Source organism: Marmota flaviventris, chromosome 3 (assembly GCF_047511675.1).
Source record: "Marmota flaviventris isolate mMarFla1 chromosome 3, mMarFla1.hap1, whole genome shotgun sequence".
Taxonomy (NCBI): domain Eukaryota; kingdom Metazoa; phylum Chordata; class Mammalia; order Rodentia; family Sciuridae; genus Marmota; species Marmota flaviventris.
This window is the reverse complement of record NC_092500.1, coordinates 141,748,269-141,820,357: the sequence shown is the minus strand read 5'-3', so window position 1 is coordinate 141,820,357 and position 72,089 is coordinate 141,748,269.

Here is a 72,089-nt window from a genome sequence, read left to right as displayed (position 1 = left end):
CCATTGTAGGTCTGAGGTTTGAAGAATTTTGTCTAGTAAACATGATAAATGCATTTAGCAGCAATTTCTTTTTCTTATTTTTAGTAAGAGTGATGTGAAGGAGTGCTGACAGAAGTCATCAACTGTTATGTTCATATCACTTATTAAGGGTTCATATTATTAATTAAGGTAACAGAGCACAGTGGTTAAGGGCATGATTTTGTGATACAGAGTTATAGACTTTTTAACCAGATTGCCTTGGTTAGAACTCCAATTCACCAGCTATGTGGCCTAAGACAAGTTTTTATAAATTGTTGTGTCTCAATTTCCTCATCCTACAAAGTGGGATAATAATTGTACCAAATTCCTGATTTTTTTTTAATGAATCCACAAAAAGCACCTAAAATAGGGTCTGGGACATAGTAAAACACTCAAGAAGTATTCAATATTTCACACCATATAACCTGAATGCTCATACAGATTATTTCCAACGCTTCTAGGAGTACAATACAGTCAGCAATGTACCTAATTTACAGAGGAGATGACTGAGACCTGTTGAGGTTAAATATTAATTTAACAAAGACTAATTCAGGTCTAGAACTAAAGGCTGTTCTTTCTCTTCTTTTTTCTGCCATCTCCCTACCCTCACTCCTTACCTCCTTTCCTTTTCTCTGCAACAAAAATCTTGATGAGCAAGAGATAATGGGTGTTGACACATTTCGTTCGTATAATTCCAGGCTGAGTCAAAAGTGCTTGACATTTCAGTGAACCTGTGCAGCTTTAGGGAGAAATTTACAATTTCTGTTTAATACTTAGAAATACCAGAAATGGATTAAAGAGCTTCACGACTTTCAGATGAGGAATTGTTTCTCTAAGTGGTTATGTAAAAGGGAGCCTCTGGTTTGCTGTTCCATATTTGTGAACATTTCAGTTTTAGGTCAGTCCTTTAAGTATGGCCATAACTAAGATTTGAAGTGGGTGAATTTTCGATTTTATGATTTTTCCAAATATTAAGAAAAAGGATTTTTTTCAAAAGTCACTACTATAACCGCCCTGGCGTCCAATGAAGACAAGTTTTGGCCAATAATGACTCATTTCTTATAAAGCCCAGCACATTTATTCTTTGTCCCTGTTTCAGAAGGAAATAGCAGCAGCAGCATGGCCACTGCTAGTCCTAACACTAACACTGAAGTTTATAATCCATTTTGTGCCTTTTCTGGCTGCCGCTGTTATTCTCTGGCTGGAGGGGCTCCAGGGCCACACACAGAGCGTGCATACATGACAGTATCTTTTATGGAGCAGAGCAAAGGGGGCACACGCTTTCAAACAGGGGTGAGACGCGAAGCCCAGCCCTAGAGCACCCCTCATTATCCCAGCCACCCACACAACCAGGAAGTTCCACGCAAGTCTTGGCTGAAGACTAATGAAAGTAGAGACTGAATCATGGATAAACACTATGAAATTAAAATATGGTGACTTGAGGAGGACAAAGGCTCCGTTTTTTTTTTTTTTAAAGTAAAACCTACTTATTCATGTCTGCCTTTCAAGAATGGCACTCCATGAGGCCTAGCCTTCCCACTCACCACTAGTGTAGTACTCAAAGAACACACCCTCGGCCTTGAGTCCTTTCTCACTCCTCCCAGATCCACATTTTAAATTTCTCGCTTCCTGCTCTCTTTCTCAGCAGGCAACTTTGCTTTTAATTCTCATTTTTCCTGAGACTCTTTCTCATTATACTGTTATCTTTCCATATTATTTTCCCTTCATCATTCCTATCCCTCCTCCAACCCTGCTTCCCCTGTGTTGTTTGCTTTTTTCTTTGGTTTGAACATACTCTTTCACTTTGCACAACATTTTTATCAGGTTCCACATCCTCCTTTGGGTTTTCTCTTTACCGAGCAAAACAACATGGCTGTCCTCTCCTGAATGTCACATACCCCCTGCTAAGGAAGCAGCTTGGCCTTGCCCCTGGACTCACCTGACCTCTGCCTTTGTGATCTAATTTGTTACATCCATTAGTTCATGGGTAAGATACATGGGTCTCTGAACTTCTCTGTCTCTGATGAGTATGTTAAAGTAAATAGGTCTCTGGTAAGAACAAAACCATAAATTAATTTATACCAAAGCTCATTATGCTTTTGAATTCCCAAAGAATTCAGTCTCTTTTGTAGCCCTCCAGCATATGAAATAAGCATATAAATAAATTGATAATACAGGGCAATGTGTTAGGGGAGAGGAAGGTACCAAAGATCCAGTTCATGTTTCTTCCAGTTTCGCTGAGGGCTGGGTTTGCCAGGGGGGAAATAAAGTAAGAAAAAAATAATTTTTAAGTTGTAGATGGACAAAATACCTTTATTTTATATATATTTGTGTGTTGCTGAGTATCGAACCCAGAGCCTCACACAGGGGAGATGATCACTTTACTGAGCTACAACCCCAGCTCTGGGAAAAGAAATTCTTAACTCTGGATTCAAATGCTGGTTGCATTTATTAAATAGCTTAATTTTGGTGTCATTTTCCCCATTGGCTCTGCTGCTGTCATTTTTATGGCTATAAAAATTTTAGAATACTTTTTAAATTTTAACAGTTTTTAAGTTCTTTGGAGTAAATGTACTACATTAAGCTATTAAGTCAATCAGCATGGCAACACAGCTTTATGGAAAATTTTTATAGTTATATAGTTCAATTTTTTTTCCATGTTGAGTACTGAGGTGGATCTGTAAACATTTCCTCTATCTCTCTCTCTCTCTCTCACACACACACACACATTAATTTTTTTTTTCTTATAGAAGTAGTACATGTTCATAGTAAAATCAAGAAAGAAAAAAAAAAAATGAACAGTTTAGCTGGGTGTGGTAGCCCAGAGCTGACACCCTGCTATTCCAGAGGTTAGGGAAGGGGGATCACAAGTTTGAAGTCAGATTGGACAATCTAGTGAGAACCTGTCTTAAAATAAAAAAGGATTGGAGCAGTGTGGCTCGCCTGTACCCAGAGGCTTGGGAGGCTGAGATAGGAGGATCACGAGTTCAAAGCCAGCTTCAGTAACAGCGAGGCACTAAGCAGCTTAGTGAGACCCTGTCTCTAAATAAAATACAAAATAGGGCTGGGGATGTGGCTCAGTGGTAGATCACCCCTGTGTTCAATCTCAGTACCATAAAGCAACAAACCCAACAAAGAAAGAAAAAAACCCAACAGCTCAGAGGAGGAGAGAGGAAAGCTGAAATCCCTCCTGCAGCCTCACTTCCAAGAGCAGAGGATTTCAACTGGGACAGGTTTGCCTCCCAGGGAACATTTGGCAGTGTCTGGAGACATTTTTATTGTCACATCTGAGTGAGAACAGGGAACTGGCACCTAGTGGAAGGGCCCAGGGAAGTTGCAAAACATCCTGAAATGCCCAGGTGGACCTCCTTCGACAAAGAAATACCCAACCCAAGGTTGTATTAGCCCCTCTGCTGTGGAATCCAGGCTTAGAGTGACTACTCTGTTTTGTAGATTGTTTTGTAGATTCTTCCAGGAAGTTTTATGATTTGCATGGAATGTACTCTGTATCCTCACTAATCTGAGACTTGCTTTTTTTTTTTTTTTTCTCTTAAGGATATGTCTTGGTTAGTTTTCCATGTTGACACATACAAATTGCCTGGTTATTTTTAACCATTGAATAGTTTTCAATTGATTCCTTATACTACAACATACTTAACAAACCCTCAGAGGTAGAACATGCTGTTGTCTTTAACTTTTCGTTATTGTAACTGAACCTACCAGAAAAGTGTTCCTAAGAGAAAGTACACAAAAGACTGGCTTCTGCCACATTCTTGCTTGCTTTACTTTTGCTCAAATTCTGACTTTGAGGTTAAGTTCACTTTGGAAGGTTGAATCAGTGTCTTTCTTACAAATCCCAGTTCTCTTACCACTGTATCTCCCAGGAGTGTGGGAGGAGGAAAGAAGAGCAATTGTTTTTTTGTGCCACATCGCTAGGGAGTTTATCCTGTAGACACTTCTAAAGTGTAGCTCACCAGCCAGCAAATCATGTCAGCTGTGGAAATGTTAAGCTTAGGGGGCTTGCCATATCTGAATCACATCCAAAACTTTTTAAGAACCTGGATTAGTTAAAATATGCTAGAGATTCAAGCTGTCCCTTAGGTTAAAAAAAAAAAGAAGAAAAGAAAAAGAAAAAAGAAAAAACACTTCAAAGGCAACCCCTCATTGTCCAAGTTTTTTTCTTCTAATTCCTCTGTGTGAGTTCATTCCAGAAGTTCAGCCAGTTGACGTCTTACACTGATTTCCTTGGTGCACTTTCATTTTGGGTGAGAAAAGTGAGGCTTGTACATATCGTCCATCAGTTATAAGGCATACATCAGATTCAGAACCACACAATCTTGCTCTTGATTGGGGAGTGATCCTCGCATGGAACATTTAAGGTAAATATTCTCATGACCCCACAGAGGAGACTATCACAGGAAAAAATATTCCAGAATAATTTCCATTTCACAAGAACATAACTGACCCCCAGAATAATGCATTTAAATTCTTAAACGGTGTGGACTTATCTTTTGGGGGAGTACTGGGGGATCAAACCCAGGGCCTAGGTGCAGGAGCTCTGCCACTGAGCTACACTCCTAGATCGAGCTCCTGGACTTAACTATTTCATCTCAATTCAAGCAGCACAGAAGTTAATTTTGTTTCAATTTAGTTTTTTATTTGTGTGAAGGGTGGGGGGGGGAAGGTCAAAGTTCATAGCTGGAACAAGGCTTCAAAAAAAAAAAAAAAGAAAAACTGCTTTAAAAAGTTCTTGCTTCCTTCCCACCAACAGGAGAGTTTCACTTTTTGTTTACTAAAACGTGAAAGCAAAATGGGAAAACTGCTTGTCCCTTCTTTGAAATATATTTTTTGAAATATATTTAGGAAGGCTATGCTTTCAGGGATCATTTCTGTAGTTTGTTAAATAAATGTATTTAGGTCTTCTTTTATGCCTTAACCTATTATTTCATCCCTTCAAACTTCATTGCGTTTCTCCCATGGCAACAAGGAGCAATCCCCATAAAAACAACTTGCTGCCTTTTCCATAGAGATAAAAATAAAAGAGAAAAAAAATGATCAACTCTCTTGTAAGGCCTCCCATAGAAGCAGGCTATTTTTAAAGGCTCCCATGGAACCTTCTGGAAGCAGCTGTATGTTTTGATGAGCTGGTACTGGACTTGGTGGCTCCCTGGATAATGGCTTTGCTGTGTATTCCACACTGGCTCTCTCATGGATGTGAAATGAAAAGCCACACGTGAAGGGCAAGCCGGGTCCAAAAGTCAGTTATTGCTTCTTCTGCCAATGATTCACTAAGTGCCTCTGAGCAATTCACTCATTTCTTCCATCCGATAAAGTTATTTGACATGAAGGAGAAGTGGCAATGTTTCCTTATCTTCTCAGGAGCCAGAAGCTATAAAGACAAGGCCACGGCCAACTCTACTTTCAACTGCTCCTTCATAAATCCTTTGTGAGGGAACACTTATGAGGGCTCAGCTGTTGGAAGAGGGCAGAAGGAGAAAGTGCATAATTGTGTGGGCCGTGGAGTGAGTGGGGCAAAGGGGAGTCAACACAAGAGGGCCTGTTGGAGAGAACAGGAATGTGTCAGAAGTTATCTTCATTTGTCATGGACTGTTTCCTTCCCTTTGAACAACGTCATGTCTTAGACTCCACGACAGAAGCTTAAAAGAGTAGAAGAGTTGTTCAAAGATGTCTAAGGAAAAAAAAAAAAAATTTTTTTTTAATCCCTTTCCTCTGGGATTAAAAGTCTAGGAAGAATGAAGCCCTAAGCAATTCATTGAGACTGAATTGAAGAATAAAGAGGGCTGGGGATGTGGCTCAGTCAGTAAGCACCCCTGGGTTCAATCTCTTGTATCAAAATCAAAAAACAAAACAAAACAACATCAACAAAACCACCAACGGCTATGAACAGACACAGAGCCCTTTCTACTTCAGCCCCCTCCCTTCTCCCACCATGCAGTTTTTATAAATCTGTCTTGGTTCACTTCTACCTCAGTCCTCTGTGAAATATCACAATATCATAGAGTAACATTATCCACAAATGATTTGTGTTTATCACACTTCATAATCATTTGGAGCTATCAAACATCTCAGTGATGAGAGGTCTTCTTAAAATTATATAGCATACTCTCAAACGGTGCCTTACACATGAGTTAACCTCAGTAAGTTTTGAAGAATGATAAGGACAAAGGGCAAAAGTTAACTCTCTGTCCCTCCATGCGAGTATCATCTCCAAAAAAGGGGGTGGGAGGTAGATCTCTTCATTCTCCACGTAGGTATGAGCTAAACTCAGTTCTTTCTTTTTTATTTATTTAGTGGCAGGGTGTCACTATGCTGCCCACGCTGGTCTGGAACTCTTGAGCTCAGTTGGTCCTCCTGCCTCAGCCTCCCCTGGTAGCTGGCACTCCAGGCTGGCCACCGCTGCACTCAGCTCTGAATTGAGTTCTTAACAAAACAAAACAGAAACTCACTTCTTTGTGCACTCCAGGTCTTTTAAGTTTACATGCCTAGAGAGTTGCATAAAAATAGCTCAAGGCTGAACCTTCCAGGGAAGTTATTTTTTTTTTTTCACTAACGGAACAATTTCTGAAAATTGGGACTGAAATTATAGTTTGCAAATTGTGATGCATTGAAATTCCCCTCCACTTTCCTCTAAATAGCATTGTACTATATCCAATTGCAGGGATGGAATAAAATTACCACAGGAGATTCAGAGTCTCATTCTTAAACCAGAATGTTGCCTGTTACTCACGGAGACTCTGTGAATGGGGAAAGGCAGCAAGCAAAGGTGGCATCTGAATTAATGCTTTGTGGATTGTGACCTTTGCTATCGGGAAGGAACACACATTCTGTTTTTTGTGCATGTGTACTTTAAAAATATGCATTTATATTATTATTCATATTATATATTTATATTATTAAACACATACACATAGATAGATCAACTTATTGTTTTCCCATAAATTTACCTATATATATTATAATTTGGTTACTAGAATCCATGTCATAAGGACATATTCCTACAACCCCAAATTAAAAGCTATTGAACCAAAGAGAACCAAAAAAAAAAAATTACTTTTTTTTTTTTTTACCAGAGACAGAGCAAATTTTCCATTATCACAAACCATTTATGATTTATTAACCTAATTACCAGTGAGGTACTGAAAAGAAAATTTAGGGGAATTCAAATTCATTTTTTTTTAAAAAGTGACCCTGTCCAATGTACTATCTATTCTCTGAAACTATTAGCAATTGTTTTTTTCTTAATGTGCAAATGTCTCAGTTCCCCAAATTTCCCCATAACAAATTCTCTTGTTCGATTTTTTTAATGCTTCGCTTATTTTCTTGGGATTTGTGAAAAGGGCCTACTGTGAGTACTGTGCTGTTTTTGTATGTTACTGATTTATCATATTTTGTTCACTTTTTGGTAAGCTTTTATAAAAATCCATCTATATCACTCACATCTAGGTTTACTAATACAGTTAAATATGTGCATGACCAATTGCTAATGTGCCAAACGGTTATCTGCTGCCTCTGGAGATGATGTCTACTCCTCCTGTGGTGGTTCTGCCATCGTGAATATCCTGAATCTGATTATGAAGAAACATCAGACAAATGAAGAATGGTCACAAAGTAAATGGCCTGTACTCTTAAAAAATAAAACAGTATGAAACACAGAGAAAGGCGGAGTAACTATTCTGGATTAAAGAAGACTGAAGAGACAAGACCATCACGTGCAAGTGTGATCCTTGTGTGGGTCCTAGACTTAGGAGGAAAGGTGGTGGGAAATGACCGAGGATAATAGTAAGCACTTGTCAGAGTTTGAATATGGATTGTAGATAATAGTGTGAGTGTTAAATTTCCAGACATAAGATAGCGTCTTTGTTCTTAGGAAATATATACTGAAGTATACAAGGTAGAGGGGCATGATACCTGTAATATCTCATACAATTTAGAAATCAATCAAGCTATCTTTTTATAAATGAGATAGAGCCAGAGACTCATGCACATGAGACAAATATTAACAAATAAAAAAGCCTGTGTGGTGTAGACTAGACTTCAGAATATTTTTACAACTTTTTATAAGTTTGAAATGATACCAAAATGAAAACTTACTAAAATGAATGACATAAATATACTCACTTCATTTTGTTGTGTGACAAAGAAAGGTAAATAGCATAATTTAGGGCTTCAGATTGAGGGGCATAATAATCTTTATGTTCATTTCTTTTTTTTTCTAACTCTGTTCTTGGAGTCCAAATGATATATCAGAAGAACACCAGCTTTTCTAACACATTGTTATAATTAATGAGGAATCTGGTGTTAATTGTGAATAAATAATGTATGGATTGAAAGATAGCACCAGCTGACAGTGGTAATAACATGGTGTGATTCCACGTCCACAGAAGATATTAGCTGGAGAATTTGGGAGGCCTTGGGGGAGAAAGATTGAAAAGAGACATTCTCATAATTTTTTTGCATTCTGGAAAATAACAGGTGCTATTTCTTTTAGAGGCAGTCTTTTGTTCTATTATTTAACCTCTTCTGATTTTTACTTTCAATTAAATGCAATTTCTATTATATTTCATAGATGGTCCAAAGAGCAAAGTTCAAAGTTTTTGACTCAGTGGGATTTAATAATTAGGAATCTGTGTATATGTGTGTGTGAGAGAGAGAGAAAGGGAGGAAAGGAAGGAGGGAGGGAGGGAGAGAGAGAGAGAAAGAGAGAGAACTTTAAACAAATTGTTAAGCATATTGAACCATATACAAGGCATAGATCCTAAAGATTCATAAATTATCAGGCCCATATTTTGAAATAAGGTTTGAAATTAGGAGTGAAGGGGACATGTATCAAACAGATTATGAGGAATTTAAAGTTCTATAGAATAGACTAATGATATGGTGGGCATGTAATGCTGTGGAAGCAGAGAGAAGAAGGGACTTGGAAAGGAGAGGTTATTAGGGAAAATCAAAGGACAGTGTTAGACACAAGGAACAACCAAAAGATGAAGAAGTAAGAGATAGGATGTCAATCATCTCTCCACTTTCCACTTTTCTGATCTCTTGAGAGAGGTATAATCAAGAAATTTGCCATCACTATGTCTGTAATTTTAGTTCTAAGCCCTTAGCAGTAAAATTGCAGACATTCAGTCTCATCATTGCCTTCTGAAGTCTTGGTAGACTTCTCCCAGTGTTTTTCTGAATCTTCTTTATGGCACAAATGTGATATCTGATGTCACCAGACTTAAACTTTTTTACCTCATAGTGTCAATACCTGCTGCTCGGTTCCTCTGAGACCAGTCCAGCCACTGAACTAAGGACCCATCCCTTCAATTAATTTGTAATGAGTCTGACCTTCCATCTTCCTGGTGCTTCCTGGATGAGCCAAGAACTAAAATGCCACAGTGCACTCTACCCATGGGGCTCATAATTTAGAAGATGCTCTAACATTATCTTTTTAATATTGCTTCTTCAACTAGGTTCTCCCCCCTTTTTTTTTTTTGGAACAATGTTGAAAATATGTAGACCTTCTTGTTTTTGTTCTTCTCATCTCAAATTCTTGTCAATATTTTTCTCTTTTACTTCATTAACTGAATTCAGGAGAGTTTTCTTTGATCTATCTTCTAGTTTACCAATTGTCTCTTCAGCTCTATCTATCCAATTAATTTGTACATTGAGTTTTTAATTTCCAAAACTTCTGTTTGAGTCTTTTAAAAAATATACTGATGTTTTTTATAGTCTCATGTTCCTGCCTCCTATTTTAAAGTTTCTCTTTTATTTCTGTAAGGTTAGAAACATAGTTATGTTATATTCTGGATTTAAAAATTTGAATATCCACTGTCTTTGTGGCATTTTTCTGCTGTCTATTGTCCTAGTTGACTCTACCATACCTTTTCTTGTTTATTTGAGTGCTTTGTGACTATTTTTAGTGGGAATTCATATTCAATTTGACTATGGAAATTCATTAAAATCTAGATTGAAGCAATATGTTCCCCCAAGGATAGCTTGCATTTGCTTTTTGAGTCATCTTAAGCACAGAAACTCTTTAGCTGGACCACTTGAAATAAAATTCTCTGCTTTAAATTTGCTGAATTACATAGGTAGGTGGATTTGGACTTTAGTGGTATAAATTTTCATGATTTCTTCCACTTTATTCTAAAGTTGAGACAGACAGATTTTTGTGCTCTCCACCTCTGTGATCTTGCCTTATTTTTCATTTGTCCTAAAGTTAAGGGTATATGGATCTTTGATGTCCTGGCTCTCCATATGAAAATCTTTCCATTACTTTCCTGCCTTGGGCATGTAATTGTCTCCTGTTTTCTATAGTCACTGCAGCTGTCATGATGGAGGCTCCGAGGTCTTTGGGGCTTACTTAGCACAAGCCCTTGGAGGGGAAAGCTGGCATTGGCAATTGCTTAACTTCTGGTTCTCTGCTTTCACTTAACTTTTGGCCTCTGTGGGTTTCTTTGTTTTGTGCCAGCTCAGTAATGCAATTAAAGATCTATTTTTTTTCTTAATTCAACCTTTTAGTCATTTTTATTGGCAGAGATTTTCAGGAGATCTGGCCTATAATAGTGCCAGAAACAGAAGTTGGCTCTAAGCTGTCTAATAACCAATGAGAAGAGGGAAATCTAATCAATTACATGGTCACAGGGGCCAGGAAAAAAAATGACTCCCATCGCTTGGGAGAAATGCAACAATCATTGGCATTCAGGCCACACTAGGATTTTTCTCAGCTGCCGTTTCAGTAGGCACCATAGTCTCTACAATTGTCTGGGAGGCACAATAGATCCAGGTGCTGCACTACTGGGAATCATGATTAGTACCATTAGGTTGCCAAGCTGCATGGTGTTCAAGGGTAAAGATCCAGGAACACAGATTACTCTTTCACTTTGTGCTAATACTATGTAGATGGGTTCCAAAGTGAGCAGATTCTCCAAAGGCTTCTGAATTCTCATTCCTAGACTTCTAAGTTTCTGAAACATATCTAGACATATTGGAATGTCTTATAGCTCAGGCATAGAAGATAATTTTTAACTTATGCTGCACAGAAAAGGCCTCTAAATGACATAGGTGGAATGGGTCTACTATCAGGTAGTAAAACTGAGTCAGCATCTTTTATGCCCTTTTTGTGGCATGACTTTAAAAACACTTCTCTAGATAAGTAGAAACCAAAGATCAAAAGGAGCTGTGGTGAAAGAACACTTTCTGTAATTGTTAACCATTATAAACTTTATATCCTGTTCTAGTTATATTTTAGTTTGGTTTGCTAGTAAATAAACTAGGAAAGTGAAAGAATACTTACTTGGTTACATGAGACTGCTAAGTGTAAAGACATTGATAAATATTAGTTAAATAAAATTTTTTTGAGAATTTTAGATAAAACTTGATTAGAAGACATGTTTTCTAAAATAGCAAATAGATTATATGGCAAATAGAATCCTGGATCTCTGTTTCATCTTAAATTAAAATATGTGAAAATATTTATGAAAAACCTGTTTGCAAAGTAATGGTAGATAAATCATATTCTGTAAATAGCACTAAAACCATGGTTACCTAAAGCTTCTATGCCTGGGAGAGTTGAGAAGAAGAAAAATTTCATATTGCAAAATAAGAAAAGTTTAATGAGTTGGTCATTACAATTACCAAGAAGGGGCTTACCTGAGGTTGGGGACTAAACTTCAGTCAAAAGAGAAATAACAGACTTATGATTCCTGTGGAGTTTAACAAAAAAAAAAAAAATGGGGTTGAAGGCAATTATATGGATACCTTTATCGTTTACAGTGAGAACAGAACTGACATTCTAAGAAAGAACTTTCTGTCATTTCTCAGAAATAATTAAAAGTGCTATAAGGATCTCATGAAGTGAATTTGAAAGACTGAAATAAATCATACCTTATTGCTTGAGACCCACAGAAATGCCTGGTGATTTTAACCACATTGTGAATTTAACAAAAGCTCCTATCTGTTTTTGAAACTCTTGGGTTCAATGAATTTACTAAATTATACTCTTTGTCAATACATGAAACTCTTATGTTGTTTACTGTGTGTGAAAATAGCAACTTTAAATTTATTGTCAAAAAAATTTTTTTTGGTACTGGGGATTGAATCCAGGGGCACTTAACTACTGAGCCATATCCTCAGTCCTTTTTTTTTTTCTAGTTTTTATTTTGAGACAAGATTTCACTAAGTTGTTTAGTGCCTCACTAAATTGCTGAGGCTGGTTTTGAACTTGTGATCCTCCTGACTCAGCCTCCCAAGCCACTGGGATTATATGCATGCACCACTGTACGTGATTTATTTTGTGCTTTAATGGTTTCTATAGTTATATTCTGATTTCTAAACATTTTTTTTTCCCTTTCTGGACAGGTTCTCCCCCATGATGTAAGTGCCACAAGCAGGCAGAATATAGATTCCAACCCTTGCTTGGTAAGCAGGAAATTGTTATTCTTAAGTTCAGGATTTTCTTTTTTTAAAACCCTCTCAAAATTAAGAAATCCTGTTTTGTTAGCTAGAAGAGCTCTAATTACTGTGAATATGCAAACATGGGAGTAAATTGTAAATCTATAATTTAGTTAAGATTTACACAAAGAGCTTGAGAAATAGTCATCTCCTTTCTCATCTACTCATTTGAAATTGAATTAATCTCATAAATATTATCACACTGGTTTCCCATTGACCATTTTTACCTGAATTTAGAAAACATATAAGGAAATAATTTTATGGCAAAAAATTTAAAGAAGAAATAAATAATCAACCATTTTTAAGACTAGAAATGGTATTTAGTTTTGAACCTAAGTATTTATGCTTTCTAAAGAGGGGAGATGGGGGGACTATTGATACTGAAAAGACATTTTCTGCAAGTTTCATAATTAAGTGGAAAGACTGTTTAAAAATTGATAAAGTGAAAGAATGTGAAATCCCTTAGTTTGAATTTATATGCAAGTGATAAAATATTATTGGAGAGTAGTTTATTTTCCACATTTAAAATTTAATTTGAGTGTCTTTTCTTCCCAAGCGTTGGTATGAGGTTTCAAGATTCACCCAATGTATTTGCAATTTAAGCATTATATTCTCCAAACTCCTGACTTCTTCTGTGTCCATAACTTCAGAATTTTTAGAAAGTTATCTGGCCACAGAGGAAACATGATATACAAATGGCCACTTATACGTTGGATCAGATGGAAATATTCTTTCAGTGCTGATTTGTGTAAAAATTTTCATACATGAAAACTTGTAAAAGAACTTCCATTTATTGGGATGATCCTTTCCACATTGTGGAAATCTTTACTTAGAGGATATAGTTCAGTCAAGAGAAGAGGAGGCAGTCTGTAGTGATCCGTGGGAGCTGTAGTTTTTGTCTGCTCATCATTGGGTCTTCCTTTGACTCCCTCATTCTTAGTCATCCAGATGACGATGTCAATCAGTGTGACCTGTCCCCAATTCATGGGTGAGTGTGCTATCAAACATAGCTACTGGAGTGCCAAGTATCGATTCAGGAATATGCATAGAAATCAAGAAAGATAAATTATCTTTCCTGAGAAATTGATAGAGGACTTCTATTGGATGGGTGACATCTAATTCCACTGTGATTGCTTAACAGGGCCAATGTACATCTGGAGATGATTGAGGTCATCTTGTGTGACACAAATACATCGACTGAGCCTACCTGTAATGTAACAAGTGGAGATACACACAGCTGAAGGATGGAGAAGTGAAATAAAACTCTGAGCTCACTATTTACCCCTGAATCCATCCCTGCTTAAAGATACAGCCTTCTCTGGACTTGCCAATTACATAGTCACTCCATTTTCCTTTTTCTTAAACCATTTTGAGTTGGATTTCTAAAAAATCTAACCAAAATGTGTCTTTATGAATACAGTCCTTATTGCAGATCTTCTATAATTCTGCTGAATTTTTCTCTTGCTCACTTTTTCCTTCTTTAGTCTGACCAATAAAGAGTTTAAAAGTTTTATGCTAATATAACAGATTCACCAGAACACAAAGAGTGATTTCATGATGCAATTCAAACATAGATTCCCCACTGAGAAAACACTGAGGTGTTTGTAGTTACCCATGGCTGTGTGTAATAACTTTGGGCTTAATGCTTTCATTTGAAGTTACTGTTGTGGAGTCTAGAGCACCCTGGGAGTTAACCTGCAGGACAATGTAAAGAGGAGCATATATTCTTTCAAGGCACTTGTAGCTGTCATTTTATTTTTTGAGAGTTATGAATGGAGGTATTGTTGCAAACAGCTGTACCGTGAAGGCATTTAAGCCAGTTATTACTGCCTGTGGTGTCTGCACTCAAAATGTTGCAAACACTGAAATTATGATTTAGAGGTGAAAAATGTGAGTTTTATAAGATATAGCTATATGCTTGGCTCTGTCTTTTTATATTATTGGACAGATTCTTTTAAAATGATGATTCTAACTCTAGGTGCCTGCCATTCTAATGAATTCAAGAGTGTTGGCCAGAATATATCAAATAACACGTAATAATATATTAATTTTGAAAGCAATATGGTAACATTATTTTTAATGTATTTAATTATTTCCCAATGGCATTATGTTAAATCTATACTATGTGGAATGCAATTTGAGGAATCAGAACATAGCAAACGAATTTTTAAATGTTACATATCTTTGATGACAATGAATTTGGTTGAATTGAACTAAAGTGACAGTCTTTAAGGTTAGAAAATAAAATTTTGTGTTTTCTGGAAGAACTCAATCATGTTATCCAATAATTCGTTTCTTTGTAGTAGAATGACCATCTTTAAAACATTAAGATGTATTGTAACCCTCAGTTCAGAGAATAATCTCTGCTTTTCTTACCCAAATCATGATGTAAACCTTCACTAGATCAAACTCTCCTTTCATTAAGATAGAGGCAGAAATTCAGTAATTGGGTTGCCCTTCATGATTTCTGACTCATGATAGCAGATCATGCATCATTTCACATCCGGTTCATATGCCAACTAAAAACTATTCCAAAATTTTTTGCCAGAGTCACCAATAGAAAATTTCTCAATTAGTCTACAAGTTAATGGAAGATATGATGTCTGTTTAATTTGTGAGAACAGCATATTCTGCATATTATTATGTCATTTAATAATCTAATTCTTTAACTTAAATGAGTTCTATAGATCATAGATTTGTTTTTTTAAAGAAGTCACTGATAGTTCATCTAGTAAAATATTCTCAATTCATAGGTGTGCCAGTTAGAATGCTTTGAGTTGCATGTAATGGAAAACTGATTCAAACTTCCCTAAGTAAAGATGGGAATTTGGAATTCACAACACTGAATGTTCCAAGTCAAGAGACTTTCTCCAGAGTTGAGAGTCCATGACTGGGTCTGGATTTCTTTTTAGTTCTTACTCCTGCTTCTCAGTGTGGATGAGGTTCTTAGGTAGAACTCCCTAAAAGGGGGACTGGCAGCTCATAACCACATGCTTCCTGGCACTTCTACTAGGAAAGACTCTGCCTCCCTGATATTTTAAATCAAATCTCAGAAGTGAGTTTTCCTGGCCCTGATTGATTGGCCTGATTGAGTCACTAATTCTTTTTAATTAATCTCTGTGATTAGTGATCAGACTTGCTGACTGGATCAAGGCAGCGGGCTTCCACTCCTGGAGCTGGAAGCTGAATCAACCCCACACCAACTGCACTGCAGGGGAATTCAGGTTACTTTTTCTGGTAATGGATGCTAGGGAAGCAACCAATGAACTGTAAGATGAGGGAGTCTGAAAGAATCTAAGGGATGTGGCTGGTCACACAGTAAGCAGAAAAGCCTCCTCTAAAACCTAATTTAAAAATCATTGTATCTGTCTAAAAGGTCTATGAACTACTGTACAAATTCACGCAGTGGGCACTGTGACATAGCGTTGTGGAAATGCAGGCACTATCTAGCACAGTATGTATCAATGTGTGGTCTGAAATTCACTTTATAAAAGACACCTGGGATGTCTGGAAAAAAAAAAAAGAAATTTCAGATTCCTGATCCCTGTTCTGGATTTCCTGAATCAGAGTCTGTGTGGGCAGAGAGGGCTCTGGAATTTTAAATATGCTTTCTAGGCAAATGTCCTGCCTGTTAAGATGTGAGCTCCCTTGTGCTCACATGTAACTCATCATGTAACTCATAAATTGTTATGGTTAACAAATATTCTAAAACTTCTTACCACATCTGCCTCAGATAGTTGGAAATATTTTCTAAAAAAAATGTTTTTATTGACTTTCTTACCAAGACTGTAACTACTTCTAAATTAATCTGTTGGACAACTCTGTTAGGAGAATCATGAGGTCTTGCAGAAGCCATCAGGAGAGCAGGGTAATCTGCAGAACACTGAGAGGCAAAAATGAAAAACATTTTTGTTTTATACTATCAGGGAGTATCAGCAAGTGTGAAGATGCTTGAGTTGAGCCAAGCAGGAAAAATATAAATATATTTACTATGATAAATGGTATCAAATAAAGCATGCGAGTACCCACTTATAGGTATTATTTACCTATGAGAACTCTTCTCAATTGTCTTCAGGCTATGATTGATACATTAAGAGTTTGCTCCATCTGTAACACTTGGATAGTAAATGTAGGTATTTCAACAGCTAGTGAAATTCATATGAATGTGACTGAGACTTATAATAAGAAATACAACATTCACTGTGTTGCTTTGTTAGATCTTTGTTTTGGTTGGGTGACACAAATCCCAAGACAAAAATTCTACCTGCTTCCTAGAAATGACCTAGGGTGAACCTATTGCCTCCCCTGTAACTCCCCCTGGAAGACCAAGAGTGTTTTTATTATCCTAGTGACAGCATTTCTTGGAGATTGGCTGGGGAGTGATTGTATTGTTTTTAGATAGTAAACAGTTTTGTGGAAGAATAGCGAAATTAAGATTATTACTAGAGTAAATCTGACGTTTTTTCAATTGCATTTCTTGCAATGCTACAGGATTTGTGAGATGTAATATTGAACCATTGTCTGCTCAGGAAGTTGAATTAATTTTTTAAGTGCTGCCTGAGGAGAAAACAATGTAAACAGAGTAGGAAGATAAAATTCTATGTACAATCATGATTTGAACTAAAATAGCAGTGAACCATAGTCGAAGACAATAACAGACAATTACTGAGTGTTTGTGTTCACTGAATATCCAGTATTACTGAGTACACTAAGCTATGTTTTGAGCAATTTACATGTGGTAATTATTATATTCTGAGAATAATCCTAGAAGAAAAGATGTGCGCACCCTTGTGCTCACATGTAACTCATAAATTGTTTGCCATTGTTCCATTTTACAGATGAGGAAACTGAGACACTTAGAGGTTGATAAAATTTGCCTAGGTTCATACATCTTGTAGATAAAAGTGTTAGAATTTAAACTCAGTCTTGATTTAGATCCATACTCTTAACCATGAAAGTATAGTTGCTTGTGTATGATTTTAATGTGTCATAACAAATCAAGAATTATGTTATTACTTCCCAATATACTCTTATAATGAGTTCTGTAGAGCAAAGGAGGGGGCATAAATCCCAATCTGTGGTTTTGCTTTCCATAGTTTCAATTATAAACAATCAGCTATGGTCTGAAAACATTAAAAGGAGCCTTCTAGAAATAAACATTTGATAAGTGTTAAGTTGCTCACATTCTGTCCAGTGTATCCATGCTGTATGTACTACTCACCTGTTAGTTACTTAATAGTCATCTGGCCATCAGTTTGATTGTTGCAGTAGTAGCATATTATTGTTTTTCTGTTTTATTATCATTTATTATTGCTAATCTCTTACTTTGCCCAATTTATAAATTTGACTTTATCATAGTTGTATATGTACAGTATAGGAAAAAACAATATATAAAGGATTGAGTATTAATGTGCTTTCAGGTGTCAACTGGGATCTTGGAGCATATTTCCTAAGAAGTATGGGGGACTATTGTAGTATGTAGTAAATGGTAGTATGAAGATTATATGACCATAATTTCAAGCCATGTGCAATTAATGATAAGTATTGGAATTGGTTTCAAAAGACTTCTAGTAAAGACTAGTCTAAGATATGTGGGACATCATTCTCTCTGGACAATATTTATCTGCCATTAGCTTGGTAGGCCTTTTGTGTTAGTTTGACAGTAGTACATATGGACATGGCTAAATCATGCAAGTTTTCTACCAGATTATCTGTGGCCAAAGTAGCCAATCTGCACTGCAAGATGATGGACAAGAATTAGGAATTCACCTGTGGTTGGGAAACTACACTTGATAACCACAGAAATTCAGAAGTTCCCCAGGCTTTTACCTGGCTTTCTGAGCACTTTTTCCAGCCAAAGGTAGATACTGTGTGATGACAACAATATGATTCATTTACGGGTATTTAAAGTCTATGTTGCCTCCCAGATAATTTTTAAATAATAATATCAGTGAAAATAACAAGCTCAAAATTTCATGCTTCATATACTTTTCTGTATATTCCTTTTCAGCCTTGTTTTACAGATAGAATTCTGCATATTTGCAATCTTATTGTATATCTAATTTTGAATCCTATTTTGTACTTAATGTTTCCAATTGTGCTGTGGTTTATTTCATTATTGCCATCTTATTGGCACCCAATAAGCAATTGAATTGATAGTCATATGTTATGAAACTATTTTCTGATGGTTGAGCTTAAAAATTTTTCCATTAATAAATACTTACTGTGAAGCTGGGTTGGCCCTCATACCAAATCCTGCCAACTACCTATTTTTGTAAATAAAATTTCACTGGAACAGAGTCACACACACTTGCTAGTATCATCTATTGTTGTTTTTGCATTATAACAGCAGAGTTGAGTAGGTATGACAGAAAGTCTAAAATATTTATTATCCAGCCCTTTAGAGAAAAAGTTTGCCAACGCTAAATCGCTATCTTAGTACCAAATCGATTCTGAATAATTTCATTAAGATAAATCCCCAGGGTTGGGGTTATTTGGCCCAAGTGTTTTGGATTCATACAGTCTCAAAGTGTATTTCTGAATTGCTTTCTGAAACTGTTATATTGATTTAAAATCTTACCAACATAATAAGTGTGCTGCTTTCAATCAACTTTATCACAACTGGGGTTTGTCATTTTAAGTTTTTCTTAATTTAATGTCCGTTAATAGTGTACATCATTGGACTTTTTGTTTGCTTTTCTTCAGAATGAAAAATCTATTTCTCTGAATATCATTAGTTGTTTTTCTTTTGTGTGAAATGTCTGTTCATGTTTCTTATATGCTAATCTATTAGTCTTACTGCTGCACTCCTTAATTTGTATGAGCTTGCAGACGATTTTCTGACTTACATTAAAAGCACCAGCAGTAAGATATGTTGGTCAATGGCTTATTGCACAAAGATGCACATATATCACGCAAGTATTATGTGATTCATTAAAGCAGATAGAGAAGTCAGGCTTATAATAATTATGAATGCCACCTTTTAAAGCGAGAATAACCATGTTGCCGATGTAAATAATACCAGTAACTCTTTTATTACTCTCTAAATCTGTAAGCTGAACTCCTGCAAGGAAAATATGTCTTCTTTATGTAATGAAAATATTTGCTTATGTAGTATTAAATTTCTCATTTGTATATGACTCATGTAAGTAGACAACCAACTCAGCTCTGGTCTTAAATAAAAGAACTTTGTTACAATAATCTTTTTTCTCAAGATAAAAAATGTTGACGAACTTGAGTCTCTCCTACTCTGGTTGCAAAATTAAAAAGGTCCATAATAAAGTTATAGAAGAAAAATGTGTGATGAAATGCAGGGTAGAATTCTCAGGCAAAAGGAAGAACAGCTTCCTAGAGAGAAGAACAAGGAGACATTACTTATATTTGTTATAATCTTAAGGAAAGTTTTTAGGCACATATCATTTTGGTAATATTTTGAAGATATTAAGTCATTGCACTTTATTTTCCCCTTTAATATCATGTTCCCTTTTCGCCTCCCGCTTCTGGGTAAGCTGTGAGTCCTGTTGCCCTAGGGAATGAGAAGACAATTCAGCATGGAACAAATATATGTGATTGATCAGCTTTACTCACAAAACTGAATTTCTTTTTTTTTAATTTTTTTAAATTTTTTATTGTGGGTTGTTCAAAACATTACAAATTTCTTGACATATCATATTCCACACTTTGATTCAAGTGGGTTATGAACTCCCGCCTTCACCCCATACACAGATTGCAGAATCACATCAGTTACACATCCATTGATTTACAAATTGCCATACTAGTGTCTGTTGTGCTCCGCTGCCTTTCCCATCCTCCCCCCTCCCCTCCCCTCCTCTCTCTTTACCCCCTCCACTGTATAACCCTGAGGGTCTCCTTCCATTACCATGCAATTTCCCTTCTCTCTCCCTTTCCCTCCCACCTCTCATCCCTGTTAAATGTTAATCTTCTTCTACTGCTCTTCGTCCCTACTCTGTTCTTAGTTACTCTCCTTATATCAAAGAAGACATTTGGCATTTGTTTTTTAGGGATTGGCTAGCTTCACTCAGCATAATCTGCTCTAATTCCATCCATTTCCCTGTAAATTCTATGATTTTGTCATTTTTTAATGCAGAGTAATACTCCATTGTGTATAAATGCCACATTTTTTTTATCCATTCATCTATTGAAGGGCATCTAGGTTGGTTCCACAGTCTTGCTATTGTGAACTGGGCTGCTATGAATATCGATGTAGCAGTGTCCCTGTAGCATCCTCTTTTTAGGTCTTTAGGGAATAGACCAAGAAGGGGAATAGCTGGGTCAAATGGTGGCTCCATTCCCAGCTTTCCAAGAAATCTCCATACTGCTTTCCAAATTGGCTGCACCAATCTGCAGTCCCACCAGCAATGTACAAGTGTACCCTTTTCCCCACATCCTCGCCAGCACTTGTTGTTGTTTGACTTCCTAATGGCTGCCAATCTTACTGGAGTGAGATGGTATCTTAGGGTGGTTTTGATTTGCATTTCTCTGACAGCTAGAGATGTTGAGCATTTTTTCATGTACTTGTTGATTGACTGTATGTCCTCCTCTGAGAAGTGTCTGTTCAGGTCCTTGGCCCATTTGTTGATTGGGTTGTTTGTTCTCTTGTTGTCTAATTTTTTGAGTTCTTTGTATACTCTGGATATTAGGGCTCTATCTGAAGTGTGAGGAGTAAAGATTTGTTCCCAGGGTGTAGGCTCCCTATTTACCTCTCTTATTGTTTCTTTTGCTGAGAAAAAACTTTTTAGTTTGAGTAAGTCCCATTTGTTGATTCTAGTTATTAACTTTTGTGCTATGGGTGTCCTATTGAGGAATTTGGAGCCCGACCCCACAGACTGTAGATCGTAGCCAACTTTTTCTTCTATCAGACGGCGCGTCTCTGATTTGATATCAAGCTCCTTGATCCATTTTGAATTCACTTTTGTGCATGGCGAGAGAAAGGGATTCAGTTTCATTTTGTTGCATATGGATTTCCAGTTTTCCCAGCACCATTTGTTGAAGATGCTATCCTTCCTCCATTGCATGCTTTTAGCCCCTTTATCAAATATAAGGTAGTTGTAGTTTTGTGGATTGGTTTCTGTGTCCTCTATTCTGTACCATTGGTCCACCCGCCTGTTTTGGTACAAGTACCATGCTGTTTTTGTTACTATTGCTCTGTAGTATAGTTTGAAGTCTGGTATCGCTATACCGCCTGATTCACACTTCCTGCTTAGCATTGTTTTTGCTATTCTGGGTCTTTTATTTTTCCATATGAATTTCATGATTGCTTTCTCTATTTCTACAAGAGATGCTGTTGGGATTTTGATTGGCATTGCATTAAACCTATAGAGAACTTTTGGTAATATCGCCATTTTGATGATGTTAGTTCTGCCTATCCATGAACAGGGTATATTTTTCCATCTTCTAAGATCTTCTTCTATTTCTCTCTTTAGGGTTCTGTAGTTTTCATTGTATAAGTCTTTCACCTCTTTTGTTAGGTTGATTCCCAAGTATTTTATTTTTTTTGAAGATATTTTGAATGGAGTGGTTGTCCTCATTTCCATTTCAGAGGATTTGTCACTGATATACAGGAATGCCTTTGATTTATGCGTGTTGATTTTATATCCTGCCACTTTGCTGAATTCATTTATTAGCTCTAATAGTTTCTTTGTAGAGCCTTTTGGGTGTGCTAGGTATAGAATCATATCATCTGCAAATAGTGATAATTTAAGTTCTTCTTTTCCTATTTTTATGCCTTTAATTTCTTTCGTCTGTCTAATTGCTCTGGCCAATGTTTCGAGAACTATGTTGAACAGAAGTGGAGAGAGAGGGCATCCCTGTCTTGTTCCAGATTTTAGAGGGAATGCCTTCAGTTTTTCTCCATTCAAAATGATGCTAGCCTGAGGCTTAGCATAGATTGCTTTTACAATATTGAGGTATGTTCCTGTTATCCCTAGTTTCTAGAGTTTTGAACATAAAGGGATGCTGTACTTTGTCGAATGCTTTTTCCGCATCTATCGAGATGATCATATGGTTCTTATTTTTAAGTCTATTGATGTGGTGAATAACATGTATTGATTTCTGTATATTGAACCAGCCTTGCATCCCAGGGATGAATCCTACTTGATCATGGTGTACAATTTTTTTGATATGTTTTTGTATCCGATTCGCCAGAATTTTATTGAGGATTTTTGCATCTAGGTTCATTAGAGATATTGGTCTGTAGTTTTCTTTCTTTGAAGTGTCTTTGTCTGGTTTAGGTATCAGGGTGATGTTGGCCTCATAGAATGAATTTGGAAGTTCTCCCTCCTTTTCTATTTCCTGAAGTAGCTTGAAAAGTATTGGTATTAGTTCTTCTTTAAAGGTTTTGTAAAATTCTGCTGTAAACCCATCCGGACCTGGGCTTTTCTTAGTTGGTAGTCTTTTTATGGTTTCTTCTATTTCCTCAATTGATATTGGTCTGTTTAGGTTTTCTATATCCTCCTGACTCAATCTGGGCAGATCATATGACTTAAGAAATTTATCTATGCCTTCACTATCTTCTAATTTATTGGAGTATAAGGATTCAAAATAGTTTTTGATTATCTTCTGTATTTCTGAAGTGTCTGTTGTGATATTGCCTTTTTCATCCCGTATGCTAGTAATTTGAGTTCTCTCTCTTCTTCTCTTCGCTAGCATCGCTAAGGGTCTGTCGATTTTGTTTATTTTTTCAAAGAACCAACTTTTAGTTTTGTCAATTTTTTCAATTGTTTCTTTTGTTTCGATTTCATTAATTTCAGCTCTGATTTTAATTATTTCTTGCCTTCTACTTCTTTTGCTGTTGTTTTGCTCTTCTTTTTCAAGGATTTTGAGATGAAGTATGAGATCATTTATTTGTTGGTTTTTTCTTTTTTTAAGGAATGAACTCCAAGCAATGAATTTTCCTCTTAGAACTGCTTTCAATGTGTCCCATAGATTCCGATATGTTGTGTCTGTGTTTTCATTTATCTCTAAGAATTTTTTAATTTCCTTCTTGATATCTTCTATAACCCATTGATCATTCAGTAACTTATTGTTCATTCTCCAAGTGATGTATGCTTTTTCCTTCCTTCTTTTATCATTGATTTTCAGTTTCATTCCATTATGATCAGATAAGATGCATGGTATTATCTCTACTCCTTTATATTGTCTAAGAGTTGCCCTGTGACATAATATATGATCTATTTTTGAGAAGGATCCATGTGCTGCTGAGAAAAAAGTGTAACTGCTTGATGTTGGGTGGTATACTCTATATATGTCAATTAGGTCTAGGTTATTAATAGTGTTATTGAGTTCTATAGTTTCCTTATTCAACTTTTGTTTGGAAGATCTGTCCAGTGGCGAGAGAGGTGTGTTGAAGTCTCCCATGATTATGGTATGGTGGTCTATTAGACTCTTGAACTTGAGAAGAGTTTGTTTGACGAACATAGCTGCACCATTGTTTGGGGCATAAATATTTATGATTGTTATGTCTTGTTGGTGTATGGTTCCCTTAAGCAGTATGTAGTGTCCCTCTTTATCTCTTTTGATTAACTTTGGCTTGAAATCGATTTTATTTGATATGAGTATGGACACTCCTGCTTGTTTCCGAAGTCCATATGAGTGATATGATTTTTCCCAACCTTTCACCTTCAGCCTATGTATGTCTGTTCCTATCAAATGCGTCTCCTGTAGGCAGCATATTGTTGGGTCTTGTTTTGTGATCCATTCTACTAGCCTGTGTCTCTTAATTGGTGAGTTTAAGCCATTAACATTTAGGGTTATTATTGAGATATGGGTTGTTCTTCCAGCCATATTTGTTTATTTTTGTTACTAAACATGGTTTGTTTTCCTCTTTGATTATTTCCCCCCCCTTTACTGTCCTACCTCCCACTGTTGGTTTTCATTGTTATTTTCCATTTCCTCTTCCTGTAATGCTTTGGCGAGGATGTTTTGAAGAGATGGTTTTCTAGCTGCGAATTCTTTAAACTTTTGTTTATCGTGGAAGGTTTTAATTTCATCCTCCATCCTGAAGCTTAATTTCGCTGGATACACAATTCTTGGTTGGAACCCATTTTCTTTCAGTGTTTGAAATATGTTATTCCAGGATCTTCTAGCTTTCAGAGTCTGTGTTGAAAGATCAGCTGTTATCCTGATTGGCTTACCCCTAAATGTAATCTGCTTCCTTTCTCTTGTAGCTTTTAAAATTCTCTCCTTATTCTGTATGTTGGGCATCTTCATTATAATGTGTCTAGGTGTGGATCTCTTATGATTTTGCACATTCGGCGTCCTGTAGGCTTCTAGGATTTGGGATTCTGTCTCATTCTTCAAGTCTGGGAAGTTTTCTTGTATTATTTCATTGAATAGACTGCTCATTCCTTTGGTTTGGAGCTCTGTACCTTCCTGTATCCCAATGACTCTTAAGTTTGGTCTCTTAATGTTATCCCATATTTCTTGGATGTTCTGCTCATGGTTTCTTAACAGTCTTGCTGAGCTGTCTATGTTCTTTTCCAGTTGAAATACTTTGTCTTCATTGTCTGATGTTCTATCTTCTAAGTGTTCTACTCTGCTGGTAGTATTCTCCATTGAGTTTTTAAGTTGGTTTATTGCTTCCTGCATTTCTAGGATTTCTGTTTGTTTGTTTTTTATAACCTCTATCTCCCTGTATAGTTGATCCTTTGCTTCCTGGATTTGTTTGCGTAATTCGTTGTCGAAGTGATCTTTCATTGTCTGATTTTGCTGTTTAATGTCTTCCTTGATACTCCAGATCATCTGAAGCATGTATATCCTGAATTCTTTATCTGACATTCCATCTGCTGCAGCTGTTACCTCTTCTAAAGTTGTGTTGACCTGCATTGCTTGTGGTCCTTTCTTTCCTTGTCTTTTCATACTGCTTGCGTATCTTTCCTGCAGGTGCGGGCGGCGGCTCTGCTCTCTCCTTATTCCAATTGGGGTGTCGTGGCTACCACGCCGGCAGGTCACTGGGCCTGTTCTGGGCTCTGGCGGCGGCTCTGTTCTGCCCCTACTCCAATTGGGGTGACGAGTGTACCACGCCGGCAGGCCACCGGGCCTGATCCGCCGGTCGGTTGCAGGTTTGCCTACCCTGCAGGCGCGGGTGGCGGCTCTACTCTGCCCCTACTCCAAATGGGGTGACGTGTCTGTCGTACCGGCAGGCCACTGGGCCTGTCCCGCTGGTCGGTCGCAGATCTGCTCACCTTTCGGGCACGGGTGGAGGCTCTGCTCTGCCCCTACTCCAATTGGGGTGTCATGACTACCCCGCCTGCAGGACGCTGGGCCTGTTCCTGGCACGGGCGGCGACTCTGCTCTGCCACTACTCCAATTAGGGTGGTGTGTGTACCACGCCGGCAGGCTCCTGGGCCTGATCCGCCGGTCTGTTGCAGGTCTGCCTACCTTGGAGGCGCGGGCGGCGGATCTGCCCTGCCCCTCCTACCACGCCTGCGGACCCCTGGGCCTGATCTGCAGGTTGATCACTGGTCTGCTCACCCTGCAGGCACGGGTGGCGGTTCCGCTCCGCCCCCACTCCAATTGGGGTCACGTGACCACCACACCGGCAGGGCCTGAAATGGGCGTGGGAGAAGGATCTGCTCTGCCCCTACTCCAGTTGGGGTGACGTGTGTACCACACTGGCAGGCCACTGGGCCTGACCCGCCAGGCTGTCACAGGTCTGTTTACCTTGCAAGCGCGAACGGCGGCTCTGCCCTGCCCCTCCTACCACGCCCATGTACCACTGGGTCTCGGGTCTGCCCACCTTGCGGGTGCAGGTGGCGGCTCCGCTCCGCCCCCTCTCCAATTGGGGTCATGCGGTCACCACACTGGCGAGCCGCTGGGCCTGCTCCGGGCGCTGGCGGCGGCCCGGCTCCTCCCCTCTGGCTCGACGACAAATTGAGGAGACTCGGGTGACTGTGCCTCACCCCCCCTACCAGGAGACCAACTGCTTATGTCACCGCTGGTATTGATGAAGTTCTCTCCTCCGCCGCTTTCTGCTGACATCAGATCTCTGCCATGTTGGTATCCTATGCGAATGGCAGCATTTCGTTCCCCTTGCCAGGCAACCAAAGCAACGGGTGAGTCCTGACCGGCCCTCAGCAGGACCTGGACAGAGAAGCAGTTTCCGTGGGCTCCTATCCCCGGGCCAGGGAAGTTCCGGGAGCCAGAACTCGGCCGCTCCGTGCTCGGTGTAAGCTCCTATAAGTGTAAGCTCCAAGAAGCAGTCCCCGCGGGCTCAGTTCCGGGAGCCGGAATTCGGCTGCTTAGTGCTTGGTGTATGCTCTGATAGGAGCAGGGTCCAAGAAGCAGCCTCCGCAGGCTCCGCAGCCCTGGGCCAGGGCGGTTCCGGGACGGTTCCGGGAGCCGGAACTCGGCCGCCCTGCGCTCGGTGTTCGCTCCGATAAGATCAGGTTCTAAGAAGCACCCAGGCGCTGAACCCTAGCAATCTGTCTGCAAGCCATAGGCGAATTGCAGCCTGAAATTACCTGTTCTATGGCTGAATGAGCTGCGGTCAGTCGAAAACAGGGATCGTGACGTCAATTTACCAACATGGTGGCTGCTGGCCTCCTCTGTGGTCTGACCGGTGTGGAGAACTGAGATGGACCGCTTCCTTCCCCCGTCTCGAACCCAGAATTCAGCCCTGAGTACGGTGCTTGCGCGGCTGGCAGAAACTGCAGCGCTGTAACCCTGCGTCTCTATCCCAGCGCGCGCTGCAGACTCTAGCCGCGGGGCGATTTGCTGAATAAGCAGTGTTACCCTCCGTGCGACAAACCTCTAGCGTTTGAGTCCCCGTAGCCGATCCTCGTGCGATGGAAATCCTTCCTCCAGGTTCCAGAGCACCCCACTATTGCTGGAAATTCCTAACAAGATATCCTTTAGCCGTCCTGACTTGTCATACTCCCACACAGTGAAGCAGCACAAGGGGGCAATGCACTCCCCTCGCCGCCATCTTCCTTCTTGTTCAAAACTGAATTTCTTGAACATGCTGCAAGACAATAATTTTGAAAGACAGGCTGTGGTGGGAAAGAAACATGTTTTCTAAATTTGTTTAGCAATCATTAATATAAAAATTCGATTCATTACCATATGCAAAGTGTAGTTGGAACTCAGAGTTTGAAGACTCAGAAAAATGAGAAATATTTCTCATTTTTAACTTGGGATCTGGAATAGCAGCATGAAAGGAAGACTTGGGGCAATAACGTTAGGTGTTTTGGAGGAGGGTGCAGCCAGTGGTCCCATTCAGAATGTTATAGAAGAGATAGTGCCATAGCAATGAAGGAAGATTTAGTAAAGGCCAAATTCCTTGGTCTCATGCCTGCCTGGGCATGCAGAGTTTCCATCCAGACTTTAATTCTTTTTTTTTTTTTTTTTTTTTTTTTACTTTTTTGATGCTTTGGAGAAGGCAAAGATGTTGCAAAAGCTTAGGCAGATGACAAATGGGCCACAGTGAATGGGGATTTTAGGTTCAAAGGCCATGTTGGGGGCTATAGAACCATAGTGTATATCAGCTTGATGCTAGATGGCAAGAAGGGACTTCCAAGTCAGAAAGCAGATCTAACTTCAGGCAATCAGAGGAAGACTGCTTTCTCTTAGTCCGCTACACACTCAGACAACTCTTAGTGTCAGCCATGTATTATGGCTAAGAGCAGTGGTTTTCCAAGTTTGAATCCTAGTTCCAACACTCAATAACAACTTGACCTTGGCCAAGTTATGCATTTCCCTCATGTCTAAATTAAAAACAGGGTTTTTAAGACGGTTTAAGATAATTTTTCTAAAATGCTTGAAAAGGTGCCTTGCATACATTAACCCCTCAATAGTCTCATTCATAAAGTTTGTCCCTGGGTAGGAACAGGGTATGGACTTGAAAGAGACTGATTTCCCAAAAGACACCATTTAAATGGAAAGGAAATGACAGTGTCTATAATTGAGTGTATTCCACTGTCCAGGGGAAGATTAGACTTGTTGTACGAAATAAAGAAGTCATGTTTTCTTGGTACATGTGAGTGCATATTTGTGAATTTGTGATTTCTGTGCAGAAACAAGGCCAAGGACCCTCTGCACCTTGAGCCCTTCTAGCTGGGATCTCTCCAAGCTTTTACAAAGAGTTATGGTTGGCCAAAATATCCATTTCCTCCCCCCTTTGCTTCCCCCTACCCTTCCCAACATTGCAGTCCCACCACTCCACCTTAGCATTGCTGATCAACAGGCCCACACTGTAATCTTCTAATCTTTAAAATTTTTATTTATGGGCTGGGGATGTGGCTCAAGCTGTAGCAAGCTCTCCTGGCATGCACGGGGCGCTGGGTTCGATCCTCAGCACCACATAAAAATAAAATAAAGATGTTGTTTCCACCAAAAACTGAAAAATAAATATTAAAAAATTCTCTTTCTCTCTCTCTTTAAAAAAGAAAAACTTTATTTATTTTATTAGAGGCAGACACCATGACCCTCTTCTTTCATCTCTGTGCTCTGCTGACAAGACTCTGTCGTTCATTCTTCTCTAGGTGCTCCTTTTAGCCACTAGGAGCCATTCTCTTTCTTGGTCCTTGAAGTGTCGTTATTTTCATAGACGCTTGCTTGGCTCTTGGTTCTTCTCACTCTTTATTTTCCCTATATGCCAACTCATGACTTCAGGTGCTACTCAAGAAGGCAAACACACATGAAATTTCTTTTATTTTTTTTTCCCATTTTTATTGGCTCATATTAGCTACTAACAAGATTCATTTTGACATAATAATCAGTACATGGAATACGATTTGCTCCAATTCAGTCTCCGGTACTTACCTTTCCCCTCTCCCTCCTCTCTCCCCCTGTTCCCTTCTTCTGCTGTGCCCATCTTCCTGCTATTTACTTACATTTTTTAAAAAAATTAGTCCACACCTCATTCTTGAGTATAAAAACCATATGTTTACATGCTGCCTCTTACCGGGGTGTCCCACATACTCCTCAGGGTCAACATTTCCCCAGCGGGACTCACCTCCTTCCTTGTCTACTCAGATTTCCCAAGTGCTCCAACACTTAGAATCTCATTCAGAACCCAGAACCTCACCAGTAATCCAGAACGCCTGCCTCTCTTCTACCTCCAACAGCCCTCTCAATCACTGAGTTTTGTCCCTGTCATTCAGGTCCTTCGTCTTCTCTGCAGATCTGTCTTTGTCTGCTTTTTGTCTTACCAACTTGGCCCAGATCACTGGCAAGATTCCCTTTCACTTAATCATTTTTCCCTCCTTTATTCTACCATCAGAAAGACCTTTCAAAATGTAAATCAGAGCATTCCAGCTTCTTATTTAAATTTTAATGGATCCCTGCGCCTTCCAGGAAAGGATTCTAGGTGGGTGGTGTGAGCTTATCTGTAACACTCTTACTGAGGTCAAGGACTAGTACTAGCTCTGACTCCACACCTATACCAATCTAGTGCCAGGGCCCTATTCAACTGTTTAAATGATGTTCTTTTGTACATCTGGTCCTTTGAATGTGCTGTTCCACTTTTTTAGAATGACTTCCCTAGCTAACCACTCTATGCCTCTCAAAATTCAGGCTAGTGTCATCTTAGGAGATATTTTGAACTTCCCTTTTGCTCATCTCCTGCTTCCCCAAACCTAGTACACACATTATTTAGCCACCCTGTGTTCCCTATGAAAGCACCAAACTCAAACTATAGTATGATATTGACATTGGTTTACTTTTCTGTCTTCCCTTTGAGGGCAGAGGTTCCTTACTATTTTTTCATTGCCTGGTAAATGGTAGAGAACTAGTATTTATTGAATAAAAGAATGAACATGGCTTAATGTAGATGAATGGCTTTCTGAAAAAAAATCCAGTTATGTAACACAGAAGAGTGATGAGGCTTCACTCTTCAAACCATGGCTGATTAGCAGTAGCTTAAAAAACAGTATGGCTGAATACAGATGCTGTGAGCTTACATCAATCTTTTTCATCTTCAGTTATTTTATGTTTACTATGCAGGCCTTTTTTTTCATAAGCAAAAACTTCCTCCAATGTTCCAGTACATTTAATCTTTATAGATAAGTCCTTTTCAGCAATTAGCCATGTTTCCTCTGATATTATTTAGTGAATATATATTCATCCTATGTGAGTTACAGAGTCTAAGAACCGAGTTTGCATGAACAAAGTATCATTGTGTAACCAAAAATAATTATAAAGGTTAATCTACCATCTCTGATAAATCTGATGAAGACTGGGCATGCTGAGGAATGCCCCTGTGTCCACTGTTTGGGACAGGTGCTTGACTGCTCTATAATTGTATGTGTCCTTTGCCTTTATCTCAGGCCCCAGAAATACAACATGGAAGTTTGTGCTTTATTTTTTCCTTTAAATTTCTTTCTGTCCTGATGGACCCTAAAGTAGAACTCCCCCCTACTCAGTAAATCCCTTCTTTGATGGTTCAATAAAAAAGTAGAGAAATTGAGTTTTTTTTTTTTTTTTTTTAAGACTTTACCAGTCTTCCTTCAATGGTTTTGGAAGTTTTCTTAGTTATTATCAGGGGAATCTCATGATGGGAGAGTCAATGCACTCAAAACTCTGTTTCTTAGCCTTTATTCTGGGCAGGTTACCCTCCGAGGATCAAGAATGAAAATAAATGTCTTCATTGCCTCCCGCATCACCCCTGATTTACCTGCCCCCCCCTCAATTTTCTTCCCAAGTCAGGTCTGCAAGCTGTGGAAATCACCTCCTTCACTGATTCCCTGAAAAAGACCTTCCTTTACTCCACAACTTGGAAGCGAAGTGCTCAAATATGGTTCAGTTCGCTTTCTCATTCCATGTTTTCAAAAATGTATTTTTAGGTAGAATCAAATTGGTTCTCAAACAGAGGATGTTAATTCCTGAGAATACTTTAGAATGCTTTGAAGTATTTTAGTTGCTACATTTGGTTGTTATTAGCATTTAAAAGTGAAAATCAAAATGATAACATGCCAGCTAGAATATGGGTGTGATAAATATTTATATTTATATATATATATCTTATATATACATAAATTTATTATATATATACACACACACATAATACATATATATTATATAATGACTTTTTCTATCCTAATAACATCTTTTAATGTCTATTTTCTGGCATTTAATTAAGTGCTCTTTAATTTAGAATTTAAATAATATATATTTTTCTTCAAGTATTTATGAATGTTACATGTCATTAGATGTTTGATATGTTTTCTAGAAATGTCTGACTTTTAACTGCAATGTTAAATTCATTATTATTATGAATATATTTGGATTGTTTCTAATCTTCTGTAGGTTTTTTAAATTTCTTTCATCTCCTATATTCCTTGGTTGTTAAAACAACGTTGAATTGAAAAGTTTAAGCTATTCCTACTATTTTAGTAATTACTTTTTGAAATATTGCTATGCATAATGAGTTAATCCCCTTCCAAGACAGTTCTAGAATTTGTGAAAAATTTAACTCAGATTATACCATTACAATGTTTGTGTAACTGAGTCAAAATTCTGTCTTTTTTAAAGAAATCAATAAACTTGTAACATTATTTTATAGAGACCAAGTTTATATTTATTTATGTATTTAACAATGTTTTGTTTTCAATTATGTCTTTGATCTCAGTTATTCCTTGGGGTCATTTTCTTAAGCGATCTCTTTTAAAATTTCTTTAAGCATAAACCTGTGGTAAAAGTTTCTCCTTTGTAAAATCTAAAAATATTTTCATTTCCTCTATGTTACTTAAAATATCCCTCTTTTTCATACAAAATTTAAATGCTGTAAGGTGTTACAAATCTTAATATTTAGCTAAATGATTTTGACCCATATAAATATAAACACACACACACACACACACACACACACACACACGCACTCATTCCTCACGGTCCAGATTAAGACACACACAAAAAGTCCAGCACCTTAGCAGGCCTTCTCTTCCTCTTCCTAGCTAATACCCTCCAAAAGTACTGCTTTGGTCCCTATCTCCACATATGTGCTTATCAGCTGCACACTCATGAAATCTTACCATTGAGGCCCTTCTGTGGGTGCAGCAGCGTTCCCTTAGTCATGGCTCCCTTTTCTGTCGTGTCAGTTACCCTGGGTCAACTGAGTTTTGAAAAAGCGGTACAATATAATAAGATTTTGAGAGAAAGACATCCTATTCATCCAACAATCACTTTAGTACATTGTGATTGTTCTATTTAATCACTATGGTTGTTCATCTCTTACTTCACCTCATTTATAAATTAGGCTTTCTCATAGGTGTGTATACACAGGAAAGCACAGTATGCATATCTAGGGTTTGGGACTCCTTATGGTTTCAGGCATTTGAGGAATGTCTTGGAATTTACACCTGAAGATAAGGGGGGTGGTCTGCCCAGTTGCTTTGTCTTTCAACATCCTGTCTGGGAGGTTCATTCCTGTTGTGGCATGCAGCTGTAGCTCATTCTTTTTTCATTGCTGTGCAGTATTACCTAGTATGATTCTTCCATAATTTATTCATTGTATTGTTTATGCATTGGGGATTGTTTGCAGTCTTGGGTTATTATGAGTAAGAATCTTCTTGTGTATATTTTTTAGAGGACATAGTCTTCAATTCTTTGGGGTACTTACTTAGGAGTGAAGTTACTGGTTCATAGGCGACATATGTATCTATTTAGTTATAATAGATGCTTCCAGTGTTTCAAAGTTATCGTACTAATTTACAATCATAGCAGCAATAAATCAGAATTTAAGTTATCTTGCCATTCTTGCCAATATTTGAAATTGCGTACCTTCTTAATTTTGGCCACTCTGTTAGGGATATAATGAAATTCCCATGTGTCTTCTAGTTCACATTCTGCTGATAACAAAGGATTTTTGAACATCTTTTCTTATTGATCATTTGGATATTCTTTTATGAGAATTTCCTGTTTATATATTTTGCTTCTTTTCTTTTTAAAAATATTTTTAGATGTACATGGTATCCTAATTTTTAAAAAAAAATTTTTAATATAGTGCTGAGAATCGAACCCAGTGCCTCACAGGTGCTAGACAAGTGCTCTACCACTAACCCACAACCTCAGCCCAATTTTGCTTATTTTCAAATAGGGTTGTTTTTAATTCTTTTTTTTAAAAGGGTGTGTGAGAGAGAGAGAGAGAGAGAGAGAATTATTTTATATTTATTTATTTTTTTTAGTTCTCTGCAGACACAACATCTTTGTTTGTATGTGGTGCTGAGGATCGAACCCAGGCCGCACGCATGCCAGGAGAGCGCGCTACGGCTTGAGCCACCTCCCCAGCCCCAATATTTATTTTTTAGCTGTAGGTGGACACAATATCTTTATTTTATTTTATTTTTTTTATGTGGTGCTGAGGATCAAACCCAGTGCCTCACACATGCCAGGCAAGTGCGCTACCACTTGAGCCATATCCCCAGCCCCTTTAATTCTTGATTTATAGAATCATGAAGAACTACTTTGTTATTAAAAAGTAATGTTGGGGGTTAGTACATATTTCCAGATGGAATTTTTTTTTTCATACTGATGATCTGAAGACACAGAACTCTGGCTTCCGTATTCTTCCATGATTAAAAGTTAGTTGTAGATCTTATTATCATTCCTGTGCTGGTAATCAATGTTTTGTTACTTTTTTTTGTGTGTGGTTGTTGTTGTTTGTTTTTTTGGATGCTGGGTATGGAACACAGGGTCTCTTGCTTCCCATGCAGATTTGGGTTCCCCAGCCCTCTCTTACCTGCTTTTAAGTTCATATTTTTCATTCTTGATGCTCCACAGTCTTTAGCTATTAGTAGTGTCTTTTTAGTTTATCTGGGTAAGCAAATATAATTTCTTGTGAATTAGAGATTTCTCTGCTAATTATCTTAAATAATTGTTTTCTTTTCTTCTTCTCTTCATTCAGTTTATCCATTTAGATGTGTGTAGACCTCATTCTATCTTTGTTAGACCTTAACTCCTTTTCAGATCTTCCATTTCTGTGACTATTTTGCATTAGTTATTAATTCATAGCTTTTTCACCCTTCAGTCTTGTGATTTCAATATAACTAAGCCCAAATCATTGGATTTTTTCACTTTTTATTTTTCATTTCTAAAACTCCTCCTGGAGCCCTTTTCTGATGACGTTGGAAATTGTGGTTTTGCTCATTCTTACAATTCAAAACAATATTTAAAAAATTTTCTCTCTCTAATAATCCAATACCTGAAGAATTTGAAGATTTAAATTTGCCATGTCTGTTGATTTCTAGGTAATTTTTTTTTCATGTATGATTGTTAATCTTTGATCTTGGACTCACGTTGGTTGATTTTAATTCAAGGAAGACAGGGAGTTAATACTGAAGTTGTTTTTGTTCAGGGAGGATTTGTATTTGCTTCTGCTGAGATTCAGTGGGCACTGGATATTCTGACTTTTCTAGTAAATATATTCTCAAACTGTGAAGAGTGTATGTTTCTTTCTTTCTCCGTTTTCCTGATAAATAATATCTAGAGCCATGCTATATTTTATGGTTTGATCGGTCTTGGATTCAGCTTTCCTATCTTGTACATTTCCCCAAACTCAGCTTCTTGGCCACAAGATGAAATTGGCACCTTTCCTTGGGTTATTTTCCCTCCCCTTCTTTTTGCCCATCACCAAATAAGCCAGTTTCCTTGGAGGTTTATCTCACTTTATGTGAATCCAGCAATAAATTATCTTTTATGCAGAATGTTCCTGATTGCTAGTAGCAGAAGTTATTATCTTTTTTTCCCCCAGGGAGATTATAAAGTAGCCATTTCTGCAGTGCTCTGTGGTTTAAAGCAATGCTCTGCAGACCTCTCTGGGGCAGCCTCTGTGGTCCTGATGGTGATATTGATGGTGAAGGAGAAGAATGAGGTGGGAGCAGATAGATAAGACTTCAAACCCTTCACCCTGCTTCAAGTTGCACTTCCCATAGATGTCTAAAGGATTTTAATAAAAGAAGAGTTTTAAACTTTAAATATTTGTTCAAATCAGATGAATGATTTCATAATTCCCAGTTAAATTTATCCTTTTAACTCAGCCCTAAAGCCCTAAAGTTTCTTTGTGATGATTTAATGGCCATTTATAAGTGTGGGTTTTTAATGTCAAAATAATGTAAACACACAGAAACAAGAGCAGCAAAATAAGGGAAGAGAGAAGTCACAAGAGAGACCATACTTAAAGATGGGATCCATGGGAAGGTGGTGAAAAGACTTTGGAATTTTAAAAGTCAATAGTAACAAAAATACTTAAAAATATCATAAACTAAAGTGATTCTCTCTTCAACTTTGGTCTTTAGGAAATTCTTTGCTATCAGATTCATTTATTCATGATATTATAATTTTTTATTATTAAGAATTGCTGTTTGTTCAAATATAGACTTCTTGGGGCAGATCTGGTTACAGGTAAACAGCTACTCATGGTTTTCACTTTGTCCATTTTTATGAGTTTATACTAAGCAAACACACACATTGGAGGTACAATTATAGTAAAGTCCTGATTTGTATCAAAATAGCACCATGTCTCTGGTTTAAGCTTACTGTAATTATAAAACAAGCTCTTCTGTAAGACTGGAAACTTTTTAAACCTATAATATTACATTTTTTTTTGATATGCGTAGGAAGGTAATGTGTTTATTCTGAGCCAAATGCATTATCTAAAATTCCTTGTTATCTTATTTAACCTTTATGACAACTGAGTGAATTTTAAAACTTTATTTTAAAAAATTAGGCTGAGAGAGGTTCAATAACTTGATTGAGGTCTTAGAGTTGATAAGTGATGGAACCAAGTTTGAAACATGGTCTGTTTGAAAAGTTTGTGTGTATGTATGTGTGTATAAATATGTATGCACATATACGTATACCTATTACTTACTTTGGAAAATTCATTCTTCAAGTGCAGATGAAGTATGTTTCTTTTTTTGTTTTTCTTAAATGTTGTCTCTTTATTTGGTCATAATCACCAATAAACTTAAATGTCATCATCATGGCCATGATTTTAAACTTCATAGTCAAATAAAACTTTTTTTTGCATCTAATTTTATAAAAGTTTCTACTATAATTTATAGGAGTTTTTGTTCACAGAAGTCTTATGAGACTAGTTAATATTGCTCCTAAATAAAATAAAGAACAGAATAGCTAATTTTAAGTCACAATGGAGGCTGGTTAAAATGATCCAAGATCCTAATCACATCCTTGGGGAACTTTAGAGTCAACTCTGCTCCATACTGCAAATAATTTTGCATTAAATTGTCAAGGAGAATGCAATTTAAACATTATTTACATAAGCTAAACGTATTCTTTCAGATATAAGAGTGGGATTTCTAATCCTTTGTTGTGTTATCCTTAATAGGTCCAAAAAGGCTTTCTTGAGTACTGAGCATACTATAAAACACTTTTTGAATACTTAATGTTTTTCAGGACTGTCAAATATGTTTTATAAACCAACTTGAGGAGCATATGGATAATACAATGGCCAAGAAGCATGGCAAATTGTTTTGAAAAGTAGAACGAAAACCTGCTATTTTTGCATATCATTTTTCTTGGTTCTGTATTTTACAGTTCTTTGATCTGTATAAAAAAGGAGAAGTACATTGTCATTTTGGTGAGATCAGCATTAGGATCATATGTATGTCTTTTCAGTACAGTTCATATTGACAGCTTTAAGTACTCAGGGAAGTGACAAAATAATAAAGAGCTCACTGGTTATATCAGAAGACTATGGCCTTTATTTATAACAAAAATTTGAAATTAAAAATTGAAACACATTAGTTAAATATTAAAATTAAATATAATAATTATAAATTTCTTAAAACCTTCTTAAAGACTATATAGCAGTTTATAAACAGTTAAGGATGTAAGAAAAAAGTGTGATGGGTAGACAAGTTACTTGAACAGGAAAGAAGAAACCCATTCCTAGGTTAAGTTGTTTAATTCATCTGGGCCTTTGTTATAATCAGCACAAGGTAGAGAACATCCAAAGGTGTTTTTTTTTGGGGGGAGGTACCAGGGATTGAACTCGGGGGCACTTTACCACTGAGCCACATCCCCAGCTCTGGTTTGTATTTTATTTAGAGACAGGATCTCCCTGAGTTGCTTAGTGCCTCACTTTTTGCTTATGCTGGTTTTGAATTTGAGATCCTCCTGTCTCAGCCTCATGAGCTGCTGGGATTACAGGTGATTACAGGCATGCGCCACTGGGCCTGGCAAGTGTATGCAAATTTTTGTGCTGTTGTTTATGGCAGTTGAACCACTTATATTGACGCTTGTTTTAGCCAGCTAGTTTGCTGCTGTGATTAAGAGACCTGACAAGAACAATTTTAGAGGAGGAAAAGTTTTTTTGAGGGCTCATGGATTCAAAAGTCTCAGTCTGTAGATAGCTAGCTCTATTCCTTGAGGCTTATGGTGAGGCTGAACATCATGGCAGAAGAGTGTGGTGGAGAGAATAGCTCAAGACATCACAGCCACACCCTACCTGCCTTCATTTACCACTCAGTTAATCCCTACCAGGGGACTAATTCACTGACTGGGTTAATGCTCTCATAACCCAATCATTTTTACTCGAAACCTTCTTGCACTGTCTTAAACATGAACTTTTGGGGACAGCTCACATCCAAACCATAACAATGCTATAGAGAGAAGTTCAATAATAGCAGAGCTGACCTATTTGAGGTGGTAAACAGAAAAAGAGAGTGCTGGAAGTTGGCGGAGGGGTCTGAACCATGGCCTTATAAGTCCTTTCCTTCCTTGATGTTCCCTGAGATAACTTTTTGTTGAATTCTTTGTATTTCTAAGACTATAACTGAAAATAATAAGAGAATTTCTAAAATCCAGCTCCAAGCAACTATTATTTTATGAATTCTTGATGAAGGAAGATACTTAAGTACTTATATAGAGTTAATATAATTCTAGAGTTGCCAAAAATTTTGTTTAGAAACTAGGCATTGTGAGTTTCCAAGTGTATTAGGCAATTTTTTTGATATTCAAATATAAATCATGGAAAACATTGTTCCATGAAAATAACTATCTAAATTCATAGTAGAGCTGGTAGAATACTTGCCTTCCTAGCAAGCACATGTGAGATCCTGAGTTTTTATACCCAGCACCCCAAAAAAGGCATGGTCGAAAAGCTGGGAAAACAAATTGTCTTATGAGTGTAAATTAAGCTCAGAATAATTACTACAAGCAATCAGAGAGTTTATGTGACTTTAAGGAAAAGGATGTGGGAGAAGACTATATCATACTTGGGAATAAAAAAGAGAAATGCATTTCAAGGAAGAGATAAAGGAATACGAAGGAGGAGACAGGAAAAGTTATTTATTGTAGAATCAGAACTAATATGCCAAGAGAGTGAAACCAAAAAAAGATTATGCTATAAAATAGTGTCAGGCAAGCTGGCTTGTCAGCTTACTATGAAGAGTGCTGTGGTGAACATCTGCTTTCAACAAAAAAGGCAAATATCATGGCACCAACAATTCCAGGCATGTTACCAAGAAGTCTTTTTGCTCAAGCTAATTCATGTTAGATGCACATTTTCAGTTGCTGCTGGAATTTCAGGCGGTGTGCTGATTTGGTCAACAAGCGGATGGCATGACAGATCAGATATAATCAGACTAATTTTCATCCTCCCTGCATACACAGGAAGGTAAATTACTCTAAAGGCCTGAAGGGATGCTCTTGGATACATTTCAAAACTGCACACAGTGGAAAGAGAGTAGCTGCAAATCTTGCAGGTCTGTACTTCAGTGCTGTTTCAAATATTTTGAAGATCGGTACTGACTTTCTGGGACAGTGATGGAGGCCAGAAATATTCAGAAAGGAAGGGAAATCTGTCGTTCTTCCAGGAAGTAAAGATGAGACTCAGGAAATGAGTAGAAAAAGAGGGCTCAGGTATGTAAGTTATTTACTGGGTTGCCTTGCTCCTAGTCAGCATTTAACGAATGTTTGCTACTATTTTTGAGTATGGTCCATTTTCTCTGAGAGTCTTTTTCACTCACCTTCTTCTAGTGAGTTTTCCACTGCTGCAGAGAATTGAAAGATAAAGAGTGCATTTTTAAAACTATCTTGCATGGATGATTCTGGACACAAATTAGGTTTATGTGAATTAGGTACATCATGCAAGATTTGGAAAGAAGGAATTAAGCAGAAGGAACTAAGAAAACCATCTTCTTCTTGTGTTTGGTCATTTTCTGCTGGCAGATGGGGTTATGAAGAGCTGAGTTCTTTACTGCAGCAGGATTTCAGAACCTGTCTCGAACTGATTGCATTGATGGCTCTATCCTCCTTTTCCAATGTGACTTTACAGTTCTTCACATGAAAGGATGGAATCTGTCTTCCACTCTTTGAACCTGACCTGTGTGTTTTCTTGCTTCAGTCAGTACCATGGTGTGGAAGGATGGTGTGCGAGTTCCAAGCCTAGACCTCAAAAAAAAAAAAAAAATCTTTCTCATTTCTACCCTTGCTCTTGGAACCCTACCTGCACTGGCTACATGAAACTGAAGAGCCATCATAGCCATCATAGATCATCTAATCCCCAGCCAGTCTGAGAGCTGACTGTCCAACAACTATGAAGAGCTGACCACACAGCTGACCTATAGAATGAGCAAAGTGTAATGATTATTATGGCTTCCCAGTGATGTTTTGTTGGTTTGGTTTTGCATCATTACTGTGGTAATAGAAAATAGATGTAATGCTTGATTTCTAAATCTGTGGGTGTACAAAGGCACCTGGATTAGAATTGACTCTGAACTCCCCAAGCGGGCAGGCAACTTCCAGTTAGTTGTAGCTGCGACTCTGGTAGCTTCCTCATCACTGGATTACACTTTTGAGTGTGTCTTTGAACTCAGATTCCAGTGTCATTCTCCTGATTCCACTTTCTCCAGAATTTCGTGAAAATAATAGTTTCTCTACTGTGTCAAGCCTGTAAAGGCCAATTTAGAATGAGCTCCTCCAATCCTTTTGACAAGTTTTAAGCAACTAATTGCTAGTATTAAATGCCTATCTGCTTGCATACCTATGATGGTTCCTGATGTTTTCATTGGACCCTGACTACTACAACTTTTATTATTTATTATTGTTACTATTCTTTTCCCTCTGTCAACAATCCTTAGTTATGGGACCTCCTGGATGGAAGAGTGAGGAATCCTGTATGGCACCATGCAACAGTTTTCCCTTCTTCTCTATTCTTTTCACATTGAACAGTGTTCTTTCTAAAACAATGTTTGCAAAGTGTCATAGTAAAGTTAAGCCTTCCATTCATTAATTTATTCATTCTTTACATACTTGCTTAGAGCTTATGATATTCTCAAGCATGGTCCTGGACACCCTTGTAGAAAAGGCAGACTCAGTTCCTACTTTTCAGAAGATTACTTCTTATTGGAAAATAATAGCAAGCGAGTAAGTAAAGAATCATAACAAGATACTTTCATGAAGCAACATTCGATACAAAAACACACACACACACACAAAAAAAAACCCAAAACAAAAAAGATTGATGTATGGAGGGTCATGTGATGAGTTCTTTTAGAAGCAGTGATCAGAAAAGGGCTCACGGAAGCACAGATGAACTCTGAATGCAAGGAGCCAGACATTTGAAAACTTGGACGGAGATAATTGTAGGCAAAGGGAATACGAAGTGCAAAGACTGTTAAGTGGCCATGTATTTTAATGTGTTTGAGGGGGAAAAAAAAGAATGCAAATTGGAGAAGGACGTAAAGTGAGCAAGAAGGAAGCTATTTTGAGGAGATGCTTTTTTAATGACTTTCAGAAACTCAATGTGACTGCAAAAATTTGAAGTTACCTTGCAGCTTTCCTATTTTGTAATTCTTATAGTTTCTTCTGACTGCCCCAAATGCCAACTGTGATATCGGTCATCAGTTGAATGATCAGGCCCATCGCCCAAAGGCTCTGACTTACTGCCCCTGTATTTTCTGTATCAAAAGATGGTCTGGTTCAGTGTTTGCAATGCTGTGTACTCTATGATATTCGGTTTCCTTGGAAATACTCTCTTGTCTCTATAACTTAGAACTCCTTTCTTCTTCTTTACATTTTCATTTCTTCAGGGCAAATTTCATTCCATTTCATTTAGGAGGAAAGCATCTAAATAAAAGTATTAAATATTTGTATGTTTGTCCTTCCAGGGGAAAACTGCATATTAAAAGAAGACATTAATCAATTGGGTAGACTGTTTTTGAGGACTCATATCTTTCAGAGTTTTAAAATTTTATTTTATTTTATTTTTGGTGCTCTCTGTTCCTTGGGCTACAACTTGGTTTTACTTATTCTAGTAAACGAAGGAAACCTGGAAGCTTCCCATTGCACCTAAAACTAGGTGTTTAGTGTATTCCTGTGGTACACAAATCTTTATGTATTATAATTCACTTTTAAATCTAAAATGACTGTGTTATTAATGGTGTGTGACTAAAATACCAAGTGTATGTAGATAGGCACTCAAAGTCTATTTCTTCCCTGGTAGCTATATTTGTTATTCAAACAACCTGTTACTTTTTTCTCTCTCCTGGATTACTTGACAATTTTTTTTTCTCACCCTGTCTTATTATGTGTAGCCTTTTGGTTCATATGCTACTATATTTTTGCATTTCACAAACTATACTCATGGATTCTGCATGGAAATATATTTAATTTCCTGCCAGAATATCAGCCCACCACTCCGGAGCTGCTTAGAAAATTTTCTTTGATCTATCTTCTTACCTTCCAGAACCAAGAGAGCTGAACCACAGGAATCCAATCTCAATATTGATGACTGACTCTAATCTAGGATCTCATTATTATTTAGCTTGTCTTGGTATTCAATCTTGAGGACTGCTTCTTGGTAATATTAATAAAATGCTTTTGAATATTTTTGATCCTGATTTGTAGCAGGTTTGACTTCTTATTGTCAGTTTTTGGTCAAATATTTAAAGATTGTTTTGTGGACTTAGTTGCAAGTTGACTACATTGCTATTCACTATGCAAATACTGATAGATGATCTGGGTTATTATTAATATTATTGTAATTGTGCTTTTAGTGTACAATCTGAGAGTTTGTTATTAGGCAGCAGAATTTAGAGACAGGTTGTTAGCAACAAAAGTCTTAAATGTGGCCCTTCTTTAAGATTTCCATTGGTTGGTTACTGTGTTGGCTTTGTAAAATGGCATGATTTCTCTCATATAATTTTCTAAATGTGTTTGCACAGTGTCTAAATGTGGCCTGTGCTGCTATCTGAATGACTATGTGGAGAATGTCTGAGATTCTTTTTATGGGCGAAGAGCTTCTGGGAGTAGCAGAGGTATAATCTGAAATCAGCTACCAGGTTTCTAATTGCATCCTTGCATAATGTAGGCTGAACAGACTGAAACAACTTCAAAAGGTTTTACTTTTTTTTTTTTTTTTTTGATAATGGGGAATGGGTAAGACAGGACAGCTTTCACTCAGAGTTCTGTAACTTTTAGAACGAAGTAATTCTTTTTGTCAATCTGTTCAGTGGCAGCCAGGGAATCGAGGTAAACCAAAGATATATTTTTGAAAAGGTTTGAAAATCATGCTGAAAAGTTCTTAAAATGCAAATTCATTACTTATAAGATTTAGAACTTAAATTTTACAGATATTTTGTACCATCTAGAATAATCTCTGTATGGATCTGTACAAATGCCTTTTGGTGTCACAATTCACTTTTTTTTTTTTTTTTAAATCAGGAATTGAAAAAAGAAATAGTGATGAAAGATAAACACCAAACTGGAAATGTTTGTCATGATGACATTGGAGCATTACAAGGAATCACTTTTACCTCCGTATATAAAAATTTTTGTATAAAAGTAAAGATTTTATTTTTTTTGTGTGTGTGGGGGGTGTACCACGGATTGATTCCAGGGATGCTTCACCACTGAGCCACATCCCAAGCCCTTTTTATATTTGATTTTGAGACAGGGTCTCGCTAAGTTGTTGAGGCTGGCTTTGAACTCACGATCCTCCTGCCTTAGCCTCCTGAGCCACTGGGATTACAGGCACAACCACTGGTGCCCAGCTTCAATCCACTTTTGTTTTAGTGTTTTTTTCTCAAAAGTTATATATATATTTTTTGCTTCACATAAATTTTTAATTGATAGAATTCAAATATGACTGACAGTTAAATGCTTTATGTACCTATTCCTGATTCCATTTTTCTCTGTCCTGAATATTGAGAAGCTGATGGATGTTTAAACCAAGAGCAGTGGCGCATGCCTGTAATCCCAATGGCTCAGAAGTTTGAGGCAAGAGGATCGAAAGTTTGAGGCCAGCCTCAGCTACTTAATGAGACCCTAAGCAATTTACAATGATCCTGTCTCAAAACAAAAAAATAAAAAGGGCTTGGGATGGGGCTCAGTGGTAAATTGCTCCTGGGTTCCATCTCTGGTACCACACACAAAAAAAGTTAATATTTATCACTTCGATGCATGGTGTTAAGCTTTTCATTACATGTACATAGATTATAAAATATTTATAGTATTATTTTGAATGTTCTTTAAAGTTTATGTGTGTGTATATGTGTTTATAGTATCATTCTATATGCATCAATTTGTGAATTTACTTTTTAAAAATTAACATTATTTTTGAATATATCCATGATAACATGTATAGTTCCAGTTAACTGGTTCATTCCATATGTTTATTGGTGCATTACAGTTGTACATAATAGTGGCATTTATTGTTACATATTTGCACATGCACACAATATAACAGTATAATTTAGCCAATATCATACCCCAGTGTTTCCCCTTTCCCTCTCTCCTCCCTCCTTGGTTCCTTTCCTCTACTCTACTGACACTCCCCTACACAGTTTTTGCTCTTTTTCTAGTTTACTCCTTTTTATTGCTGCAAAATATCCCATTATATTAATATGTCATAAGTAATTGGTTGATTTTCCTTTGCTAGCCATTTAATTTTGATTTTCCAATCTCAACTATTAAAAATGTTGCTTCAGTGAACACTTTTGAACTACCTCCTTGTGATCATGTGTGAACATTTCTCTAGGTAATATAGCTGGAGGCAGACTGCTGAGCTGTGGAGTTTTAACATCCACTTTCCTAGACGTTACCAAGGTACTTCTGTGAATTTGCCCTCCCACCAGTTCCTCTGGAACAACAAGCTACTTAGTGTTCTAAATTTTCAATGCTGCCAATCTGATGCACATGAAGTGGTATCTCATTTTTTATATTAATTTTCATTTCCCTGATAATCAATGAAGGTACCTATTCACATGTTAATTTTTTCAGTTTATTGTCTGTTTTGAATTGCCTATGTAGGAGCAGAAAGGTGTACCTTTCCTCGCCTATCACAGTCACAGTTGACACTTCTCTAACAAAAGACAGGTTAACAAGAGAAATGCATAATAAAATTATTTCATCCAAATTTTACATGACATGAAAACTTTTAGGAATGAAGATCCAAAGACTTAGGGAAAACTGCCTACTGCTATTCTTAAGTTCAATGAAGACCCGACAGCTGTGTAGAAATGTGATTGGACAAAAGGCTATGACATCATGGTGGTGGACTGGGTAGGAGACCCAGCAAGACCTATGTGTTCAGGTTCCTCTTGGCCTCTGTGTGTAGCATCCCTTCCTCCTGGAGTTAGGCAGGACCCCTCTGGAAGGGAAAAAGAATGAAGCAAATTCCTAGATTTTATGGCTTCCTTTGGGAAAAGGAGACCTGGTCCTATTTTCTATGACCTGCCTTAGCAAACAGGAATTCTGGTGTCTAGGGTTCACTCTGGGGGAGAAAGAGGGGTAGAAATGAGATGGGCAGAAGAAGTTAAGAGACATTGCTTCTGAGACCTTTTTCATTTTCTTTAGTTGAGTATTTAGCATGCCAAAGTGCCATACTTTGGGCTATCATTTTTCCGAGTCCCCAAATATGTCTGTGTCTCCTGTTTTTTTCTATTAAATTATTTGTCTTTTTCTTACACGTGTATATATGTATATCTTGATTACTAGTACTTTTTAGTTTTATATGTTGAAAACATCTGTGATTTTATATTTATATATTGTATCTTTTTCTATGCGGAACATATGTTAGTAGCAGTGTAGTCAAATTTATTAATCTTTTATGTTATTTCTCAGGAAAATCATTTTGCATATATGTGGCCAATTATACCTGCATCTTATACGGTATAGTACATTTTCCCCTAGTGACTTTATTCCCCTCAGAGTATCTGCATATTTGATTCTGTTTCCATACTTTATTTTGTTTCTTTTTTTGTTCATCTTTTCACCAATAAGACATACCTTCATGCAATATGATAAATCTCAGCATCTCACAGACAAATCCTGTACATTGTTCTTCAAATTGTCTTTTATATTTTTGTCTTTTTGCTCTTCCACAAGTATTTTACTATTAGGTTAAGTACCACAAAGACCATTGTTGGGATTTGGATTGTAATTTCATTTAATTAAAATCTCATGATAGAACTGACATCTTTATAATTATAATGTTATAACATTATAATGTTAACTTTTTTCCAGTCTTGAATGTGGTCCATTATGCTATTTACTTAGATCTTCCTTTTTATGTCCTTCAATAATGTTGATAATTTTTTTCATAAAGTTCTTTCAGAAACCTTTTATGAGATTTATTATTGATAGCTTATGCCTTTTTAAAAACATAATTTTGAGTGGAATGTTATTTCCTATTACATTGTCTGTTACATAGGAACTCTGTTGAGTTTTAAAATTCTGACCTCATATCTAGTAACTTTGCTGATTTTTAAAATTCAAATCACTTACCCAATTATTTGTACATATGGTACAAGTATATATTGTAAAATTAATCTGCAAATAATAAGTGCTTTTATCTTTTCGTTTCTTATTATTTTACCTCTTAAGATAGTAAAGTCTTTTACCTCATACCATATTATTGTCTAGGATATGTAGGATAGCTAGTGCAATGTTGTATTGGGGCTCGGAAAATGATACCTCAAAATGTGCCACTTTGGATTCCAAACCCAGGGGTCCTGGGAGCAGCAAATGCAGGGCAGGGCTCACTAAGAGTAGTTCCTCCCAAGGGAATGCAGGTGTCTAGGGCACCCTTCCCTATAAACTCACCCAACAGGGAGAATTAACCTGCAGAAAAGAAATCTAGAGTTGATACCATACCTTAGAAACTTCATCCCAGGCTATCTGTTCTTTGGGTCTATTAATCTCCCCTAAATATCCTCTAAAGTTGCTTACACTCCCCCAGTACCCTCTCCCCTCTTTTCTCCTTGGGTTATGGGGTACCTAGGTATAGGCAATAAACTTGTATGCCTTTCCTCCTGTTCATCTGTCTGTTGTCAGTTTATTTATTTTGACTTAATTATCAAACCCTCCAAGGGCAGAGGGGAAGTTGCTTTCCTCCCTTCAGTTGAATGCAAATAATAACAATCACCTTCCTTGCTTTGGTTCTGATTATTAATGGGAATGCTTCTATATTTAAATCATATTTCCCCTTTATTTATCTTTAAATGCAGTCATTGTCTTCATAGATACATGTCAAAAGCATATAAATAATTTCTATAATAAATATATGTATGTGAATAAAAGTAGTTTAGGAGCTTATAGAATTTATAGAACAACCAACCTATAGATTTGAAAACTCTGCAGCTCAGTGTCCCAAATCACTGCAAGATGGAAATAGTGGTGAAGAGACAAACAAACCACCAAACTGGCATGCAAATTTCTCCAAAGTGAAGACATTTGCAGTACGAAAGATACAGATGGAAGTCAGATTGGAACTGCCCTTATCAGGAAGAACAGAACTTTAAGAGATGGCTGCCACATCCCCTCACTCCCCACCCCAGGTCTCCAGTCAGAGGGAGGCACTAACCCTTGCCACCAGATCATTTCAAAAAATTATGCAAAGAATACTCATCCGAACCTTCTATCCTTTGATGTCCTAAATCTCTTCCTACCTTTTATTAAGCCAGTTTATAAACCCTTCACCCCTAGTTTGGGGAGCGACTCTCTATATAGGGTGCTTCTTTTCAATCTGTTTATTGTCAGTTAATTTGCAGGTCCCCAGTACATCACCTGTTTTGGTAGAGAAGTTTTTCCGTACAACAGCAAAATCCTCATAACTTCCACCTCTGGGCACCCACACTGTGGCTTGCATTGCTGATATCCCCAATATAGGACACTGTATAAGATTGTTGCCTTTGAAATCAGATGTAGCTGCGGCAACTGCTTATCCCTCACTACCAGCCTAGTGGATTCTGCATGGCCTCTGCTCCTTTATATCATCAACTGCTGGTTCAAAGTAAAGGAGTGTGTCTTCAAAACTGGTAGAGCCATTGTGTGCCCACACTCCCCGGCTGCCAGGGAGCATGAGCTGACAAGAGTTAGGCACTTTTCAGCTTCAATATTAGTGGGTGGGCTCTGTCTCAAAGGGCAGAGATTCCTTCAAAGAAGAAAGTTCATATACCATGGTTGAAAGAATAAAAAAAAAAAAAGAAAGAAAGAAAGAAAAAGAAAAATGTCCATGAAACTCTATATAGGCTTTGAAAGCTACTAGAGTTCTTCCCCTCGACTCAGGGGAAGAACAAATTTTCCTTTTCTTTTGACTGGAAATTTAGGAACACTCCTTTCCATCATGGACCAGACATGAATCCAGGCGTCAAATCTGCAACAAGGTATTCATCCTGCACATCATCTATGCAAAAAAAAAAAAAAAGTCCTGTGAGCTCAGGGCAAAGTTTACAAGTCACAACAAGATTGCTCTAACTGCCAAATTAGAAGCTTAGGGTTCTGTGCCCAAACAATTTTGCCTGAACCATCATTACCAATAATAATCTGTGGGATCCCAGCTCAGCTGGATATTTGGCTGGTGATATGTGAGGTGGAATGGAATGTAGGGTAGTCCTCTTTAGCTCCATTAGCTGGGCATTGCTAAGCAGTAGCAACCGGCTTTTGGGAGCCTGTCCAGTAGAGGTATATGTAATTTTATGTAGCCACTTATGAGTCAGGAGACACATAGGCTGTCTAATTAAAAATGCCCTTTTGTACAGGCTCTTTTCAGACCCCAACTGCACTTTTATACAAAGGAATGCATAAATATACATGATAATTGACTCTAATGACAGGAAAAGAATGTGATGAAACATTTCCTGATAAAATCTAGTCTCAGCATGCAAAGAGGATCAGGACTCCTCTTCAGTCACAGTGATTTACAGCCTACAGGGTGAAATTCTAAAGGGTGAAGTAATTTTCTTCTAAATGGAGAATCTATGTGTGGAGAGGAGCAGAGACCTCTGTGTTATCTGGACAAGGAAAAATTATTAATGTTCTCTAGATAGAAAAGAAAAGCCCTGTTTGATGAGCCAGGCTGCCTTCATGGCCTTTTTCGTTTTCAGGTTTCAAGTCAATTTTTCAACTCTCTTATAAGTGTGTTGTGCTTCTGATTACATAGCAGTTAGGCTCAGTAAGCAGCATGAAAAGACATTGTTTCTGGGCTTTCTTCCATTGTTTTTTTTAGAATATGCCTCTAGACACACTTCCTCTATTCTATGATGAATCTGACACTCTTCGGAGATATGGAATGTAATTGTAATGATCAAGGATCTGAGTGTTGCAAATGCATCTTTGAAACTAGACACAGTTGTTAGAATACAATTATGGAAGATTCAATGAACATTCCATGAATCTTAGGGGTGGGAGAGTGCAGGGACCTCCTTCCATATAATGCTATGGATTAATAAAGCCCAATGTGACACCTGATGGATCATTTATCGGATTTCTCATGTTAAAAGTATTCCGTGTGGAGCTTCTCACAGAAATAGCTGTAGTTCTCTGGGAAAGAATTGAAAAAGTACATAGATAAATGGAACCGTGGGGGAATAAACAAATATTCCATCTGATTCAAAACAGGATTTTAGTGATTACAATAATCAACAATAGAACGGCTACCTGGATACTGCTTTGAACAGCAAGCACCTGACAGATTTAGCTCTGATGATACACATTATGTTGTGGGAAAAGAAAAAAGAAAAAAACCAAGCAAAACCACTGTCTTTCCTCATGGGTATACTTCCTTTGATACTATTTAAGTGGTCTTTGTAAAGGGTATGAAAATATGAGTCAATTTAAAAGATACGTGTTTTCAAATAGTCCAGAATATTTACTGAAGTGGACATCTGAAACCAAATTATGGGACTAGTATCTCAGAATTCTATCAAAATGTACAGTCTTTTATGGATATCGAGTGAAATTTGATATTCTGTTACAAATTTAAGATCCAGATATGGCTATTAAAATGGCCATCCGGGTCACTCTGTCTTATGCTTTCACCTGCTTTTCTCACTTTTTCATGCTAACAATTCTGGTGAATGACCCTGGCTTTGGAGGTGGTAGAGGCTGTTTTCTGGTTGGGCACAACAGGCTCCTGGAATGTGGTAGATAGGACCCGCCATGCTGAGAAACATTAGTGGAATTGACCATCTGGTGAGAGAATGAGATTCAGGTTGCCTGGCAGAATTCTGGTGGGAAGTTGGAGGCAGGAAATGTTTCTTACCTTGCTTCTACCTCCTCCCCTTCCTGGCACTCCTTCCCTCTACCCTGTATTTAAGTCTCTATAGCTCCTCAGGTGTCTCCCTGTGGCTTGAGCAAAACCTGCCAATTGGTTAGCATTGCACTTCAGCCCTCAGGAAGGGGAGCTTGCATATAATAAGATTGGGATTAGGAGGGTGGGATAACTCTTAAGGAAGGTTTTGCTTAAGAGATTCTCTCATTCTTTAAATTTTTTTAGAAGTTATCTTACAGTAGTTTTGATTTGCATTTCTCTAATTGCTAGAGATGATGAACATTTTTTCAAATATTTGTTGATTGATTGTATATCATCTTCTGAGAAGTGTCTGTTCAATTCCTTGGACCATTTATTGATTGGGTTATTTTATTTTATTTTTTTTTTTGGTGTTAAGATTTTTGAGTCCTTGTATATCCTAGAGATTAGTGCTCTATCTGACATGCATATGGTAAAAATTTGCTCCTAAAATGTAGGCTCTCTATTCACCTTGCTGATTGTTTCTTTTGCTGAGAAGAAGCATTTTAGTTTGAACCCATCCCATTTATTGATTCTTGATTTTAATTCTTGTACTATAGGAGTCTTATTAAGGAATTCAGGGCCTATATTTTGTTCATTTATTTATATTGGTGCTGAGAATCGAACACAGCGTCTCACACATGCTGGGCAAGCACTCTTACCACTGAGCCACAACCTGATTCTCTCAGTTTTGACAACTTTTGTTCCCTAGATATACATGGCACATTTCTTCCCTGGTTCTCATTTACTAACTACATTTCTTTTGTCGTGCTTGAGGAAGTCTCTGACCATGCTTTGGTTTGAGATTCAAAAGTTCATGTGTTAGGCAATGCAGCAATATTCAGAGATGAAAAGATTGGGTTAATAGCTATAACTTCATCAGTGGATTAACCCATTTGATGGGTTAGTAATTTGAATGGATTACTGGGTGCTAACTGAAAGCAGACAGAGCATGGCTGGAGGAAGTAGGTCACTGGGGTTGTGCCCTTGGGGACTTTATTTTGTCCCTGTATCTCTCTCTCTTTTCTGCTTCCCAGGGGCTATGGGCTGAGATGCTTTCCTCCACTACACTCTTCCATCAGATTGTTCTGCCTTACCTCAGGCTCAGAGCAATAGAGTTGTCTGACCATGCAGTGAGACCTCTGAAACAATGGGCCAAACGCTATGTATTAATAAAGCCCAATGTGACACCTGATAGGTCATTTATTCTCCTCTAAGTTGTTCTGGTTAGGTAGGTGTTTGGGTTGCAGTGTTGAAAAATTGGCCTAACACAACCCATGTATTTTAGGTTGGTGCCTATTTTGGTTCCTTCACCCCTTTCTGCTCTTCTGCATTTACACCCTCATCCTGGTGACCCCATAACTGGTTCATGGTCCAAAACAGCTATCTGTCCTCCAGCCATCACCTTCTTCCTAAGCTACAGGACCATGTCAACTCCATTTTGGATTAATGGATATGAGTTCAGAGTCTCTAATATCTAAGAGCTTAGGAAAATAAGAACGAGCTTTTAAAAACATTTCTTATATGTGTTCTCTAGATTCATTTTACTGGGCAAAGCCTCTCCAGAATTATTTGGAATTTTTTTCTTGATTCCCACACTCCTAATCCATTAAACCAAATCAGTTGCCAGTTCTTGCCAATTTTGGCTCCCTGAATCAACAGTCATGTGCTGCATAATGAAGTTTCAGTCAACAATGGACCAACATATGACTATGGTCCATGAGATAATGTTGCTTCCTCACATTATAGCTGCAGTAGTTCAAATATACTCTGTGATGTTCACCCAGTAAAATGGCCTGAATATGTATTTCTCAGAATGTATTCCCATTGCTAAGCAAAGTATGAATGAAACTTGAATCCATCTCCATCCCCCATTTTAGGCCTTTGCTGTTCCCCTCTTGGATTATAGCAGCCACCTCCTGTGTTCTTGGAGTAGGGGCAGGGTTGTGAATGAACCATGCCAACTGTGGAACTGGAATCCTAGCTTTTCTGGGTAGATTAGATCAGATAATATATGTAAAGCATTTATACAGTATCTGGCTCGCAATGAGCATTCAATATATGTTAGCAATTATTGCTATTTCCCTTTAAAAAAATTACAGTTTCTGCTTCTGCTTTGGATTGGGGCTCTCTGCATAAACAGCAGATTCTTTCACTATCAGGTACTTAAGGGCAGGGACCTATATTATTCATCTCTTGTTTTCCAGCACTTGACACATCACTAGCAGATGGTAGGCTCTGAAATGAGTGGCACTGGGCTACTTGTGTAGGACTGCCATTCTGCGGGGGGCAGAGCAGACTTCATGGAGCTCCACAAATCACACATACGGGTGACTGCTGATTATTTCTACTCATTATTCTGAAATTGGTCACAGATCAAGTGTCCCTACTTTTCATATTTTTCCTCCTAATCTTAGTCTTTATTCCCAATATAGGCTCCTAATACTTCTGCTTTGATTTTTTTCCCTAATCTTCTAGAAGCCTGTCTTTTTTACTTTATACACACACACACACACACACACACACAAACACGCGCGCACACAAATGTCACACCTTGAAAATAATAATAATCATGATCACAGTTGATATTTTATCACACCTATTAAGTCAGAGCCTTTTAAAAAATACTTTTTACAACTCCTCTCATTTAATTCTCACAACTCCATAACATAGTCCAAATTTGAATTTTCATTTCCCAGATAAGGAAACTGAGGCAAGGCCCCTCCAGAATTATTTGGAATTGTTTCTTGATTCCCACACAGCTAATCCATTAAAACCAAATCAGTTGCCAGATCTTGCCAATTTTAGCTTGATAACCTGCCCAATGTGCCTCGCTAGTAAGATGTTCATTGGATATTAATTGAATCTCAGTCTCCCTATTTTTCTTCCACATAACTTTAATTTCCCCCCAGTATTTTTAAACACTTATGTTTCTCAATCATGCAGTGTGTGCTTTAATTTTTAAATCACCTTTACATGCGTTATCTTATTTGATCTTCATAACAACTGAGGTGGATAAGGCAAGTTTTGTTAGGCATTGTTATTTGGAAATATAGGACATTAATTCCAGAAGTGTTTTAAAGGATAATGAATCCAGCCCTTCCATTTGTTTTAGGAAATCAAGCCTCAGACAAATTAAAGCTTCAGCTTGTCGCTCTACCCAGAGCCAGTCTTTGAATTTGTGGTCACCTGGATGCTGTGGTGGTTAAGTTGACTTTGGAGCCAATTTTTCAACTTCTCTGAGATCTTCTTTTTAAATAGATTTTTTTTTTAAACCTCACATGGCTGTTGTGAAAAAAAAATAAGTGAAATTAATAAAGAACAGGTGTGACACCGTCCCGACAATCATTAAATATTAGACAGAAGTCAGCGATTTTTGTTCCTTCTCCTCTCATCTCTTTTCTCTCTTGGGTTGTTAAGAGGATGTGACAAAACATATCCTCTAAACTCTCAAGTCCATCTCTTCAATCACTCTCTTGACTCAGTTGTCTAACTCCCCTCCCCTCTGTGCTGGGCAAGACTCCAGTTCCCAATTAATCCAAACACTCCACTTCTTTGCCTGCATGCTGGCACTGCTGTCTGCGATGACACAGGCGCATCTGGAACTGCTACTCATTCCAATCTCACCTCAGCTGGGCCCTCAATTTTGCACAATTATTTTCAGTTCCAGTTCCATTTCCTTCACAGCGTTTCTAGGTTTTCTGCTTATTCCTCAAAACTCCTGACCTCAGCACCTCACCCATCCTGTGCACCAAAATACTTTGCCTTCTACTTGTTATCATTTGAATCTAAAATGTTCCCTACAGGACCATGTGTAGGCTTGTTCCCAAGCCCATTACACTAATGGGAGGAAGTAAGGTCACTGGGACCTTAAGCTTGACTTCTTGGCTGCCACGTGGTGAACGGCTTCCCTCTACTCTGCACTACTGCCCAAAGTGATGGAGCCCAGTGACCATGGATTAAAACCTCTGAAACCGTGAGCCAAAATGAATCTTTCCTCACTTTTAGTTGATTATCTTAGGTATTTTGTTACAACAACAGAAAGCTGACTGGCAACTTCACAAAGAAAACCCATTATGGTTCTTATAATCGCTAACATCAACTGAGTGCTTACTGTATGCCAGGCATTGTCCTAAGTCTTTCACTTGCATTATCTCATTTATTTTTCACTAAGTGTCATGAAATAGATACAATTATTATTGTTTTATTTTAGACTGAAGCAACATGGGCTCAGAGAAGTTGGGCCATTTACCCAAGGTGAAATGGCTTGGGGATGACAGCCACAACCACCTGTGGACTCTCTCTAGACCTGACCTTGAATATCAAGGTCAGTGTTCTCTCCTATAAATGACAAATTTGCTTCCATTAATTATTGTTATTTTTTTAAATATTTTTAGTTGTAGACGGATACAATACCTTGATTTTGTTTATTTAGTTTTATGTGGTGCTGGGGATGGAACCCAGGGCCTCACACAGGCTAGGCAAGTGCTCTACTACTGAGCTACAGCCCCAGCCCCATACTTTCATCAATTATTAAAAATTAGATTAAAAAAATTAGATTAAAAAAGTTCGTGTACAAGATTGAAAGAGAAAAACAGGTATGAAAAAAGAGTAGTCCCTAATCTTAGCCTTAATTTTTTTCTTCCATAGGAGCAACCACTTTTAGATACCTTTTTTAAATTTGTGTCTATTTCTAAATATCATGCTGTTGTCACTAGCTGATTTGTTTTGTTCACTTTCAATTGACTTCCCACAGGGAGATTGAGGACTTAGCTCTTTCACGTAGCAACACCCTCTTCCTCTCCACACGTACCACACTTTCTTTCCCTTCCCATCCTCCAACAAGTCAAATTCATTGATGTAATGTAAATGCTAATCACAGCTAAGCCATAGGTACTTTGTACTTATTTTTCCTTCCTGAACACTGTAATGTAAGGCCTAAAATTAAGGTGGTCCACTGTTATGTGCTTCCTTGATATTTGGTGAAAATAGGAGGCTTCAAATGGTCTAATTACAACTCCCCCTCAACACTCAGCCTCCAGAGATAAGGTCCCTAGTCAAAGAACTCTCCTTATTAAGAGAACCAAGAACAGCTCCTGCATCTCTGAATAACGCATCTGTTTCCTGCCAGCCTTGGATTTGTACAAACAAGTGCATGCTGTCATGGGAACATGGGTCATGTCTTTGATGCTACAAAGTGTGCTTCTTGCAGCCTCTGTGTGTTCACCCTGTTCCTGAGTGCAGCACACCATGTGGTCCTGTGAGCTGTGCAGTCTTTCTTCCCTTGGATGTTATAATTAAACTGCATTCACTCTTCTTTGCCCACTGTCAGGTGTTTTGGTTCTGCCATTCCTCTCTCAGCAAGGAGTGAAGGACGTGTTTTATGCTGCTATTACAGAATACCTGAGACTGGGTAACATATAAAGACAAAAAATTAATTTCTCACAATTCTGGAGGTTGGTAAAATCAGTATGAAGTTGCATCTTAACATGATAGATGAGAGATAGGCATCATGTCGTGAGAATGGGGGAGTATGCAAATTCAGATCTTTCTTTTTCTTCTTATAAAGCCATTAATCTTATCACAGGGTCCCCAATCTCATGTCCTCATCTAACCTTAATTAGGTTCCAAAGACCCTGCCTCCAAACACCATCAACATATGAATCTGGGAACTAAGTGTTCAACACATGAATTTGGGGGGCATATATTCAAATCATAGCAGGAGGTGATCAAAACACACATCTCTCAGTGTTTCTAGTATCAATAATGATCTTCTTGTGGTTCCCTAAGCTTTTCCCACTTGTAAAAATCCCTTATTCCTTCAATGCTCAGCTTTAATCTCTTCTCTTCTTTGAGCTGCTGGCCTGCATTCCTCTGGGTTCCTCATGCCTGCTCTTTAGCAGTCACCTTTGAGAAATTTTGCATGTCTGAAAATGTCATTATTCTCCCATTTACTTGATAGCTTGGCCAGGTTTAGGATTATTGGTTGGAAATTATTTTTTCCTCACAATATTGAAGCCATTTTCCATATCTTTTAGTTTCCAACATTGATGTTGAGAGGTTAAAAAAACCACTCAAATTCCTAAGCTTTCGTATGTGACCCGTTTTTCCTTTGCTTGTGGAAAAGATCATCCTCCAGCCCCTTTTAAAAACTGACCGATGAGATACACACGTGTGATTCCGTTTTCACTCAATTGAACTTGGCACTTGCTACGTCGTCCTTCTAATCTGGAAACTCACATCCTCAGCTCTGGCTTAGTCACTTGATGATTTTCTCCATTCCATTTTTGTTTCCTATTTTTCTTCTCTTTCTAGAACTCTCATCATACAGACATCAGCTCCCTTCAATAGTTTCTCAATTTTTTTTTCCCCACTTTTTCTTTTCTTCCGTCTTTTCTCTGTCATTTTAATCTTTGGCTTTCTGGATGTCTTGACCTTATCTTTCAATATTTATGCCAAGTCTTCCATTTCTACTGTTATATTTTTAACTTCAAGATTTATTTTGGCATTCTCTATGCTGGTGGGTAAGATTTTTGATTTTGCTTCACTGTAGGATGCATTGGCCACTATTTTCTTGAAAAATCCTCCGTGTCCTTGCTTTTGTCTGACAGGCGGGCCAGATTTCCAGGGAAGGTTCTTTTAAACTCTTGACTGGAGGAATACACCACATGAGCAGTGTTCTGCAAAATGTTTCCTCTGCTCACTGTCTTTCAATTTCCAAAACTGCGTTGCTGATGTTATTTTCCTTTTGGGTTTTTATACTTTTTACGTATCAAAAACTTCATGTTTTTAGAATAGGGCTAGAACTGAACTTCAGGATTTAGGTTGGGGCTGAGGCTAATGCGTCTGTGAAGCTTTCATCTCTTTATTTCTACTTTTACCCATTCTTCCTTCATTTCCTCTTCCTTGAGCTAAACTCATTTCTATTCTGATTGATACTGGAATTCAATGCCCTTCTGTTTCCACAGAGGCATGGTTAAAATAGTTTATTTTTAGCTGACAAATAATTATTGTATGTTAATGGAATATGATGTGATATGGTGTATGATTTCAGAAAATTGGCGACTTTTAAAATTTTCTACTTAAATCAATGAGCATTGTTACTATTCAATCAAATGACGAAGCCAGAAACCTGTGTAACATCCTCACCTTTTTCTCTCCCTTACCTATGGCTTTTAGCTAGTCATGGCGACCTTTGAATTCTACCTCTTGAAGAGCTCTCACTTTGCATCCTAACTCTTTATCTTTGATCATCACTTTAGTTTAGGATTTCACACTTCTTGCATGAAATATTCCATTAACCACCTCATTAAAAGTCTTGCTTCTAGCCTTGCCTTCCTCTAAAACTATTATTCAGAAGCTGTCAGAACAACTGATGTAAAAACCCTTGCCCCATCATGTCATTACCTTTAAAAATCCTCCAAGTCCTCTCTATAGCTTACTGAATCACATTCAGATTCCTCCACTGAGGATTCAAGACTTTCATGCATCTTTCTGAGACCTTTGCCCATCTCCCTAGCTTTGGGTGTTCCATTGTCCCATATCTCTTTGCCATGGAAACGATGGACCCTGCTGTTTCCATTTTTTAGAACTTTCTTCATTGCCTGCTCTTTTTCTCCTTCTTATCTAGCTAACTCTACCCATTCTTCAAAAGTTGAAGAGGCCTCCTTTATCTTCTGATCTAGTTTAGAAACCTCTCCTGGGTGCCTTCATCTTATCATCTGGAGATAGCTTTTGTAACACTGAAATGATATTTTACTTCACTTCTGACTCAGCTAAAACATGTCCATCTTCAGATCTGAGACCTTGTATTACTCAACTTTGTATTCCCAATGCCTGATCCAGTGCTTGACACCAGATGGGCTCTCAATATTTGCTGTAGGAATACTTTCCCATTCTGATATTTATATGGATGTTCTATTTTCAAAGGTACTTTAGAATCCCTTTATGAGCATGCAAAGAGAGATTGTTGTGTGGGCATGAGGGAAGTGGAGAAGGAATATAGAAGTTCACATAGATCATCACAGAGGATTATTCCAAATGATCTTTATGCATATTTCATAGTTGTTTTTAGAATAGGGCTAGAACTGAACTGAAGTGTGGCAGTAGGAAGAGATAGAAAGTTCTCTCATTTGTAAGTCTAATGCAATATATTGCATATTCTCAAAGAGAGTTGTTGCAGAATAGTGTCGTTAAAGTACTGCAATAGATAATTGTATTTGCGCATGCATCACATGGTATGGCAATAAGACAATGTCTACCACAAAATTGCACATGAAAAATATTGAATGTTAAAAACGCACACACAAATTTGCACCACTAACAGTTGAGCTGTCATTAATTTTCCAAGTAAAAGTTTTAGCTCAGTGTTTACACCCAATGCTTTTTTTCATTCTTACCTTCCTGTGGTGTCCCTTTCTTAGCTTCCTGCAATACTTTCATGTTGAGATTTGTAATTTCCTCAGTTGCATTGCCTTATGATGTAGATTACTTGGCTTTAGAAAGAAGATTCCAGATTTGCTATTGCAACTTCTTAGCATTGTGATGGATCCTTACCATAATATCCCCACTTTCCCCTCCCCCCCAGGAATCTGCATATAATGTTAGAGACAGAAGGGATCCAAGATACATGTCATTCAGAGATTATCTACCAGGAAGTGGTGGAAACGAAGATGGGGATGGTTTGAATCAAAGCCACATCAGGAACTTTTTCAATACATTAGTTGCTGACTCCATGGTTTCTTTCCTCCTGAACCCTGGTGGTGGGCTGGAGTGCTAAATTCACATGTGTGCTTTTACATGCACATACACTCACATGCAACCAAAACCTTCAAGGTGAACATGTCTTTTAGCCCTGCTTTTCTGGATTGAGAACTATTTATTTTCAAAGAAACTGAAACCCCAAAAGTTCGAGTTTCAGTGCCTTTTCCTGGATTGTAGAGCTAGTGAATGGCAAAGTCAACAAGGCCCCTTATCTCTCCAGGTATTGGTAAAACACTTCTATAACCTGGACTACTTCCCTGGTTTACTCTTAAAAACCACCTCTACAACTCTGAAGAATCTAGAGAAATCTAAGGAGAGAAACCTGTCTCTCAGGACCCAAGCATCTCTAGAAATCACCACAACATCATTCTGCTAGGGGAATGGTCCTGCATCTCCTCTTCTCAGTCTATTTTCAAAAGTCTTCCAGGACTTTTTAATAGCTGTTGAAAGCTCCAGAGAATTGCTTCTCCATATCAGGTCCTTTTCCCATAAGTGTGAGAGAACAGACTAGAGAAGGAGCTAGAGGAATTGATATTTTCCACCATACCTCTGAATCCAGGGCAAATGAAGATGGGTAGGTAAATCTATCTTCAAAGGACGCTAAAGCTACAATTGCCCCAATGGAGTTTGAGAATTGGTGGAGTAGTCCTCCCTGACAATTTAGCAACCTCTGGGCCTGCAAATCACTACCACCCAGTGACAGAGAATATAAACTATAATTCTGAGACCCGACATAGCCACATGGGATTGCTGGTTCCTCTGGGAAGCACAGACACTGTGTGGGAAAGAAGGGATTATCTGGCATTTTGTGCATACTTTTTCCATACAGTAGTCTCCCTCCCAAAGGAAGCATATCTTCAAGCTGGATATTTCTTCCTTTGGCAGGCAGCAGGCCAAGAACTTTCCAAGGAAACCAGTTGCTCCAATTTTTTTTTTTTTTCAGATACTGTCACAAGTAAGTGAAAATCCTGTCTCACAAAGTCCCTGCCTACAAACCAAACAACTTCCCTAAACATTTAAGGGCCCAAAAGAGTGAGTAGTAAATACGATTAGTGATTAGAGCCGACTTAGTTGTCATCACACCCCAGAAAGCAAGGGAAGGCTAGCTGTGGCTTAAGTTGCTGGAGAAAGCACATCCTTGTAAAGGGAAGTGGACCCGGGAAAGATCAGTGGTCAGACTGCATTCAGAACTGGCTCAGTTAAGTACAGCAAACAAAAGATAACTAAAGAATAAATAAGGAGAGTGGCTGAGCTGGGCTGGACTGGGAGATGGCAGCTGCAGATCATGCCCTTACTGGGGAAAGCAGAATTGAAACCTCACATTAAACAGAACCTCCCCCGCCCCACACATATGCACTAATCTAAACACACACCATATAAAAGGCCTTCTCTTTGGGCTAAAGATTAATAAAGCAATAAGTGATTGCCTAGAAGGGTGAGTTCTAGAGTTTGCTCTAGCAGGCTAGGAAAACAACAGATGGTGGAAAGTTTGCTTATCCTGTTTGCAAATCACATGAAGTAAGACAGCAAAGCTGTCATTCGATTTTTAGGAGTTTTGTTTTGAACAACTTGGATTCAGTTCAAATGGTGCCAGTTGCGTGCGATGCATTTGGAAGTGTATTACTGGACTTTTCTCCATTTTTAAAATATTAAGATAGGCAGCTCATCAGTTCTTTAGAAGGAACACATCTCCAATTGGGAGGCAGGACAGACTTTGAGGCCACCCGTGGTGGCCTTACCTGCTGCTCTTCTCTCCCACCTCCCAGTTTCATCAAGTCCCAGGACATTTCCTGGTGACTGTTTGTCTTCTCCTTCACCATCACCCTTTCAGAGTATTGTTTCCTCCACTTGTTGCCTAAAGGAAAGAATGACCTGGGGTCCAATTATTTTCTCTGCAATTTAACTTTTATATCTATGTCATGAGTGTTTTCTAGAAACCAAAGGTTTTCTTACTCAAAAACTTTCTGTCACTTGTTTTTCTTTGTGAAATCAAATCCAAATCGGATCCAGCCTATAATCTCTCTGCCCCATCTCTGTCACCTGCCTGGCCTGCTGTCTGCATACCTTGTCTCAATGTGCTCCCTTGGCTGGGGAGTACACTTCTGGTTTATGAAGCCTGCTTTTCCTCCACATTGCTTGTTGAAGGTCCTGTCCAGTCCTTAAGACATTCCTCAGTCTAATCCTTTCCAGAGGGACTTCCTTCATTCTTCAATGTGGAATAAGCCTGTTGCTTCCCTGTTTTCCCACAACCCCTCTCTGATGATAGCTTTGCTATGGCAGTTGCCGTAAGTGCTTCATGTTGTAGTCATGGGTGTAAATCTCTCACCCTCCCATTGTCCCTTGAACTTCTTGAGTGATCAGGGAGGAGAGGATGTTATGAAATGATAATGGGGGAGCTACACTAGTAAGAGTAGGATTGGGGAAGATGACAGTAAGGCAAATATCTTTCCCATGCCTCTGATTTGGTATTATAATTCACTTTATAAATATAATCTCATAGTTGTAAGGCTTACATGTGTTTACCAAAACTAAGGATATATCTGCAATCAAATGTTCCCTAATATGTAGAAGTATGTAATGCACAGCTATAAAGAGGGTATACAATGAAATATTATAACATAGTATCTGAAGTAGAATGTTAAAAATTTTTATCCATTGAAAATTCCCAGAAAATCCTCCAAAGGGTTTTATGTAATCACTAACTTTTAATATCTGGAGAAAGGAGTGGAAGAATGTAAAATCTGATAAAGGTGAGTACAATGGATGTCTTAACTTGCAGATTTACAGGATGTTTTTTTGTTGAAAAAGGAAAGAGAAATTTCTGCCCATCACTTCTCAATATTTATTTATGTAAATGAGTCATGAGTCACAAGGATATAGAGATGAACTCTGATTTATGACAGCATCAAGAAAATGGCTAAAAATAAGTGTGTCTCAGGATGATTCAAAGTGCAATAAGGGAATTTCCAATGATTTGGTAACAAATGTAGCAGCCCAACTCCATTTATTTTTCCAGCAAATATTCCCAAGGAGTATGAAAAATGACAGCTGCATTATTTGAACAGTTGATATTTTCATATTGGTTCAACCTTTTGTGTCCAAAAAGAAAAGAAAGAAGGAAAAGAAAATGAAAGAGAGAATGGAAATAATAGGCCCAGTTTGTATATTAGCAATTTTGCAAATAAAACATTCAATGATTTATAAGTGTCATCAAGCTGAATTGCGTAGAAATGTTATAAAAACAGCAGGATGAGGTAATGCTCTTGGTGAAAGATCCATGTGAAAGAACCATGAAAGCCTGGAGTTGAAAAGAACAGGAGAGGTCACTGAGTGTAGCCTTTCATCTCGGGAAAGAATTGTCTCCAAAACACAGATCCCTGACAAGTAGAATCTAGCCTGTTAAGCAATGGGAGGCTCCCTACTTCTGTCTTAAATTTCTAGGGCTGCTGTGACAAATTGTCACCCATTTAGTGGCATCAAAAGACATTTATTTTCTCAGCATTTTGGAGGCCAGAAGCTAGGAGGTGTTGAACAGGACTGCACTCCCTGTGGAGACTCCAGGCGAGAATCCATTCCTTGTTTCTAGTTTCTGGTGGTTGCTGGCTTCCTCGGTTTTTGACCACACTGCTCCAGTCTCTGCCTGTGTCTCCACATTGTCTTTTTCTCTGTTTTTTTTTTTTTTTTGTGTGTGTGTGTGTATGTATGTGGTGGTTGCGATCAAACCCAGGGCCTTGTGCATGTGAGGCAAGCACTCTACCAACTGAGCTATATCCCCAGCCCCTCTATGCATCTTTTAAAAGGATACTTGACATTGGATTTAGGAACCACCCAGAAAATTCAGAATGAACTCCTTAGTTCAAGACTTTCGGCTTGATTTCATCTACAAAGACCCTTAATCCGGATAAGGATTACATTCACAGGTTCTTGGGATTAGGACCTGGACACATATTTCTGGGAGCCACTATTCAGACCACTCCAACCTTCACAGATAATCCATTCATTTTTGGACAGATCTTATTTGACGGACTTTTAAAAATTTTGTTTTGTTTTGAATAGTATTTATGTATCCTTATTATTTGGGGATATTACCAAGGTAGGGCTCTGCCTCCAACTATTGAGTGGAAATGGGCAGATTCCTTTCTAACTGGACCATGGACTCAAGGGCACCAACACGCGGTATAAGCAGAGTCAATCAGGTGCTCCCACTGGCCCTGAGTCTCTGGGAGGGACACAGCCGGAGATTAGTTTTGGCTGCTGTTGCACATTCCCAGAGAGTCCAATGGCAATGATCCTCTTGGTCCCATTCTAGTGTGGGACCTATGGCTTGCCTCTGTTTTTCTATCTGGACTGGGGTTTCTAGTCTTCCCATAAGTTTTGTGAGCTCTCATTTCAATACATCTTTTCTACATGTATGGTGCTAGAGTTATTCTATGTTGTTTTATAGCCAAGCATCCCAATTAATGCATTCATATGAAGCTATACCTTGTGTGTTACAGGCACCTAAATATATCAGTGCTCCTTCTTACACACAAAACCTCCTTAAGTGTACAAATAATCTGGTGGTAAACTGGAGCCTGAAGATTGTCCTCTGTGACATGACATTTTTAGATGCCGCAGTCCGGCTGCAGCAAAATAACCGGGGGGTGACGAACAACTTGTGTACATTGATACAGCAGGAGTAGGAGCCGTTTATTGCAGGACAGGAGCAGTATTTATACATTCCACACAGCTTATCTAATTAGCATAAACTAGATACATCAGTCAACCAATAAGGAATCTCCACACTTAATGACTTGCTTTTGTTACTTCTCAAACCACTCCCTCTGGCATTTTTCCAGGCACCATCCAGACTTGTTTACGAACTCTAACATTCCCCTGGCAAAATGCCAGGTGTTATTTTGACTTGTTTACAGACTCTAACATTTCCCCCTTTTGTTTAATTTAAATAACGACCATAGTGGTTTTTACAGAAACACCATAAATAACCTGCTACAAACAGAAAGGGAGGATACAAAATGCCACAATACCAAGCCAATTGATGGCTCCATGCAGGAAGCCCTTGGAAAAATTATACCAGCAATGACACCTTTAGCAAATATACCGAGTTACAATTTGTTATAGATTACAGTTTGTTGTCTCAGTCCAGGTAAAGCAGTGTCTCAATAGATTAACTCACAGTCCAGGTAAATCACAGTCCAGGTAAGTTCTGCAGGCAGCTAGCTTAAATCACAGTCCAGGTAAGTTCTGCAGGCAGCTAGCTTGATCCGAAGTCTCGTCCATTTCTCAGCTGAAGTCTTGTCCGGTTTTCAGCAACACTGGAAATTCTTCCACCTTGGTCCCCACCGGCACTGGGACCAAGGCAGGAACTCCGGATGGCTAAAGAAAATCCTGTAGTATTCTACTAAGAAAACAACCTTTTGAACAATTTAGTACATTATCTCAAGGGTTTTTTTTTTGCATTTGAAATAAGCATTAATAGTGCTTATTATTCATTAGCCTCCAGGTGTGGGAGAACCATTGTAGCTTAGTTATTGGCATTGAAAATGACCAAACATCAGGGACGCCAGTAGCGTCTTTTGCCAGCTGTAGCGTCCTGGGCAGCCCCAGATGGCCCTGGGGAGTGTCCCGGACTCAAACTGCCACCGGGCACAGGGAACAAGAGCCTGCGAGACTGTGCCTCCAGGTCAGGTCTAGATTTGGGCTCGTGGCAGTGGAAGAGTTAGCTCCCCGGCCAGGAGGCGGGGAAGGGCCAGTCGCTGCCACCTCTTGGAAAATCCTTGCTGCGCTGTGACCGGCTTGCACACTCGGCAGCCGCCTGTCCGCTTCACACACCCTCCGGTAACAAAAAGTATTTAGTAATAGCCTTTTGCTGCAACTTTTTTCCTGATAATCCTTCTTCTTCTGAACTTTCTTTTTCTTTCTGACTAGAGTTCCTGGGCTTCCATCAACACATGCCCTAACTATTCTTGGTTCCACTGGGGTGCCTTCTTCTCTTAGTAATTTACTTCTCACCCCTTCCATATTTTCATCACAAAGACAATACAATACACGGAGACAAAACAAGACACAAACATACTGTATCAATCCTCTCCATTTTCTAGAAATGGTCATTTTTCCTCTCGCCCTATCTGTCTAGGGACGAGCAGATTGCTCCCGTCCTATCTATGGACAGGCAGCTTTTTTTTTGTCACTTACCCCCGAGTGTCCCGGGGCTCCCCGTACGGGCCACCATCTGCCGCAGTCCTGCTGCAGCAGAATAACCAGGGGGTGACGAACAACTTGTGTACATTGATACAGCAGGAGTAGGAGCCGTTTATTGCAGGACAGGAGCAGTATTTATACATTCCACACAGCTTATCTAATTAGCATAAACTAGATACATCAGTCAACCAATAAGGAATCTCCACACTTAATGACTTGCTTTTGTTACTTCTCAAACCACTCCCTCTGGCATTTTTCCAGGCACCATCCAGACTTGTTTACGAACTCTAACATTCCCCTGGCAAAATGCCAGGTGTTATTTTGACTTGTTTACAGACTCTAACATTTAGAGTCTAAACTGAGGATTGGAATGGTCAAAGGTGTACTCAAAGGCCAGAGCCTGCACTTAGGATCCTCAAATCTTGGTCCAGAGTCCTTCACCATACTACTGTCCCCAAATGTTTTTCATACTGTCCTCCCTCTTGAAATTTTACCCTTATTCACTTCTTCCAAGCCAGACATGTCTAGATTTTCTAAACCAATTCAGTAGTACTGTTACATATATATTTTAAATTTTAGTTGGACACAATATGTTTTATTTATCTTTATGCGGTGCTGAGGATCAAACCCAGGGCCTCGCACGTCGTTAGGTAAGCGCTCTACCGCTGAGCCACAATCCCAGCCCAACTGTTATATTTTCTAATATAATATTATTATTATGAAAAATTCTCTACAAAAATTATCAGTATTTTTATATTATGAAGTTTCCTTCTGAGAGCTTCTGCAAGAAAAATTCTTTCCTGGGCTTGGTGGCACATACCTATAATCCCAGTGGCTTGGGAGGCTGAGGCAGGAGGATCTCAAGTTCAAAGCCAGCTTCAGAAACTTAGTGAGATCCTGTCTCAAAATAAAAAATAAAAAGAGTGGTGGCTGAGTGGTTAAGCACTTCTGGGTTCCATCCCTGGTACAAAAACATGAGAAAGAGAGAGAGAAAGAGAAAGAGAGGGAGAAATTCTTTCCTCGAAACCTCCTTAAAACTCATTGCCAATGGCTTGTGCTATGTTCCTGACAAACTCTGGTCTTTTTTTCCATCTATGACTCTTAACATTCACACACAGATTGCTCCCACTGTTGGGTGTTTATTAGTTTAAATCTTTTCCTCCTAGATTGTCCTTCTCTCTCCAATGTTGCCATATTAGTTGTTATTTCCCTTAAATTGATCTTTTCTTTTAGACAATAACCACCTCCACATTTCGCATTTTGGCCATATGTATCTGAGCACAGCCAACTTAGAACTTACAGTAGCCTGTCTTAGTTTTTCTCCTGAATTGATTTATTTGTGAGCCTTGTCTTCCAAACAGAATTGGAAACTACCAGACTGTAGGTATATGATCTTACTTCTTTGGTATGAAGGTTTAGTGGTATTTAATGGGCACAGTAGACATTTTAGTTTTTCCTATTTAAGAGCAACTTGAGAGTACATAATTTTGTAAATATTTATAATTTTGCTGACTTAGAACTTTTCTAATTATAAAAGATATACAAGTTCATTAATAATGAAAGTTCCATAATTACTCCACCTTCTAATTCCACTTGTCCTTAATTCTATGCAAATTGAGGATTTCATGGATACCTTTGAGATTTTTTTTTTCTCAAATGAAGCATATCTCTTTAAAATAAAAAGAAAACAATTATGTGCATCTAAAATTCTTTATAGGCATTTCCAAATTGCCCCTTGAGAAGTTTGTAGGGGTTAAGAATTTGAATTCTCAAAGGCTGTGTTTGGTGGCAGGGAAGAGGCATTTACCAGTGAGAAGAATTACTGCAGCTTCCATATCTCCATACAACTTATGATGCTCCACATTTTTCCAATTACACAGCATGTAATGTTCATTTGTTTATCTCACTGAGTCAATTTCTCAGGAAGGAAGTCAACTGCCTGCCCTGCTTTTCGTAGAGATCACCATTGCTCACAGTTGGTGGATATTGCTTTGGAACTCTCATACAGTCTATGTGCATACACACAGGTATATTGTAAATGGAATCATGCTGTATCCTGATCTGTAACTTTTTTCACATAATATTTTCCTCTTTCAGTATGTGTCATATTTAAGAGAAAAAACAAGGACATACAAGAGTATACTATCCTAATAAAAAAAAAAAACCTTGAATATATAGACACATATACATATATAAATTTATAGCTTTCAAATAAATGAATTCTTTTGTGGCCTCAGAGTAAATCTTAAGTTCTTAACAAGTAGAACTTGTATAGGCATATTTTTTGATCATACTCCAATAAACAAAAATGCTTAATAAAAAGATGAAATACATAAACTCTTGATATTAAATGAACTTCTAGATGAACCTTGAAACAAAGGCAATATTAAAAGCCATTAGCAAACCTTGTCAAGAGCAATAAAAAAGAGAATAGTACACACCAAAACCTGTGTGACAGAGTATAAAGTATATTCAAAGGAGAATTATTAGTTTTAAATGCCTTTTCAGGAACGTAAATAGCACAATCCCTGCAGTAAGTGAACTTGGCAACTGGTATACCTTCTCAGGATGAATCCAGTGTTTAATGAAACCTCTCATTAGTAGAGACCCTGGTGATTGATAGCTGGTGCCAGAAGCTGGGATTAGCATCACCAAAACATTCATGAAGGTCTTACTGGGGCCACTCAGTGTAGCATGCCTGATTGTACTGGAAATTGTCACTTTCGGTAAAGTTTTTTTGCTAAACCATCAAGCCCTGAAAATCATCTGGTTTGGTTTTGCAGGCCTGTATTGTGACTTTTAGGATAGGGTTTAATGATATACTTTCAGTGAAAGTAAATGATTCTAAAAAATTCAGTAAAACTCTATAGACTCATAGATGGGAAAGAGATCAGGAGGAGAGGTGAGAGGAATGTGGTTTTTTATGTTCTAAATTTCAAATTAATGGAATTCTGAGTTTTATTTATCTGTTTTAGGGTTTGTTTATACTCTTCACTCAACAATTTATCACGAGTATTTTTCGACTCAATACAGAGATACATCATATACTTCATCTGAGTTTGTCACTGTGTGGTGATGCCTTCATTTATTTCACTCAATTGAAAGCATTCATGATTTATTTCAAATATTCTACTATAGCCAACAATCTTTAGAATTTCTTTCATATTTCTTTGTATGCTGTGTTTCTGTAGAATGAGTTCCTAGAAAATGGTTCTGCGGTACTATTTTAAACTGTGATAGATATTTCTAAATTCATTCCATAAAGGTTAATTTGTATTTGGTAGAATATGAGCCAGGAGTCTGATTAGCTCTCTAATGTCCTGGAGATTTTTAGTGGAGAAAGGGGTATAAAAAGGAAAATCGGTATAATTAAGGACAAAACTCAGAGCCAAGAAGGAAGCAGGTTGAGCGTTTAGCTTTCTCATAGATTAGATCAAAACAAAACAAAACAAAACAAAAAATTAAAAAACAGAGAGTAATGGAAATGAAGGAAGATCAGGTAAGAAGAAAAGATAAACCTCCTGTGTTGAAGCCATTCAGTGAGCGCAGAGAGAACAGTTAAAATATTTGCTGAGAGAACTTCTTTTAACAACATTTGCATAATGACTATTATGCGTCTTTTAATTTATTATTTCCATAACTGTGGGGGTTAGGGTATATAAAGAAGCATGAGTAGAAATTTAAATAATATTGATAAATATACCAAAAGAAAGAAAAATTCTGACTTCTATGTCAAAGGTAAAACTTTCTTTTCAGTGTGTTTAAATAAAAATATTATTCAGCATAAGGTTTACAGCATCAGATCTGATTATAGAAGTGGATGATTACTTCAGAAGTTTTATTTTTATCTTCTGATGAGCTGATGACCACACAACACTGTAATTATGATAGGAACTCCTTGATAAAGATTTAGTCATTTGATGTCATGTCCAGCACTGACAGACTTTCTCTGTTCATTCTCCGTGTGTGTGTGTGTGTGTGTGTGTGTGTGTGTGTGTGTGTGTGTGGTGGAGGGGGAGACAGGTATAAAGTGCAGGATCTCCAAGGAGCCTTAATCCAGATGTCTGTGACTCCAGAATGGCACTTCCTGCAAATAAAAGGGTTGTTAGTGACTCTGGGGCTTACCTTGCAAATTGTTCCAGGGAGAAATTGCCTGCTCTGGCATCAAGCCCTGGCTAGAAGCCAGAGAAAGGGTTACAGAAAGAGATTAAGGTGTCAGCGCTAGAAGCAGGAAAAAGATACTGGACAGGGTATTGCCCTGGTTATACCATGCACCTGATTTAAACCTAGTTTGTGAAGACTTTACAATAGGTAAAATGCCAATAGTTGTTCCACTAAGGTGGCCATAAGCTCTTGAATGATTTACTGCCTATGTTTTCATTTTAAGTTGTGCTTTATTATTTTTATAATAAACAATTTGGAATGTTATTTTTCCCTACAATGCTTATGTAGACACTAATAACATAAAATGTGATATAATTTTATAATATTAAACACATTAGTATTTCTTCAGAGGAAATACTATTAGCAATACCAAGTACCAGATAATATTTTCATTGATTGTTAGAAATTTTTTGAATAATACGGACACTAAAAATATATCCAACTTGGTATACATAGCACATTTTATATAGTGCTTTATATGCACTCTAAATAATAACTATAAGACAATTTTATTGGAAGGATAGTTTCAGTGTTAAGAAATAATATTTGTTTAGGTTATCTCTAATTCTCTACACATTATGCAATGATTAGGTAAAAAGGCAGAGTTTTTTTTTTTTTTTAGCTAGGGGCATTATTTAAGTATAAAATTATACTAACCAAAGGCAAAGCTTTCCTTCCAAGGTTATTTTGATGGATAGCCCTTCTTATAGTTGTTGCAGCAAAAGAATTGAAGAATTAAGATTTAAAAGCCTTCAGATTCAGATATTTTAATTCTTAAGGAAAAGCTTTAGATATTTTAAAGACTAAAATTCATCTTTAGAAAGGTAATAAATATTCCAAGTACACTTGCATCAATTAAGAATGAATTCATGAAAAAAATCAAGGTGTTGTTGGTGTACGTTTTTTAGATTATGAGGACCTCATTGAAATAAGATAAATCTATGATCACAGGGGGGAAAAGCAGTGAAAATACAGACTTTACTGCTTTACAAAGATGGGGTCCCAGAGTGGTGTTCTTCCTTGTGCTGGCAGAGGGTTTGGGGGCACTTTTTTCCCCTCTCTCTCTCTCCCTGTGTTTTGGTCAGATTTTTGGCTGATGTGACTAAAAGATCTGACCAGAACAATTGTGGAGAAGGAAAGTTTATTTAGGGGCTCATGGCTTCAGAGGTCTCAGTCTACAGAAGGCTGGCTTCATTTTTTAATTTTTTAATTAAAAATTAATCCCATCAGGGGATTAATTTACTGATTGGGTTAAGGCTTTGGGGGGGGATACTTTACATCCAAACCATAACACCCTGTGTCCTTCCCTTCCTGCCTTCCTGTTTTTCATCTCCCCTTCCCTTTTCCTGGGCCACTCTTCTCCATACAGCAAACTCACCCCTTCCTTGCTTTGCTCTGTTAACTATGTGCAGATTACATTAAAAATCTTGAACTCCATGGAGCAGTTTCCTGGGACTACTGGGTTGCAGCCCTTTGTATGGCTCCTCAGTTGAGTCCTATTATATTCTACTCTAAAAGCCTCTTGCTTTTCTTGCTCACTTGTGTATCTTCGAGGTCCACTATAGTGGCTACAACTAGTAGTAGATGAACATTTTTTGAATGAGCATTAAACAAATAAGCAACAAAGCATAGTTTTTAAAAACATAACAATATAAGGTTATTTATCCCTCTATGATCTCATTAAATGTTTATTGATAAGATTCTATGAAAAAGAATGAATGATAAGATTCTATTGAAAAGGATGAAACCATACATTTGGATTTTTAGTGACTTCCCCCCACATCAATTTACTTTTTGGCTCAAGCCATAGCTATAAAATGCACAGAATAGCTTAACTTATTCTTTTTTTTTTTTCAAGAAGACACTACTCCATATCTTTTATTCTGTGGTGTGATATTTTTGTGTGACCACTGACCTTGGATGGTGGTGGTTATTTTTAAAGAGCTGCTGGCCTGATGTAAGACTAGTGTATCCTGAGGTGACTTATTATTAAGCACATGTCCCCATCAAATGACTCATATTTGCATGGGTGGTGACTTGGATTAATAAATGTGGGTGGTAGAGAGAAAGGAAAACAACGCTGGAGGTATTTTCTTCTTGATGTCGAAAGCTTTTATTGCCAAGATAGTGATTAGTGAGTTTGAAGGGAAGTGTACAAAGTTGTTAAAACACTGTTAAAAACAGTCAGTGGTTTTCTTTGCTATCTTTACTCGGTTTCATGACAACTGAGCAGTAGCCAGGAAAGTATAGCATTTCCACATTAGCATGAGGTTTGTAGAAAATAAATGCGTGCACTGTAAGAATGGAAATGTTAAAGACTTTTCCTTTTCAGTTAATAAAGAAAACCAGAAGTGTGACCTGGGTTTTACCACCCAGATTTCTGCGCAGTTTACAGCATAGTCAATGTGTCTAAAGGCAATTTATAAGCAAGGGATTTTCTGCATGGTGCCCAATCCAGAGAAAAGCAAGTGATTCTCGTTGAGATGAGTTATTCATTCAAGGCTTATTTCTTAAATGGTATGAGTTTGGGAACAAATTTCAGAGGGAGGATGAGGAAGAGTGAAGTTAGGAGATGCCTGCAGAGCCCTTATCCACAAGATTAAGGCAATTGAGGACAAGACACAAACCGATTTCAAAAAGCAATTGCATATGTTAGGGAGCTCAGAGTGCTATGGGTTTGTCAGCTAGATTTGACCAGACAGACTACGTAAATCAAAATATTACCAAATCATATGATGTTCTCTTCCAAATTCAATACAGTTAAATGATGAAACAGTGTGCATTTGCTCATAGAAAAAGAATGAAGATTTAAAGTGGAGAGTTCAGACCTGAAAGCTACTTTGGGGGCTGGGGCGGTACGTCAGTGCTTGAGTAGCATGTGTGAGGCTCTGGCTTCCATATTAAGCACAGCAAGAAAGCAAACAAAACTACTTTTTGCCAAAAATATTCATAGACTAAAATATTTTCCTTCTTTATGAAACATCTCAGAGAATAC